Source organism: Perognathus longimembris, chromosome 20 (assembly GCF_023159225.1).
Source record: "Perognathus longimembris pacificus isolate PPM17 chromosome 20, ASM2315922v1, whole genome shotgun sequence".
In the NCBI taxonomy this organism is placed as follows: domain Eukaryota; kingdom Metazoa; phylum Chordata; class Mammalia; order Rodentia; family Heteromyidae; genus Perognathus; species Perognathus longimembris.
Window position 1 is genome coordinate 33,925,368 of NC_063180.1, and position 57,199 is coordinate 33,982,566.

The window sequence follows — 57,199 nt, forward strand, 5'->3', positions numbered from 1 at the left end:
CTAATCGGCCGATTCAAGGACCTTTGCCATGGAGGGGGACAGAGGAATGAGCCACAGCCAGTCTCTTGGTTTATTAAGCAGAAGAAACTGGCTTTCAGAGAGTTTAGGTCAGCTGACCAGAGTCTCATTTCAGCCCCTGAGAATGGCTATTCCCAAACCCAATGCCATCTTCCCTCCTGGAGAGCCACTGCCATTGTGCCAATCATTCTTCCCCTTAGGGATTGGCTGGCAATTCATGCCTCGTGTCAATGGTGGCTTTTCTTACTAGAAAAGAGATAGAAGCAAAGGTGGGACTGGCCCTTGTATCTTCAAAAGCCAAAGTCTTCACCAACGCCATCCCATGAGAACATTCTATGAAGAAGAGCTTCCGAAGAGATGTGAGGAAGAAGGAAGATTATCTCCCCTTAGCAAAGGATCCCTTGTGCAAAGGATGTGATGACTCTGGAAATGAGCTTAAAGTAGCCAGGTCAGCACTGCACTGGGAGGGTCACTGGCCACCTTCCCTGGGGAAACCTAGACCATCAGACAGGCCTTGGGTCTGGATGTGATCCCGTGTGAGCTGAGATGGGCTTGGTTTCATTGTCCCCAAAAGAGGCAGAAATGTGTCAATGGTTTCCACAAAGGAGTTAAAGGCATCCATGTACTCACTGGTTGGACAAATTTACCTCCTTTCTAGCCAGATGCTTAGAATTGTAACCACACATGCTACCTGACATACTTAAAAATGAAATCCAGGTGCAGCGGTCCCTACCAGGAATCCCAGCTACTCAGGAGGCAGAGATGAGAATGATTAGGATTCAAGGCCAACTCCAGGAAGAAGTTTACAAGGTCACATCTCAACAACACGAGCTGGGGGTGGTAGTGTGCGTGCTTGCCAGCTACGGAGGAGGCAGAAATAGAAAGATGGTGGCCCAGATTGGCCCCAGGCAAACATGTGAAACCTTCTTTCAAAAATAACTAAAACAAAACAAAAAAATGGGCTGGGGCGTATGGCTCAAGTAGTAGAGCACCAGTGTAGCCAATGCGAATTCCTGAGTTCAAACCCTAGTACCATCAAAAAAGGAAACAAAACCAAACAACAACAAAAGAGCCAAATCAGTATTCTCACAAATCAGTATTCTCACAAAGCAAATCATCCCAGGCTCCCGTCTGTCCTGAGCCACTGCTAGTGACAATAACGAAATACGGGAGGCTAGGTAACTTGCAAAGTAAAGAGGCTCCCTTAGCTCACCGTTCTGGAGGTCCAAGAGCCGCACCTGCGACTGGCATCGCCCCAGCTTCTACTGGGAACGTCAGGGTGGAAAAACGGAAGACAGGTGTTGGTGCGTCAGAAACCACCGGCAGAGCGCCGAGCCAGGATGTCACAATGGGGCAATGGGGTGGGGTTTGGAGCAGACTCCTGAAGGCCAGCTGTCCATGAGGATCTCATCGCTGAGGATGCAAGTTGGGACAGCACGCTGGTGCGAGGGAAAGAAAGCATCGGCCAGAAATGGTGACGGGTCAGAGGTGACTGTGTCCGCTCCACCCAACCTGCAACTAGGAGGAAGCGAGCATGGGAAACCCAGTCATCTCGAGTCAGAGCATCCTGTTCCCATTCCATCAAGGCAGAATGTGTCTTGGAGAGGAGATGGCTCTGTCATAAGTATATGAAATGAGCCAAATCCATCGTAAACTGTTAAGTCACCCTTCTGTTTATTCAATGACTGTCAAAAAGGAAAAAATCTCAATTTCCCCTTCAGAATAAATAGCAAAGCCTGCCAGCACCACATGTAAGTGATCTACAGTCCCCCAACACTTTAAGAATGCTACATTCATGCCACCAGACAGAACGACAGCTATTATTTTGTACAATACACTTGAGACGACATCTGACTTGAGGTGTTCTTTCTTCCTTGGGATTTCGCGACTTTCCACGGACTTTGCAGCTTATATATATCAAGGCACTGATTATGTCGGTATCTGTGGGTCAGGAATCTGGCCTCACCTACGCTGAGCTTTCTCCTTGAGGGTGAAATCCAGGAGGCTAGAACTGGAGTTATACTGGAATACACAACTGGTAGCAGTTAGCAAAACTAGCTTCCTGCTGTGCTATGAGACAGAGAGCCTCAGTTTCCCCTGAACTGTTGGCTGGAGGCCATTCTCCACTCCTTGTCAATGGAGCCTTTCCAATCACGAAGCCAACTTCATCAAAGTGAGCAGCCGAGAAGTCTGAGAGCAAGACATGTCCCCAAATGTGTAACATAGCCCCTGGCTGGAATAGACTACAAGTGGTTGTTGAGTTGTGTTGGTTAGAAAGAACTGCCTCTCATGGTTCAAAGTCACCCCAAGCAATGAAGTCCATGAGGCTCTTATCACCAATTAACCACCAAAAAGCTAGAAGTAGAGCTGTGGCTCAAGTGGTAGACCAGTAGCCTTGCACACAAAAGCTCAGGGATAGCACCCAGGCCCAGAGGGAGGGAGGGGGGAGGGAGGGAGGGAAAGAGACAGAGAGAACGAGAGAGAGAGAGGGAGGGAGGGAGGGAGGGAGGGAGGGAGGGAGGGAGGGAGAAGGGAAGGATGAACAAACTTCCTCAAGCAAAGAAAATTGTACAAGACCATGACTTTCAAGCAGGTTTTGTTTGGTTTATTTTTGTTCTTGTCAGTCATGGGGCTTGAACTCAGGGCCTTGGGCGCTGTCCCTGAGCTTTTTTTTTTTTTTTTTTTTTTTTCTCAAGGCTAGTACTCTACCACTTGAGCCACAGCTTCACTTCTGAATTTTTGGTGGTTTATTGGACCCAAGAGTCTCACAAATGTTTGTTCGAATCTCAGCCTCCTCTGTAGCTAGGATGACAAGCAGGAGGCACGCCTATAAACACACTGGGTGTGTTTCACACTTCCACACTTCCTGTGGAAGTCTGGAGCTCCACGACCCTGCAGAAATGGTGGTGGAATCCGTTCTGTTAATGAGGGGGGTGCCGACATCTTCACATCACATGCAACAAGTACCACCGCCATGGCTGACTTGGGAGAATTCTGTTGCAAAGATCCTGAGCGAGCGAACTGTAGTTTGATGTTCTTTATCACCAGAGCACTGAGCACATGGCTGAGCTGTGAAGGTATCTAGTCACTACCGTGCATTCAGCTCATGAGCACTGAGGAGATCCTCAGTGTCACATCATTCTCCTTCCCCTCCCTGAGGAATATGGATTTGATCACGTCTCCCTGGGGACAAGGAGGGGACACTGAGGAAAACACTCCATCTCACATTACAGAAACATATCTGCAAAATGGAGACCATTTCTAGTCTCTAATTTTAAGTTAGCACAGCTCAAAATACACATGCCCTCTAGTTATGCCCAAATCAGAGAGTGAGAATGCAAGGTGTCCATGGGCTATCGATCTTTATGATCGATTATTTAAACGACAGCCTCGATTTCATGTCTCCACTACAGCTAGAAGGAGTGTTAAACGTTCCTGCAGAGATTACTCAGGTTTTTCCAACCAATTTTCAGTGATCCACCTGCAACGCCCCTAGATATATTTGCCTTGAATACTAATTTCCACCGACCATCTGCCCACTTCCAGGGTGAGTGAAACTGGCTTCTGGGAATCTAACGGAGGCAAGTCCATGAGCAAAATGCAAGATTCTTGCCCTTGGAGCTGCCCTGCCCTTTGCCAATTCTGACCCACTCATTTCTATTTCTCCTTTGACACTTCCCAGGCCTGGAATTTACCTGCTAAGTCCAGCAAAGCCATCTCAAACCACCGCCCCTGCCACTGGGGCACTGCCCCCTGGTGGCTCCTCACTGACATTACAGCAGGATGACAAAAAGAAACCCTCATCAGATGAGCAGAAAAAAGAAAACAGCTAAGGTATAAAAGAGATCAATGATTGACACAGAAAGAAAAGAAAAACCTTCTTTTTATGTAAATTCCCACAAACTCATTAGATGTCTGAAAGTAGAGTAAGAATAAATTCTTCCAGGACTATGAGCAACAAAAATATATTCTTGTCCTTGTTTTTTCTCCAAATATATATAATATATTATATATTTATATATAATTTATATAATAGATATTCATATAGCCTATAGTTATATAATAGATATTTACATAGTATATATTTGCTATATATATTTACACCACACATTTATGTATCATTTTTACATAATACATATCAATATATCAATACATATCAGTATGGGAGGGAGAAGGAAAGGGGGGGATACGAGTGAGGAAGTAACAAGTTGAACAAGAAATGTACTTGCTGCCTTACGTATGAAACTGTAACCCCTCTGTACATCACTTTGATAATAAATAAATAATTATTTTTAAAATACATATCAGTATATATTTATATTATATATTTATGTAATGATATGTTCATATTATATATTTCTGTTGGATATAAATATATATGAAATATAAATACACACTCTATATATTGTGTTGTGCCTGGGGAACAAGAATGAATTTGAATTAACCACTCCCTAAGGAACCCCTTTCTTTCCTTGCTTCTATTAGTTAATGAATTACAATGACTCCTGAATATTATTGATCCCTTAGAGCAGTTTTTTAATGGCTACCACAACTTTGAAAGGATAACTCTGACTTCATTCCAAGTGTCCCATCTCACAGTGACTTTCTATGTCCTGTAATCCTGGGGTCCTGGGCAGGTATTTTGCCTGAAGTTAGTCTCTAACATGCTCCAAAATGGAGGTGTGGCTCAAGTGGTAGAGCATCAGCCAAGAAGGGAAAAAGCTAACCAAGAATATACGCCTAACCCAGGCACCTGTGGCTCATACCTGTAATCCTAGCTACTCAGGAGGCTGAGATCTAAGGATCACAGTTTTAAGACAGCTCAGGGAAGGAAAGTCTGTAAGACTTATCTCCAATAAACTAACTACTCAGGGGAAAAAAAAAAGCCAGAGTGGCGCTGTCGCTCAAGTAGTAGAGCACTAGCCTTGAGCACAAAGAGACTCAGGAACAGAGCCCAGGCCCTGAGTTCAAGCCCCAGGAACAGCAAATTAAAAAAAAAAGTACATGCCTCCAATCTGGCTTTTTGTTGGATTAATTGGAGATAGAGTCTCTCTGATTTTTCTACTCACATTGGTTTCTAACTGTGATCTTAGAACCATAACTTTTCTCAAGAGCACATGGAATGCCTTGGTAATGACTTTATGCGTGAAGGTTTGAAAAGGAAGTTCCTAGCTGGGTGGCTCATGTCCGTAATTGTTGGCTACTCAGGTGGCTGAGATCTGACAATCTTGGTTCCAAGCCAACCCATGCAGAAGAGTCTATGAGACTCCATCTCTAATTAACTAGTACAAATCTCAAATATCAGCATGCCAATTATGAGCAAGAAAGCCCAGAGGGAGCATAAGGTCCTGAGTTCAAACTCCCATACCAGCACACACACACACAGACACACACACACTTGCACGTGCACAGACATTCTTCTTGACTTTGACCCACGTGTTTCTCGCTCCTCACCTACATCTCAACACACCTCCTTTATGTCCCTGGCACAGCCCACCATCACTAGCAGTTCTGAGCTCTGTTTCAGTGATGGGAGGTTGCCAGGGGACACATCCCTCTGTAAGTATTCTCCAGCGGTGCTGGGGACCCTGCTCACCCCCTCATCCTTCTGAAGGCTGGGGCGGGGGTGGGGGGGGTGAGTGTGAGGCAAGAGGCCTGGGGCATCTCCAAGGCTTTCCCCCCACCCCACCCCACCCCACCGAGGGGTCAGTTCTGAGGGCTGTGTTTTCCTCAGCTGGATTGAGGGCTACAGAGATCAGGTAGATGCTTGCACAACATCAAGCACAGGTTGCAAATTGTTTGCAAAACCCATTCGACTAAATATGTGTGTTTATATTGGGTTATTGGGAACGAATATTAAACGCTGCCAAAAAAATTTCAGTGCAGAGAAGATAGCGTAACAAATGTTAATGGCTTTTTTGGTTGATTACCGGGTAATTTATGGACATTGGAGAAAATTCACAAAGACTGAGGAAAAGACAAGGAAAAAACAAGATCACCTCAAATTTTACTACCTAGGATAGCTGATAGATAAATAGAGAGACAGACAGATAGATTACACATAGACAGATAGATGATACATAATACTATAAAGATATAGTAAAGTTATATAGCTTTAAAAGGATTAAAGATATATTAAAACCATATATCTTTAATATCTTTTATAAATGTATATATTTAAAGATATATCTTTTACATATATATTTATATGTATATAGAGATTATAGGCTAAGTGAAATGACTCAAGACTGAGAGCCAGGGTCAGTCCACATGGGCTAGCATCGTCAGCTGGAAAAAGAGGGCACCATGTTGAACTCTGGACATAGCTAGGTAAACAGTGGTAGTAGAGAGGGAAATTCTGACCCAGAGCTATCAAGAGAAACATTGTTGAAGCATTGATAGGAACACAGAGGACATTTCTTTCTGTTCTTTCTTGTTGTCTGTTACTAGGACTTCGGGGTTTGGTTCAAACCATGCCGTTTAGCCCAGCCAAAGGGTCTGTCAAAATCCCATCAAAAGAAAAACCCAGGGGCTGGGAATGTGGCTGGCTCAGTGGCAAAGTGGTTGCCTAGCATACATGAAGCCCTGGGTTTGATTCCTCAGCATCACATTAAACAGAAAAGGCCAGAAATGGTGCAAGTGGTAGAGTGCTAGCCTTAAGCAAAAGAAGCTCAGGGACAGTGCCCAGGCCCTGAGTTCAAGCCCCAAGTCTAGCAAAACAAAAAAGAAAGAGGAGGAGGAGGAGGAGGTGGAGGAGGAGGAGGAGGAGGAGGAGGAGGAGGAGGAGGAGGAGGAGGAGGAGGAGGAGGAGGAGGAGGAGGAGGAGAAAAGAAAGAAAAATCCAGAACCCCCTCCCTCCCACCCCCTTCATCTCCTGCAGCTGACTGTAAAGTCATTCCCCACACATTCCCAATCTCTCTCACTGATCATTCCAGAAACTCTTCCAGCAATCGCCCGCGTATGTTTCTTTTCTCTCTTTGGCTAAACTATGATTTTTTTTTTGCTATTTATGAAAGTTACAAATGGAATGCAAATGTGCTCCGGCATGCTTCCATATTGTCCCCACCCTCGTGGCTTATTTGGGAGAGGAAAATGTGAGAACACGCAAATGTAGTGTAAAGTTGGAAAGAAAAGGCAGGCCCTCGGCGACGAGAGGCGTAGAGACACAATAGCTTATTAATCTGCTCCAAATACCATACCTTCCCACTTTGTATGATTCTCCCATCCCACCTTCTCCCCATCCTCCCACCCACCTACTCCTCCTCCATCACAAACTGTGGAGAGAGGAAACCCATGGCTGCTTTGTAGCTGGCCGACATTCTAAGTTGCTCTCGGACAGAGTTCAAAGGGGGCCAAGGCCCAGGTCAGAATTTGAGATGATTATTGCTTATTCTTTGAGGTTTTTAAAAGGGGGGAAAAAACACAAAACTGAATTGATCGAAAGGGCTAGCCTTTCCCACGTGGAAAGGTAAAAATGGACATGATTTCAGTCTCACAGATGAGGAAGGCTGTCAAGAAGTGGAGATCAACTTGCTCCCTGAATTCCGATGCATGGGCACGAAGGAGAAAGAAATGGAGAGGTCTATCTACAAATCTGTTTCGAACTGACGAGGAACTTGGTGACCCCAAGATCCCAGAAAACCAGCTACTGAGGTTCAGGGGGAGCAGCTGGATTAGAATTTTCCAGGAGAACTAAGTAAGGGAAGTCACCAGCCCCGTACCTTGCGATTATCCATTCATAAATACTGGCTCTCTCTTGCACACCCCTTCCTACATGGGATTCACCCCTTTCTCCTCAGCCAGGGCCTCAGACATATTATTATCCATAGAGATCCCACGTTCCCAAGAGAACTCAGTGAGAATTCTGTACAGCTATATAGAATCCCTGGGTGAGAATTCGTGGATTTACATGGGTTCCGGCACTGGGATGGATTCGGGCTTCGCTCCTGAGGCTGGCAGCCACACGAACAAGAAGCCATTCCTGGGCCCATGCCAGACACCATGAGGGCTTTCTGCCTGCTGTGTGTGACCCTACGAGGCCCTTCCAGCCTCTTCAGAACCTCTTGCCTTCCCATCCTCATTAACACAAACTCCCAAGACCCTTAGTAGTTGGCCGAATAGCTCATACGCTCTATGAATTTGAGTTAAAAGGCTAATAGGTGGAAATGACTTCTCATTTGCGGCCACTCCCATAGAATGCCTAGGTGTGAGCACAACATATTGCTTGATTTTGTCTAAAATGACTGTGGGGCCAGGTGTTGGCGGCTCACGCCTGTAATCCCAACTACTCAGAAGGCTGAACATGGAGGATCGCAGTTTGAAGCCAGCCCAGGTGGCAAAATCGTGAGACTCCTATCTCCAATTAACCACTAGAAAACCAAAGGTGGTGCTGTAGCTCAAGTGGTAGAGCACGCTAGCCTTGAGCACAAAGAGCTCAGGGACAGAGCCCAGGCCCTGAGTTCCAGCCCCACGACCAACAATACATACATACATACATACATACATACATACATACATACATACATACATACTTAAAATGACCATGGGAACTTCAGGTCTCCCAGGTCATCCAAGGCAGCTCTTCATAAACTGATTGGCTTAAACAGAGGGAACAGGAGGGAGAAAGGCCAAGGCAGCCAGTGCCCTCACGATGGTAGAAACCAGCCGCCTGACATTTCTTTGCCAATCTGACTGGGCACCCTCCTGGCATGCTGCAGGAACAAAGTCATTTTTCCCTGACAGTACAGAATGGTGGCTATGCATAGATCACTGATACAGGAGTTGGTCCTAGAAGATTCCAACGTGAGTCCTGTCCACAGAGAGGGTTCTGTGGACAGTGCGGTCATTGGCCTCCTCCATCTCAATGACCCTCACCCCAGGGAGATGAAGCTAGCCTCTCTGTGCTTGACAAGCACCGTTCTGGAGGACAGAGCACCAGTATTTCCATCGAAGGCCTGGAATCATTCAATACAAGTCTGTATGGTTTCCCAGCCACTGGTAATGAAGAGCCCAGTAGGAATGGAGTCTCTTTACCTGCCTGAAGAACTCAGGGTCACAGAGAGACATCCATGATGTCAGAGCATCTTTGGTGGCAAAATAGAAATCAGGAGGTGTGGAAGGAAGCCAGTTCATTTCTTCTTGCTCTTGGGGGGGGGGTTGATCTTATTAATCAATTGCAAGTTAATCTGGAGACCCCCCAACTCTTCTATAGCTCACGTCTCATGCCATTATTAGGTACCTGAAGGGTGGAATGTACTACATCTCCAGGTATCTCTGGTGCTGAGCACAGAGCCTGGAACAAAGTAGGTGTTCAATAAAAATTATGGGGTGATGGTACACACAGAAGTGACTGAAGCATTGACCAGCATTCAGGTACATTACATACACCCTGTTGAGATCTACCAATCATTCATCAAAGACAAAACAAGACAAAAGGATAACTCGTGCCTCTTAGGCCACTCATCAAGCAACAGAGAGGGAAAGATCTAGATATGTACTTAAGAACACCAGGCGCCTGGTGCCATGGCTATAACCCTAGCTACTCAGGAGGCTGAGATCTGAGGATCGTGGTTCAAAGCAGCAGAGTTTGTGAGGCTCTGATCTCCATTTAACCACCAAAAAAACCTGAAGTGGCACCGTGGCTCAAACTAGCCTTGAAGGAGAAAACAAAAAAGCTCAGGAACAGCACCCAGGCCCTGAATTCAAGCCCCAGGACTGACACACAAGAAGAAAGCCTGAAGATAGGATGGTTCGAGTACGCTGGTGATTACAGGGGTGGGACATGCATCTTCCCCAGAGCAAAAATACATCATTGCTACCCTGAGTCGGGGTATGTCTTCCTATCACTGTGAAAGGCGTGGAGGTGCATGGGTGTTGTGCAAGGCTGGGAAAGCAAGGAAGTGCTGTGGGTGGGATTCCCCAGCCTCTCTTCTGCTCCAAGCTCTCAGGAGCAAACCCCCCCCCCCCCAACAGCTTTCTGTCCACCTCTCCCCTGCTTCTCTGTCCTGCCTGCCCTCCAGGCTGGGTCATAGCAAAGCAGCTGGGCCTTCTGCAGGGACAAGCCAATGCCAGCTCCCCATGCCAATAAAGTCCAGCCGCTCACAAGGCCCCCTCCCCTCCTGCTCCTCCTCTCTGCACACAAAGAGACCAAGGGCTCTCACACAGGCAGCCCTTTGGTGGGAAAAGCAAACAGGCGCTCTCAGAACTGACCCTCCTCCCCCCCCCCCACACACACACTGGTGGCCCTGGAGAAGTGTGGCAATAGCCAGCCTCCCCTCTCCCCAAAGCCCTCTGAGTTGTTGGGGAACCAGGCCAGCCTGCCACTCCCTTGCATTTGCAAATAAACCCTGTTCACCAACAGGACTTTTGCCTGCAGGTCAAACCTTCCCCACGCTTAACACTTCCCTAAGCTAAGTGACCATAGGAATTGTTACAAGAAAGAAACAAGTAATTTGGGCTAGAGCTGTAGATCAGATGCTGAACATTTGTCAAGCATGCAAAAGGCCCTAGGATTGATTCCCCAGCACCTCAGCAAAACCATGGAACAAAAGCAACAAAAATACACAAAGGACAAGGCCAGGTTATCGGGTGCTGGTGGCCCCCGCCTGTAATCCCACCTAACTACCTGCTCAGGAAGCTGTGATCCAAGGGTCGTGGTTAAAAAGCCAGCCAAGGGAAGGAATGACACCCTTACCTCCAACTAACTACCAAAAAGCCCTAAAGGGAGGTATGGCCCACGTGGTAGAGCACCCGTCTTGAGCAAAAGAACTGGCATCCCAGAGCTCAAACCCCAGTACTGTTACCAAAATAAACAATACACATATACACACAATTTTTTTGAAAAGTTAATAATTTAATCCCAGTTAAACTTAATGGGGCCCTTCCATTAGCCCTAGGCTAATGGTTGGTATAAAATGTAATTTGGGCTCTACTGACTGATGGCTGAAGGGGGAAGTGTTTTGGTATTATCTCTTGTGAGTTTTATTTTTCTAGAAGGCTCTTTGATCACAGGACAGGACTGGAGGGGGTGGGTGGGAATTGGTTGTTCTAGAAGAGGATAATAGCTGAAGCAATGAGGCTCACCTAGAGTCCTGTCAGGATAGGACCGATGGACACTGAAGTCTTTTAGGCAGAGCAACTACTCCAGAGGGAACCATGGGTTCAAGTCCCCCAAGAGACCTGGAGGGCTCCACCCCCAGCCTTGGGTCTATCCATGGTCAGAGACGCCCACCGGGAAAAGAGGGCAACTCACCCATGCAATCATCATTCCCAAAGTTGGCCTGCCTTGGACATTGATCCGCATCTTTCTTCCACCTACACCCCTCCCCCCCCCCACCCCCATTCATCTGGTGTTAAGGCTTTGTGTTGGGGAAACTTTGAGAAGAAGCTAGGGCATGGACAAAGGGCAGACCAGGGAGGGGCGTCTGTCAGCCGGCCTGATGCCTCAATCTGGAGAGAGGGGTTGAGCGCTTGGCCCCGGGGTGCCTTCCCAGAGCCACACCTCCGCGCCCTGGGGAGTCGCAAGCGGCCAGACCGGAAGGAGAAGCCAAGGGGGAAGAGGGGTGCGGCTGGACATTGGAGTTGATGGGAGGAGGCCATCAGATGGGAAGCACCGAGCAGAGCTGTCAAAGTGCGGAGCCGGGCTCCGGGCTGGGGAGGGAGGGAGAAGAGGGGAGGGGATGAGGGAAGGGAGGGGACGAGAGAGGGGAGGGGAGGGAAGGGGCGGGGCAGGCAGGAGCGGAGAAGGGAGCGAGCGGGCTCACAGCGCCGGATCAGCCCCTGCCTGTGGCGGCGGCCACCACCTCCCGGGCCGGAGCGCAGGGAGTCCGCCCCGCGGCGCGTGGCGCGTGGAGCGCGGCTCGCGGAGGCTCCGGCGCGGTCCCCGCTGGTCGCTCGGGTCCCCGCGGGTCCCAGCGGGCGCGCACCCACCATGCAGCTGCAGTTTCGGAGCTGGATCCTGGCCGCGCTCGCGCTGCTCGTGGTCCTCCTCATCTTCGCAGACATCGCGGAGATAGAAGAAGAAATCGGGTAAATCGCTCGGCCCCGCGCCCGGCACCCCGCGCCCCGCGCCCCGCACCCCGGCGGGTCCCCCCGCCCCGTCCCCGTGGCTGCGCCCGAGGGCTGGGGGACAGTTTGGACGGGGGAGATGACGGGGCCCGGGGGCCCCGGGACGGTTTGGAGAGCGGGCGGAGGGGGCGCGGCTGCCGTGCGGGCGCCCATGGGTGGGGTGCCCCGGCGACCCCGGCCGCCCCGCGGAGGGATCGGACTCGCCCACCGCGCCCCCTTGCCCGGCGGGACCCCAAGCAGGGTCGCGGGGGTCGGGGGCGGGCGCCGGGGGCGAGGTCTCGGGCGGCGCAGGAGCCGGGCGCGGAGCGAGGCAGGAGTTTCTTTGTCTCGGGCTCGGCCGCTTTCTCGCCTCGGCAAAGTGGGCAGGGGGCGCGCGGGGACCTCCGAGCTGGGGGAGGGGCTCCCCGGCGAGAGCCGAACCCTGGGGCACCGCACAGGACCCCCCCCCCCCGCCTCTCCGGGAAGGGGAAGGGGTCCCGCACACCGAGGATCCGGGCGTGGGGACCGAGAGGCGTGGCTGTCGGGTTGGGAGCCAGACCCACCCGAGCCCGCGACGCCCCCCCCCCCCCACACCCGGAGCCGCTCCCGGCTCATTCCTGAGCTCGAAGCGCGGGAGGATGGAAGCGTTTGGGGAAAGTCGGTTGCCACCGCCCGGGTGGAGGGGGGGCTTCGGAGCCCCGAGGAGCACGATCACGGCTCCCGATCTCCACGCGTGGGGCGGGGCCGCGACACACACACACCCCCCTCACACCTCGTCCTGGCTCCGGACTTCCAGGAGCGCCACTTGCAGCGCGGGACGCACCAACGCGTGTCCCGCAGGCCGAGCCGCGCGCGCCCCGCCCGGCAGCGCCTCCCGCCCTCTCCCGCGCGCCCCGGCCCCTCTCCAGGGCACCCGAAAGGCGGGGTGGATGGACAGCTGGGGCGACAGTTGGGGTCCTAAGGCGTCCTGGGAGGGGCAGGAACACGTCTCGGGGGAGGATGAGCACGGAGTCCGGAGCCTCCGGCGCGTCCCGTGCGGGAGTGAGCGCGCGCCTTCTTTGTCCTGCGTGTTAGTTCCTTCGGCATCCCTCTGAATCGAGGCCCGCCACGCCGCCGGGTCCCACAACGAGGAGTTGCCACCCGAGCCCAAACCCGAACTTGTCACCTGGGCTCTCGCGTTTCCTCCCCGCACCTGTCTCTGCCACGCCTCGGAGGAAGTCCCCGCTCCGGGCCCCGTTCCCCTCCCCTCCCTCGCCCACCCCACCCCCGCGCTCCCCAAAACTCCCGCAAACTTTCACAAACGTTGTTCAGCGGGTACCCTTAGCGCCTCCCTCGGAGACTGGGGACTTGGCGGGTGGGACGGGCTGCGCGGCGCCCTGCCCGGGTCTCTGCCTTGCTGACCTTTGATGGTGAGAGAGGAAAGGCCGCGGTTCTGCTGGGAAAACACAAGTGTCCCCACTTACACGCGGGGTCCTGGCTCACCCACTACCTCTGCTTTTACAGAACGCCTCCGGGGTGTCAGAGACCTTTGGAATACTTCCTTCGGAGCTCCCTCTCTGATTCCTTGCTGGAACCGTTTGATGGAAGGGAGAGGGGCAGCCTCACAGTGGGTCTAGCAGAAAGGCTAACACTTAGTGGAACCCCCTTTCCCCGGTTTCATCTTAAAAGTCCCACCATCGCGGCTGGCCCAGGTCCGTGATCCTAGCTACTCGGGAGGCTGAGGTCTGAGGATCACGATTCAAACAATGCCACCAGCTCAGGAGGGAAAGCCCACGTAATTCTTATCTCCAATGAATCCCCAAAAGGCCCAAAGTAGAGATGGGGCTTAAACAGCAGAGCACCAGCCTTGGGGGGGGGGGAGGGAAAGAAAAGTTCTGGGACGATACTCAGGCCCTGAGTTCAAGCCCCAGGACTGGTACCAAGAGGTAGAGGAGAGGCTTTTGATCTTTTGATGGGGTCCTGACCTTTTCTGAGGAATCCCATATCCCATCTCCCATCTGATGGCTTTTCCTGACTTCTGGAAGTTTCTTTTCTGACTTCCTAGCACTCATTCAGCCAAGGCTATGAGTGAGAAAAAGCAAACTCAGGAAAACCAGTTCTCTGTAAAGCCCCCAAGAATCCTTCCTGGAAGCCAAAGAGGGAGTTCAAAGTTAGAGTCAGACATGAAGCAGGGCTGTGGTGAAAGGCCCTGGCCAATGCCTGCACTTCTTGCATTTCAGAAGCAGTTGGCCCTTGTTGTCAGCTGGGCTTTAGACTCGGGTGTCACCTTGGGGGGCGAGTAGGCAGGAGAGGCATGATTGTCTACTTTATCGTGTACTCTCAGAATGGGCACACGGAAAGTTTTCAGTAAGTGCCTCCTTGGGTGCGGGGCACAGGATAGGGAGTGGAGCTGTGGCTCAAAGTGGTAGGGTGCCAGCCTTGAGCAAAGACGCTCAGGGACAGTGCCCAGACCCTGAGTTCAAGTCCCAAGGGAGGGAGGGAGGGGGGAAAAAGAAACAAGAGAAAGCCAGGCACTGGTGGCTCATATCTGTTGTAATCCCTAGCCACTCAGGAAGCTAAGATCTGAGGATCACAGTTCAAAGCCAACCTGGGCCGGAAAGTCTGTGAGCCAGAAAACCAGAGGTGGCACTGTGGCTCAAAGTGGTAGAGTGCTAGTCTTGAGCAAAAGGGCTCAGGGACAGCGCCCAGGTCCTGAGTTCAAGCCCCACACCCAACCAAGAAGAAAAAGATAGATGGTTAGGACAGGATGGAGGCTCCAACCCCGTCCTGTCAGTTAGGGTGTCACCATGCCATGTCCCAGCATGATCTAGGCCCCTGGGCCAGTTATGGCAGGGCAGGCTTGTTATGGGTAGTCTCTGTCCCCTAGGGTCCTAGTTCCAAGTGAGCTTGTGATCTGAAGCGAGCTACAGAGCCGGAAAGAAGCAAAGTGGACCTGGTAACCCTGCCATCACCACTGTGACTCTAATGTGATAGCGAGCCTGTCCTTGTGTTCCTCAGAGACGCCCACACATGTCACCCTCATGGCCCACTACTGGTGACATCTAGAAATGTCTGTTGAGCCCCATGCTTCACACGCTGTGGTAACCCCTTTGAAATACCCGCTCACTGAGCCTTTTCAAAACCCCCTGCAAGCTGCTATTCTCCAGAGACCTGACAAGGAAACCAAGGCTCAGGGAGGTTGTTCAACTTTCTAGTGATAAAGTTTGACCCCAGCTTTACTGAGAACAAAGCCCATAACCTTGAACACCATGCTAGGCTGCCAGGACCTCTGAGTTATGACCCCCTGCCCGGTGCTTGCTCACCTCTTTCCTGGGACCCTTCCAAAGGTGTTTTTCCTAGAAGCAAGGCTTAGCTCTAGTGGTGTCCCACTTAGTCACTTCGAAAGAGAGGAGGTGAATGAGGAAGATGGAAAAGGACTCAAGGCCTATCTGTGTAAGAGGTCAGTGCATTGCTGATGGACACAGGGATAAACTCCAGCCTGCCACACAAAAACCCCTGCCATGGGCACAAGCAGTCTGGACATATACAGGGATGACAGATGACAGACTTGCAGAGAAATCACAAGGCTGATTTGGGCAGTCTTCGTCATTTCCACACACCAGATGATTGACATCGGGCATCTGGAGCAGGGATGGGCCTCAGTAAACATACTTTACAACTTGTCCCTCCTCAGTGGTGCTGGGAGAATAGATGTCTAATCAGCTAAAAGTCATGCCATCAACTGAGCGATGATGGCTCACACCTGTCATCCTAGCCACTCAGGAGGCTGAGATCTGAGGTTGGTGGTTCAAAGCCAACCTGGGCAGGAAAGTCTGTGAGACTCTTATCTCCAATTAATCACCAGAAAACCAGAAGTAGCACTGTGGCTCAAGTGGTAGAGTGCTCATCTTGAACAAAAGAAGCTCAGGGGGCTGGGAGTATGGCCTAGTGGCATGAGTGCTTGCCCCGTATGCATGAAGCCCTGGGTTCAATTCCCCAGCACCACATATATAGAAAATGGCAAGAAGTGGTGCTGTGGCTCAAGTGGCAGAGTGCTAGCCTTGAGCAAAAAGAAGCCAGGGACAGTGCTCAGGCCCTGAGTTCAAGCCCCAGGACTGGCAAAAAAAAAAAAAAAAAAAAAAAAGAAGAAGAAGAAGAAGCTCAGGAACAGCGCCCAGGCCCTGAGTTCAAGCCCCAGAATTGGCACCCCCCAAAAAGAAAAATAGGAACGTCATCTATTGCACAATGCCAAGGGAGTCCAAGTGCATCCTTGCACACATAGTGCCCCATCTGGAAGAGTACAGAGCAGGGGGCGGGGTGGTATCTGCGACCACTAGCTGGGACTAGACTTGTGAGCAGGCAGTCTCTGCTGTCATTGGCCAACAGCAAGGTGAGCTGTGCCCCTACATGGAGGCGGGGTCTAAGTAGAAGTGAGAGAAAATGATCTTCACCCATCAGGTTGCCCTAAAGAAAACCAGGATCGCTGCGAGGTGATCACAAGTCTTATTGTTTGGGAAAGCCCATTTTTCTTCCCCGTGCTGGTGTAGTTCACTCAAGTATACCCACAATTGGAGGATAAAATTGGAGAGAAAGAAGGGCCAGCATCAAATTTAAATTGTAAATAGATATCCAGCCTAGAAACAAATTCAACACAGAGGGCCTCTCTCCCCTTGTAAAACAGGGTTGCTAGGTTTCTTTGAATTGTTTAGGTGTTGTTTTTTTTAACAAATTGTGAATGTTGTAAATGGCAAATTATAAATACTTCTCCAAGAGCGTAGAATTCTACAAAGGCTCCTTTAAGCGGAATGTACGGTGACCATGCCTCCCTGTCTCTCTCCTCTCTTCAGCCTCCCTGGGCCACCGCCTTTCAGTATCACAGAGTCCTTCCAGATTGTGCCATGATTTCATACCCCCGGGCGTTTGCACGTGCTCTTTCCCCCTCCCTGGCACACCCTCCTGGCACATGTCCTTTCTGCCATGCCCACCTCCCATCCCAAGTCCCTTTGTCCCCTCCACATTCCCTGTGTGTGTGTGTGTGTGTGTGTGTGTGTGTGTGTGTGTGTGTGTGTCATTCCCAGACCCCAGCCTGTTCCATCACAGCCTGGCTTCATCTCCCCTCCCATGTGCAAACTTGGCATCCACTCATGCTGACTCCCAGGAAATATTTGTGAATGGACACACTCAGGCTTCAGGCATTGCACCCAGCCACTCCCGCCCCCCGAAGATCTACACCCACATAGCTAAGAGCTGAATACCTCCAGCTTGTTCAAGAGAGCTGGGTTTTAATGCACCGCCAATATGGAGGTCACAGCCTGGCCTTGATGCTTTCCTTTGTCTCAGTGATGAGAGGGAAAGGGAGATCCCTATTCTCACTGTACAATAGGGGACTCTGTGGATAAGCTTGCTGGAAGGCAAAGACACCAGAGCCCACCCTCGAAGCTTCTGCTTGCTCATCTCCCTGCCCTCTGAGAGCCCTCTCTCTCCTTGCCTCAATCCAGAGCCCACCGCACTGCCTCATCCTTCCAGTTACAGCCAACTGCCTTTATTGCCTTAAAGCTTTTCTGGTCTGTGCAGGTACCAGTGCTTGAACTCAGGGCCACCTCGGGCTCTCTGTCATCTTTGTATGGCCATTGCTCTACCCTTTCAGCCACACCTCCAGTCCAGCTTTTTGCTGGTTCCTTAGAGATAGAGTCTTATGGATGTTTCTGCCCCAGCTGGCTTTGAACCAGGATCCTCAGGATCTTAGCCTCCTCAGTGGCTAGGATTACAGGCATGAGCCACGGGCTTTCATCTTAAAACACTGGTCCATGAGGAATTGTGGAGTGAGACCAAGACAGGGACAGCTGTGTGGATCTAGATAAACTCAAGAGAATCGGATCGCTCAGCTGCCTCCAACGAAAAGAGAAGAGCGAGACAGATGGCAGGGTACAGAGACTCAGGAAGCCACCAGCTGGGGGGTGTCTCTCGCTGGGGTGGAGAGAGGTCCCTCTGGGGGGCTTTCCAGGGTGCAGCACTGTCTTCAGTGGCTGCCTGCCTGCCGATGTGAGGCTCGCTTGCCACCTCATCAGTGCTAAAGCTTGTTCCGTGTGTGTATGTGTGCACGCATGCGCACGCTCAAGTCCTCGGGCTTGAACTCGGAGTCTGGGTGCTGTCCCTGAGCTTTGTTGCTCAAGGTTAATACTCTACTACTTGACCCACCACTCCATGTCTGGCTTTTTGTTCGTTAATTGGCAATAAGAGTCTCACAGACATTTCTGCACGGGCTGGCTTTGAACCAAGATCCTCCAATCTCAACTGTCTGAGTAGCTAAGATGACAGGCATGAGCCATGGGGGCCCTTGAGGTCTGTCAGTCTCCTGGGTGGCACTGGGCTGGTTTTCAGTTCTCCCCAGCCACTTGCTCCCTGTTGGTGTTTTCTGTGCTTCAGCTGTCCCTGAGTTCTTGGTGGTTTGGAGGAAGTGGCTACCACCCAGGAGTGCAGTGGCACACGTGACCCATGTCTGCGCTCCATGCTGGCAGCTGGTTCCTTAGAGATAGAGGCTTATCCTCTCGACATGCCTCGCAAACACAGGAGGTCTTGGTTCTAATCTGCTGGGTGGGTGTACATCTGAGTTCAATATGTTTTATTGTTACTATTAAGGTGTCGTACAGAGGGGTTACCACTTCATAAGTGAGATGATGAGTACATTTCCTTTTTTGGACAATGTCACCCTTTCCTTTGCTTCCCCCAGCTCACATCTGAGTTCTGACACCACGCGTTCACAGCACTTTTTCCTAATGACAGAAGGAGACCAGGGGGCCTGGCCTCTGCTTCCTGGACCTCTATTTTTTACGGTTCAAAGATGCAGTTCCCCCGCCCCATCCTCTTTATCAGTGACTGGACACTGAACCTATCCCAGACCAGTGCTTCTCAAATGCTGACAGGATTTGTAATCCGCCATGAAAACAGGTGGGCATCTAAAAAAGAAATTGTGATGTCGCTAGAATGGTTCCGTTAGTTTCCAGTCCTGGCTGCCACTGCCTGAAAGGTTTGTCTATCTGCTGAACCCATCTTTCTTTTCTTTCTGATACAAACTTGATCTTTCTTTTAAGGAGGTGGCAGGCATCTATGGCTCATACCTGTCATCCTAGCTACTCAGGAGGCTGAGATCTGAGGATTGAGATTCGAAGCCAACCCAGGCAGGAAGGTCCATGAGACTCTATTTCCAATTAACCACAGAGAGAGAGAGAGCAAGAGAGAGAGAGAGAGAGACAGAGACAGAGACAGACACATAGAAGTAGCTCAAGTGGTAGATGCACCCAGGACCTAAGTTGAAGCCCAAGGACTGGCACACACAGGAAAGGAATAGAAAGGAAAGGGAGACAAAGAAAGAAGGAAGGAAGAAGAGGGAGGGAGAGAGAGAGGGAAGGAAGGAAGGAAGGAAGGAAGGAAGGAAGGAAGGAAGGAAGGAAGGAAGGAAGGAAGGAAAGAAGGCAAGAAAGAAGGGAAAGAAGAGAGGATGGGAGGGAGAGAGAGAGAGAGAGAGAGAGAGAGAGAGAGAGAGAGAGAGAATAAGCTACCAGTTCTTAAGGTCCAGTCCTCTGAGGTGTGAGGGAATCCAGGAAGTCTCATTGCTCACATAGTATTTATCCCCACTGGGGCAGAGGCCAACAGAGAACAACCGTAAAGTTACTTTTCATGTGCCTGTCATGTGTCAGATGATCATGAAAATGTTCTCTGCTATTCGTGACTTGTAATCTCCTTCCCGCTCTCTGATGAAGTCTGTATGATTCTCAGATGAGGAAACCAAACCTCGGCGCTATTAAATAGCTCCCCAGAAAGTTAGTAAGGTGCAGAGCTAGGATTTGAACCCAGGCTCCAAAGAACTACCCAGAACTGTTGTTTGAGGTGATAGGCCTTAGGAACGTGTGGGGTGCTGGGGTTCTCAGGGAGGCAGCCTGGGGACTCTCAGGTCTGAGGGGGGCGCCCCTGTGGATCTACCGGGCGGGGGGAGGGGAGAGGGCGGGGACATTCCACAGTGGAACCTGGCAGTTGAGACAATCAATCTGACTTGAGGCACCAGCTCTGTAACGTCACCGTGCAGTGGAGGGGAGCGCTCCCAGCCTCTGCCTCCCCTCCATTCCCCCCAGCAAGTCTCACCCTGTGGCATTTGTTTACCCATCGCATTAACAGAGAAACAGGTAGACACACCGAGGGAAGAGGAAAACAGACACTCTTCAGGCCTGGAGGAAGAGAGAGGGGCTGGTGGCTGGCCATACACAAGGAGTCTGGGCTGGCAACCAGGTTGGCCTGCTTGTGCCTGACCCTGGCTGACCCTGGCCTCCTTTGTACTCAGCTCTCACCTACACTCTCCTCTACTTCCTACTCGTCCAGTGAGTTTGGAAAGGGATGCTAGAAACTTCCAAGACTGTACAAAGGACTCACTGACGCCTCTCAGGCATGAGCCGATACTGGGAAAGGGGCCCACACACCTGAGTTCTGCCCCATTCGGGGTGAGTGTCAGCTATTAGGTTTCCTCGTCTCTAATTTCTAGAATGAGAACATCGGCCGCGCAGAGACGAGCGGCGAGCAGGGTCATTCACGCCTCCACCTGGAAATCATGAAGGCGGAAGGCAGATGTCCATAGACAGGAGGTGGGAAGCTGATCACATCAGGTGACTTGGGGGTACTGCTTTCCCATGAACCCCAGAGGTCCCCCGATTGTACCTCTAGAGCAGGCCTGGAGATGATTTCTGGATTGTGTCCTAAAATGCTCACCTCCTAGGAGAAAGCAAGAGAGAAACTCCCAGTGGTGTGCTGTGCAAGCCCACGCGTGCGCTCACAACCAGCCCCCCCGCCGTGGTCCAGCCTTGGTGCAGAGCCAGCCAGGGCTCCGTGGCCCCTTCCGACACCCACCCTATTGTCTTTGCATCCGTCATTCCCAGGCTTTACTTCTGTCTGTACGGAATAAGTTCTCACTAGCGTTGTGCTCATTCCTTCATGGCTCACAATGCCAGACACTGGGTCACACGTTTGGACCTATTACTGGGAGGTAGAAACCCTTATTGGTGGGCTGGCCTCAGACTAAGTGTCCTGGCCTTTCTGAGCCTCAGTTTCCTAGTCTGTATAATGGGTTAATAGTGTCTAACATGCACCGCCCTGAAGATGAGGTAAAATGCGACTGACAGGAATAGAAAGAAAGCAAGGCAGCCCCTGTGGAAAACAGTAGGACAGTCCCTCAAAAAAAAAAGAAGAAAGAAAGAAAGAAAGAAAAGCAAAACCTTAGAATTCATCGTCCTTGGCTCTAGGACAATGGATCTTGGATCTTGGGCTGTGTGTCCAAACAAATGGGAAGGAAACACTCAAACAGACCATTGTACAACCATACCACCACTGACAGAAACCAAAAGGTGAGAGGAATCACATGTGCTCTGACAGATGAAGTGATAAAATGGGGTTCATGATTCAGTGGAAGATTCACTGGGCACTGATGGCTCACGCCTGGAATCCTAGTTACTCAGGAGGCTGAGGTCGGAGGATCATGGTTTGAAGCCAGCCCAGGCACACAAATCCATGAAACTCTTATCTCCAATTAGACAGCGAAAAGCAGGAAGGGGAGGTTTGACTCAAGTAGTAGAGTGCCAGCCTTGAGCAAAAAGCTAACAAGAAGGAGAGGCCCTGAGTTCAATCCCTACTACTAGCACAGGCATACACGAGCACACACACACACACACACACACACACACACAACATGTACACAAATATAATGGGACATCACTTAGCCTGAGACCCTTCCCACAATGCCTTGCGACCTCCTGTAATCAGACAAATGTCCTCTCCTAAAACAGCCCTTTCCTGTTCACTTCTGAACACACCTTCAATCCAGATGCTCCCCGTGACCCCCCCCCCCCAGGACTCCAGGCCTAGTGCCTGTCACAAAGCAAGTGCTCAGTGAGCACATGCGGACGAGAACAGAAAGTGAGGAGGACAGAATTCAGCTCTAGCTTACTCGCTTCTCAGGAGAGTTTTAATAAGAACAATACTAAAAACTAAGCTAAAACAAGAGGAGCAGCTGCCAGGCCACATAGCTGCGCTCATTATCTCTCTCGTGCTTCACAGTTTACTCATTTTGAGGAGTGAGAAGAGCCAGCTTTGCATACTCTGCTCGTTAAGGTAACACTTGGGGATCATACCGAAGCTTGTGTGTGGTTTTCTCTCTCTTGGATTTTTTTTTTAAATTTTATCCTTGGTGTTTTTCACAATATTGTATCGAAGAAGCATTTCTGTCAAGAAAACAGAGAATCTAGGTCCTGTGTCTCCCATCCCCTCAGCCAGGTGGTCAGAAAGCTTCTGTTTACACACACACACACACACACACACACACACACACACACACACACACACACACCTTGTGAAGCCTTCGTGGGGTCAGGTGTTTCTCAAAGACATAAGACTTCAGCCAGGCATGGGTGGCTCCCTCCTGCAACCCTAGCGACTCAGGAGGCTGAGATCCAGAGGCTCACAGTTCAAACTCAAGCTGGGTAGAAAAGTCTGTGAGATCTTATTTCCAAAATAACCAGCAAAACACTGGGCTGGAAGCACGGTTCAAGTGGTAGAGCACTGGGAAAGCAAGCAGGAAACCCTGAACTCAAACACTGATATAACGTACGTACGTACGTATGTACATACATACGTACTCACACTATGGAAAGCAATGACCCTGGGGTCAGCCAGGCTGGCAAGCATCAGCTGGTTTGTTCTCATCAGAAGGATGTAGCCATCGCCTTCAGCAACACTTCAATTAACATCCACCTCAGTGCAGGGCTTCACAGGCCAATCCTACCAAAGTCCTGATTCACAGGAAGTGATATCAAAACCAAGCAAGTCTAGGGCTGCAAAACAGAACCTGTTGGGGACCAGAACCCCACCCCACCCCCCAATCCATGGTCCCAGAGTCCTCCCTCCCTCTGACACCAAGGCTTCCTGAATGCCGACAGTCAGTTGCCATTGGAGCAAAGGGAGAGACCATTCTCCAGGAGCAGACAGGGCTCCAAAGACACCTCAAATACACAGAAGCAAAGCAACTTCAAAGTGTTCCTCATCCGGGTACTGTTCAGGAGTTTTTTCCTGAAAGGCGTTAATAGGGATGGCACGGGTGTGAACGCAGCCCATCACAAAAGGAACAAAAGAAGAGGAAAGAGGGGCCAGGTTGAATGTGTTGAGAAGTGCCTTTCAAGTGCCAGTTCAAGAGCAAAGCCTGGCCCGTCAGAAAGGCGCTCTGGCTGTCTTTAAAGAGCATGGATTATCTGTGCTATGCAACATGAATGACATGAGACATATGAGATGTCTCCAAGGCTAGCAACTGTGCCGTTAAAGTTTCATAGTAGTCTGTCTCTCCACAGCAAACAAAAGGCAGCAGAAATTACTACTGTCCATGCTATGTGAGGCCTAATGACTATCCGTGATGGATGCTAAGGAACTGAGCAGGGGACAGCTGAATTGTCCCCTATATAATTGTTCATTTTTGTGTTGGTGGTATTGACGTTTGAACTCTGGGCCTTGTGCCTGCTAGTCGGGTACTCTCCTGCTGAGCCACACCTCCAGCTGGGTTTCTTGCTGCCATGGGCTTTGCTTCCCACCCCAGCATAACCCCAGCCGTGATCCTCCTACTTTGAGGCATTAAAGGGATGACAGGCAACAATGTCCAAATTCACTCCATGGAGACCACGTCTCAAGAGTTTTCTGAGCATGCTGGCAGTAAGCTCAGCTCTTTTTGTTTTGCACCAGTTATTTTGAGATAGCATCTTCCTTCTGGCACAGGTGTGTGCCTGGACCACAGTCAGCCTATGTGACAAGTTCCCATTGTATCTGGGATGGCAGACAGACATGTTTCACCACACCCAGATTCTCCCATTGAAATGGAGTCTCTCGGACTTTTCTGCCAGGGTTATCCTAGAACCATGATCCTTCCTGTCTTAACCCCCATCCCCCTATAGGTTAGAATGGCTGGAATATGTCACTGGGCCCAGCTATAGATTGAAAAGGGGGGGGGGAGGTTCTCTCAAACTTTTCCTCCAGGGCTAGTCTTGAACCTTGATTCTCACCCTCCCTATAGATAGGATAACAGACTAGAGCTACCTAACACTTGGCTCCTAAGAACAGCTTTAAAAGGCCTGGGTCACAGTTTTGTCCTTTCTGGGGGGCAGGGTATAGAGTAAGCGGAATCTCTGGCAGCTCCCCAGGTACACCAGGTGACGCGCAGGTGCAGAAAGCATCTGTCCTTCCTCAGGCACGTGGGGTTTTATGACAATAATGCAACCTCAGGCTGAATCTCTCATTGGATAGCTCTCAGGAAAAGTCCTGAAACCTTTTATTTTTGAACCTTGGGTGGCCTATCATTACAGCTGAGTAAGAAAAATTTAATGCAAATATACCAGGGCCCTGGTATATTTGCCCACAAATGGTAGGCTCAAACAATGGAAATATTGATGTATGTGACTAGTCTCTTGGAGTCTACCTCTCCTCCTTGGGCAGCACCTTGTCCATGTGGTTATCTGGGGAGAAAAATTGTCACCTGTAGCAGGTATGACCAGGACGAGAGATCCTGGGTCACTGTAGAGCAAAGGGCTGCGGAATGGAAGCGAAGGGGATGCAGAAAGGCTTGATAGTCAAGAAGTCAGAGAAGTCTGACCTGACACTCTTCCCTGCTCCAGGGCAACCACCAGCCTAAATTTGTATCGCCTTTGAGTCTTAAAAGACTTTGGTTGCTGGGTAATTGAAGGGTAGGGATTTTAGATGCAGCATCATCTTAGACATTCCTATATATTAAGTCTGTCTGCTTTATACAATGGGTGTGGATCAGAGGGTGCATCCTAGATGGATTGATAGCCCTACTTCATATCTCTTCTCTGATCCATGCCACCATTGGCCCTCATTTAGATGAGGAATTCTGTTGTCTCCCCCTGATGATAGGTGATACACCATTTCATGGTAAGGGAGAGAAAGGATCCAGGAGTAAGTATGGTGAGAGATGTTTGGCATCCAGGTGACATGTTTACTTGCATTTTGATGTGCAAATGCCTATGGGTACTTTTCTAGAAAGCCTGGGGGAAAATTGGCTGGAACATAATCAAAGCCTTAGGTTCTCTGAGATGTTTTCTGAACTTGAGCAAAAAGGAGAGCCAGGAATGAAGCCATTACCTTCTTGTACGCTAGTGAAAACTGATTAACAAGCAAAAGTTTGCTGAAATCAAAGCAAACTGATAGATCAAATCAAGCTAGTATTTAAAGTGAAAGATGTAGGGATGGCAAGAAAAGTGCTGAGCAGTTCATGAGAAATGCACAGGGATGTGAAAGAGAGGCAGCCTGGGGCTTGCTGTGTTGACACTTCTCCTTTGGTCTCCATGACATTTGTGCCCAGAGATGGAAACACACATGTCACAGCCCTCCTGTACTGCTGTGCCTCTGTATCTACATGGCTCAAGAGCTTTGGTACAAGAATAAGGTTTTCTATCTAGAAAAGGTTGTCTCCAGTGCTGTGATGCATACTAGACAACTGGTAGACCTAACTCATGAGCAAGCACTGGAACTGAAGGAGAAACTGCTAGTTGACCTAGGAGGCATTGAGAATAAATCTGGATTTGATGCTAACCATCCTAGAAATGTCACATGTTGCCGGGTACTGGTGGCTCATGCCTATCATACTAGCTACTCAGAAGGCTGAGATCTGAAGATCATGGTTTAAAGCTAGCCCAGGCAGAAAAGTCCATGAGACTCTTATCGCCAATAAACCACTCTGAAAAGACTGAAGCGGCGCTGTGGCTCAAAGGGTAGAGCACTAGCTTTGAGCTTTGGCCTTCTAGCCACGTGATAACAAATAGCATCCATGTGGGGTGAACAACAAAAAAGTGTTCTACGCTATTCTAAATCTTTGCACTTATTAACTCATGCAATCTCTCCAGCAGCCAGTATGAAGGCAATACTATTACTCGTTCTACAGAGGGGGAGACAAATGGAAGCTTCTAGATAGGCTAAGTAATCCTCTAAGATAACAGCCAGTTTTCAGTTCAGCTAGAATTCAATCACAGGGATTCATGCCAAGGAGCTTAAGCTCCTAACCTGCTTCCCCATAGAAAGTTTCCCAGTACTCTAAGGGTCAGAACATAAGTTCTAAAAGAAAAGATTCAGGCAACACATGAATTCACAGGAGGGAAGATCACAGTGTCTCAGAAAATCAAGGAGAGGCCGAAAGGGAGGATGAGATCATCTTTCTATCACCATGACAGGAATACTAACTTTGAACCCCAGTTAAACAAAAGCGTATTTTCACTGCCCCCCCGAATTCCAAAGAATTAAACCCTTATTATTAGCAGACCTAATGAAATCTGAGTGCAAAAGAAAATGTGCTGAATTATTATCATTTTAATGTCATCAATAAAACATTCGTGGAAATTTTCCTCCCTTGCTCCTTAAGGACACCCGTGAATATCATCAGGTTTTTCCTCTTGGCTTATAAAGGCTAAAATAGTTACTTGCTGGCTTCTTAAAAGAAAAGGTAGCTGCTTATAAACTAGAGGGTACAGAACCTTGAGTGTATCGTAGAATAGAATTGGGGAAACAATCTAGCTATGAGGTGAATGGCATGAACACGTAAGATGCTTATCCCCAATTAACCACCAGAAAAAGCCAGAAGTAGCGCTGTAGTTCAAGTGGTAAGGTACTATGCTTGAGCAAGAAAGCTCAAGAGAAGCACCTAGGCCCTGAGTTCAAGCTCCCAGGACTGGCACACAAAGAGAGAGAGAAGTGGAGGGTGTGGGGGGAGAGAACTCAGGCTTACAAGGAAGCAGGTATGGAAGTTGACAATGAGTATAGTTTCTGACTGGATGATGAAAATATTCTGGAGATGGGTGATGGCGGGAGATTGCATAATATCAATGTATTTATACCTCCATATTTTACTCTTACAATGATTACAGTCAGTTGTGTATATATTGTACAACAATTTTTTTTTTTTAGGTAGCTGCTCTACCACTGAAGCCCCACCTCCAGCCCCGTTTGCTTTATTATTTTTTAAAGTAGAATCTTGGTTGGTTGGTTCTAGTGCCGTAATCCTCTAGAGATCTTAGTTTCTAAGTAGCTACCATTATAGACATGAGCCACCACACCAGGTTTTACCTCTTTTTTGGGGGGGGCGCAGTCCTGGGGCTTGGACTCAGGGCCTGAGCACTATCCCTGGCTTCTTTTTGCTCAAGGCTAGCCTCTGCCGCTTGAGCCACAGCACCACTTCTGGCCGTTTTCTATATATGTGGTGCTTGGGAATCGAACCCAGGGCTTCATGTATACGAGACAAGCACTCTTGCCACTAGGCCATATTCCCAGCCCTGTACAACAATTTTTTAAAGGGAACTCTTGAAACTAATGCTTTCAACTTTTATCGGATGCTATAGTTCTGCCTGTGTGACTCACTCCAAATCATCCTTTTCCTCAATTATTTTTTCCTTCCCATAAGGTCATCTATTTCAGTGCTTCCATGGCGGGTAGAGGTAGGGGCTCCAGCTGGTAGGAACTCAGAGATCTTTATACACAAATTGAAAAAAGATATACAATCAATACCCCCAAAAATGTGAAGGGAAATAAAATACCATCTACTACACATTGCTGAGCTGTGTTTCAGTTTAATCTTTTACTCTCAAGACTAATCAACGGTTTGAGTTGGGTCCAGACTCTTAATTAAAGCTGTCAGCTACTGAACATTCGTTTTCTGAGCCCACCCTTCCAGTGAGAAACTGCAACTGTGGGAAATTCTAACAGCTAGATATTGTACGTGACCCTGCCCAGAAACAATTGGCCTTAATGTGCACGTATCCAAAACAACACGTTGTGTATGAAAGCATTACATATTTGTGATGTGTTGATGGAAAAAAAATAATAAAATTTCAACATTTAAAATATTCACTATATAATTAGATGGAGCGCCTGAGCCAATTCCGTTTTTGAGGTTTCCTAATTGCTTTTCACTGAAACATCCAAGGTATGTGGCTGTGTCAGGCTTCTTTATTTCTTGTCTCAGTTTGCTCTGCATACCGGCCACTAGAGGGGGAGATCATATTTGTGACAGGAAAGAAATTGCCATTTGCAAATGTACTGTGTGTGTGTGTGTGTGTGTGTGTGTGTGTGTGTGTGTGTGTGGTGTTTATGACAGTCTTGGGGTTTGAACTCGTGGTCTGGGCATTGTCCCTGACCATTTCAGCTCAAGGCTAGTACTCTATGACTTGAGCCACAGCTCTACTTCAAGCTTTTTGTTGATTAATTGAAGAAACAAGTCTCACAGACTTTCCTGACCTGGCTGGCTTCGAACCACGACCCTGATATCTCTGTCTCCTGAGTGGCTAGGATTAAAGGCATAAGCCACCAGTACTCAGTGAAAAGTAGACTTTTGAAGTCGTTCCACCTCTGTTATCACTCTGGCTGAGAAAGGTCAAATGGACCACTGTCAGCACTAACATGAGAAAGACCTTGCTTCATAGAGTTCTTTGAGTGTGCAGACAGCCTTTCCTTAAAAGTTCTCATTGAGATGATCTAAGCATCCAGCTTGCCATAATTTCCATACTTCCTAAATTATCTTTAGCAAATTTTTCTCACCTGATCATTCTTCCTCTTGCCCTTTGCCAAACAGGCATCCACTTATTTGAATAGCATTTGTGGAAAAAAAAACTAATTAGCAAAAACAACAGCAATAAATCCCTCATTGATTCATGTAACTCTTTCTAGAGCCAAACACCTACACTCTTTTTTTTAAGTGAACATCTCGTGGATGATTAACAGGCAAAGCAGCATCGTATACAGACACCATTAACATACAGGAAGAGAGGCACTTCTGGGAAGCCTGAAGTAGAGCTGTGGCTTAATTGGTAGAGCACTAGCCTTGAGCACAAAGAAGCTTGGGGACACTGCTCAGACCCTGAGTATGAGCCCCAGGACGGGCACCAAAATAGTAATAATAATAATACATTAAATATTAAAAATTAAATTAACATTTTAATTAAGAATTAAATTAAATATAAGAAGAAAGTAACAAATGCTGTTACCCCACCAACAAAGAAATATCCCACCCCAAATATCAATAGTACAGAGGTTGATGAACCCTGAATTGGAGGAAGAATTGGTAGGGAAAAGATCAAGGATTTGGCCTGGTACTAGTGGCTCATACCTGTAATCCTAGCTACTCAGCAGGCTGAGGTCTGAGGATCATGCTTCAAAGCCAACCCAGGCAGGAAAATTTGCAAGACTCTCTCATCTCCAATTAACCTCCAAAAAACCAGAAGTGAAGCTATGGCTCAAAGTGATTGAGCACTAGCCTTGAGTAAAAGAGCTCAGGGACAGCACCCAGACCCTGAGTTCAAGCCCCACAACTAACAAAAGTAAATAAATAAATAAAAGTTTAGGGATTTGTGGTGGCCCATGTCAACAGGACTCAGTGTTCCCCAAGATCTAGCCTAAAGGTGGGAGAGAGAAAGGCCTGGAACCAGCTATTTTCAAGGTACATAGCCCACTCTCTCTGTGGCTGGCAAGGGCCTAAAATGGGGGAGAGGAACTATAGCTATCAGGGTACATGGTGATAGTCAGACTTCAGGTCTAGTGTGCGGAGTAGGGTCTCTACCAGATTTATCAGGGGACACCTGTCAGGTGGCTCTTCTGTGCTGTCACCACATAAAAATGACAAGTACGAGAGGCGATGGATATGTTAATTGGTTTAATCATTTCACAATGTATGCATCTATCACAACATCACATTGAATATCATTATAATCCTCAGTCTCTGTGGGTGATTGATTACAGGAGCCCCTACAGATATCAAAATTCACATAAAATAGTGCAGCATTTTATATGTGTGCACATGTTAGATCATGTCTACTTAGAATACATGACGTTGTTCATGCTAAGTAAATCATGGTTACCTCTTCCTGCTTAGGAAATAATGACCCCACACACACACACATATAAATCAATTCTGTATATATTCAGTACTGACATAAATTTTTTTTAATATCTTTTTACTGGGAGAGGGTGAGGGAAGAGGTGACATTGTCCAAAAAACATACTCTTTACCTAACTTACATACGGTAGCCACTTTATACATCACCTTTATATAAGAAAAAAGTTTTTAAAATATTTTTATCTGTAGTTGAATCCACAGAAGTAGAAACCACAATTATTGACTGTATATTTGATTTCTGTTTGTCAATTATACTTTATAAAGCTGACAGGGAAATAAGGACTCAAAATAACAATGAAAGAAGCCAAGTGGGAGTGGCTCAGTCCTGTAATCTGAGCTACTCAGGAGACTGTGATCTGAGGATCGTGGTTCAAAGCCAGCCCTGGCAGGAAAGTCCATAAGACTCTTATGGACAATTAACTACCAGAAAACGAAAAGTGTCACTGTGGTTCAAGTGGTAGACCGCTAGCCTTGAGCTGAAGAGCTCAGGGACAGCACCCAGGCCCAGAGTTCAAGCCCATGACTAATCCAAAAAAAAGGAGAAAAAGAATGAATTCTTGTCTTTTAAGCTGTATTCCATGAAGGCAGAAACTAGGGTGTGTGTGTGTGTGTGTGTGTGTGTGTGTGTGTGTGTGTGTGTGTGTGTGTGTGTGTGTGTGTATCCCAATAAATTTTTGTTTAATGAATGATTTTTTAAAAGTGAATTTTAGTCAGTGGTTCACATCTGTAATCCTAGCTACTCAAGAAGCTGAGATTTGAGGATTACAGGTCAAAGCCAACCTAGGCAGCTGAAATCTGAGGATTATAGGTTAATGCCAACCTAGGCAGGAAAGTCTGATCCCGTTGAGGGGCTGGGCAGAGCCTTAGAACATGTGGAACCCCCATTGCCTGCCTGTCTCCCGCTCTACACCCTCCACAAAAGTGATGCCATTAATGTCATTTATCCTGCCAAATAAAAAAATAATAATAATAAGTTACCACGTTTGGTTAAAGGCACTGTGGACTTCATCTCATTCCTGCTGTTGAACTTCTGGCACCTCAAGTGGATAGAGTCAACAATATCTACCATGTATAAGAAGGAGACAGAGTTAATGAGAAGTCATACTGTGTCATACTAGAATAGACAGGAGTCAGTCGTGCTACCACACGCCTAATCCCAAGGGAGGTGACTTCTAGACTCTCATATTGGATGGTAGCTAAAATTGTTCAAAATGGGAGTGGAAGCAGGACCCAGGGGGTCCATTTCCCTATAAAATGCTTGGTCCATGCTGAGACCCGAATGTTGTCCATTCTGGAGAACGTAGCGTGAGTTCTCACCCTCCATCTGTGAGCTGTGAGCAGGGTGGAGAGGAGAGGGGAGGGGAGGTGGTCTCCTGGTGATTGAAGATGGCTTTGAAAAGAAGAGCTGAGTTTATAAATAATGCATTTCCTTTGTCTTGCAGGAATTCTGGAGGCAGAGGTACAATCAGATCAGCTGTGAACAGCTTACATAGCAAATCTAATAGGTTTGTAAATTAGATTTTGTGTTCATTTGTTTTTGCTGTAAGGCAGCTATTAATCTGCTTCTCCTCTTTGCTGGATGGTGCCCTTCTTACTTAGCAAATAGATCTGTTTCATTTCACTTTGGTTTTGCATTTCCCTAATCGCTTTTGGGAAGTGCTGTCGATGATGGAAGGATCACATGAAATGACGGTCCAAGGTCTAGAAGCTTCCGAGATAGAAAAAATGCAGATGGCTAAGAATTACTTTCTGGAAAGAGCCCACCCCCTTTTGTAGAACTTACTTGTTACTTGCATTTTTGCTGAGCAGCGGAGAGCCTGAAGGGACTTTTAAGACAATATCACTATGGTTGATGGCTCGTCCAGGAGGTTAAGATAGAAATAAAGCATCCAGGAGCTTTGCTGAGACCTCTTAAAACATGCAAGAAGCCAACTCAGTAATGTTAACCCTGACCATCAAATATGAGTTCTGAATCCGCACGATTACCTTTTGTGACTGGAAGCCATTGGTACAGCCCCGGGGAGAGACTGAAGAGAGCTTGACAAATAACAGCCCATCTTCTTAGTTGTGCAAAGGCCAGAACCCCAAAATGACTTTCTTCTGTTTCCAGTGAGATAGTAACACAGCCAGGCGATTGAAAGTCTAGTAAGACCCTTGCTAGCTGTTTCAGATCCCATTCAAGGCTGGGCACTGGTGATCTGATCACAGTTTGAAGCCAGCCCAGTCCGCGAGACTCTTATCTCCAATTAACAACAAAAAGCCACAAGTGGGGCTGTGGCTCAACTCGTAGAGTGCTAGCCTTGAACATAAAAGCTCAGGGACAGTGCCCAATCCCAGAGTTCAAGCCCTAGGACCAGCCCATCCCCCCCAAAAGTCCTATCCAAGACTACAGCAAGAAGTTGGGGAACAAATAGCATGTCACCAACATCTGTGCAGCATTTATCTCCTTCCCTTCCCTGTTTCCACAACCTTGGGTCCAAGAGAATTCTAGAAACCTCTTCAGGAGGTTTCCAAGCGGGTCTTCCATGGTTGTATAGGTCTACAAGCCCTTTCTTCCTGAGAACCATACACCCCAGGCTCCCATACAGCCAGGCGCTGTCAGGCCCCATCAGTAAACACAGATGACAGCTTCAGCTAGGAAGACGACACCTCCCACATTAAAGCATTTCTATCTTGTGCAGTGAAAGCTGCTGTGAGGTTCAGAGTCTGCTAAACTCGTGGTCCTAAGCTGTCTGCACCTGCTTGTAGCCGTACAGAAGCACGCATGTGTGTACAATGAGTTGCAGTGTCTAGGATCTAAGAGCTGTGTGGCTTCTTTTTTAATTTTATTTTTTGCCAGTCCTGGGGCTTGAACTCAGGACCTGAGCACTGTCCCTGGCTTCTTTTTTGCTCAGGGCTCGCACTCTACCACTTGAGCCATAGCACCACTTTCAGCTTTTTCTGTTTATGTGGTACTGAATAATCGAACCCAGGGCTTCATGCATGCTAGGCAAGCACTCTACCACTAAGCCACATTCCCAGCGCCTGGCTTCCTCTTCTCTACCCTCTTTCTAGACATAGAGATGCTGTGGTTCAGGGAGCTACAGTGATCTTTCTCCCACAGATAACACAGCTTATTTTCCCCATGCTATTCTCTGCCTCCTCCGTGAAAACGATAAAAATTCCAAAGAGGGTAGCTCTTCTGTTCCTTCTAGGATCGCCCTTACGCATGCGTGCTATGCTGTCCATCTGTCTTGCTTCAAACCCTTTTGTGTCTGTCCGCTGCAAACCTACATTGGCTTGCATTCAGAACAAGTGTGATCAGCCAGAGGGTTGGGACAAATTCTGGAATGGAGGTAGACAGGCCTGGGTGTGACAGTGTGTTCCCATTTTTTAAAAAATATCCACCTGCAGACCAGAGCATTGGACTCAGACCTCGCCAGCAGAATTCCATCTATTTTGAACTTGACTATGGTAAGATAAATGCACAGGACAGCAATGTTTGGTTTGAACTCTCGAAAGCTACCAAATCTGGCAGCACAGACCTACTTTATCATTCTAATAGGAAGAAGCTGCTGTCAGGGCAGAAATTTTAAAGAAAAGAACCTCAGAGGTGACCCACATACATCTGCAGAAGGCACCCAGGCTTCTCTGCTGCCTGTAAAGGCATCCTCTTGTAACCTAGTTTCTCAGAAACCTACTAGCATAGATTCCAAGCCTCTGCGTTCCAGCAAGTCTTCTAATACCTAGTGTCAGCTAGAAAGATGGTTTAGACTCAGGATTGTGATCTGCCGCAGGCACACACAAGCCAGCCAGTGCCTTCATCCACTTCTGGCCCCTCCAGGATCAATATCAAAGTCAAATTCCACAAACACTTATTTATTGAGCATCTGCTATGTTAGACCACTCTGGAATACAGAATCAACTGGAGGTCCTTTATTTACCATCTAGAAGGAGAAGGAGGCAGAGAAGGAAGGAAGGGAGAAAGGAGAGAGGAAGGGAGGGAAGACTAGAGATAGACAAAGAGATGGACGAGAGGGAGGGAGGGAGGGAGGGAGGGAGGGAGGGAGGGAGGGAGGGAGGGAGGGAGGGAGGGAAGGAGGACAACTCTGAAATAAGTAGATGTTCCTATGTCAACAAGAGAGAAATGGCAATGCAAAGAGAAGGAAAGAAGGCACAGGCTCCAAAGGCACAGTTCTGCTTTTGCATTTTTGTTTTGTCTCTATTAAGTTTGCCAGCTTGCATGCCACGCTGGGCTGCTAAAGGAACCGCTACTTGTAGCTTCTTACCCCCAGCTTGGAAAGGAAATGTTCCTTGCTCTTCAGGCAGCTAGCTCCATGGTAGGTTTCCCTGGGAGCAAACAGTGAGGACGGCAGAGGAGAACAAGAGTTTCCTCGCCCCACTTCCTGTTTCCAAGAATGTCTATGGCAGTGGTACCTCAGGGAGAGTTTGTGCATTCTAGAAGATAAATAGACTCTCTTCCCTCCTCAGGTAATAACTGCAATTTTGCTCTTCTGAAGTTTACATTCAAACCCTAGCAAAAACAGAACTATTAGGCTTGACGTTGGCTTGCTAACAGAACACATCTAACCTTCACTTCATCTTGTTTTTCTGTTTTGTTTTTTCCTCCTGCCCAGAGCTGAAGTTGTAATAAATGGCTCCTTGCCACCAGCTGTTGTTGACAGAGGTAATGAAAGCATGAAGCATAACATCCAGCCAGCCTCATCCACGTGGAGACACAACCAGACCCTGTCTCTGAGGATCAGGTACTGGTTATTCCCAGTTGCTTTTAGGCACTTGTTGGCAAACAGCCACCACCCACCATCTTCAAGAAGTCAGTAGAGAAACAGAAAGCTAACTTCCCAGGGAGGCAGGTGCCATCTACTCAACTACCAAGGGGACACAAAAACCTACAATGAGCCTGGTGCTGGTGGCTCACGCCTGTCATCCTAGCTACTAAGGAGGCTGAAAACTAAGGATCATGGTTCAAAGCCAGCCTGGGGAAGGAAAATCTGTGAGACTCTTATCTCCAATGAGCCATCAAAGAAAGTCAGGAAGTGGAGCTGTGGTTCAAATGGTAGAGCACTATCCTTGAGCTCTTCAGCTCAAGGCCCTGAGTTCAAGCCCCAGGACTGGTACAAAACATGCCAACTAACCAACTGATGGATCCTGCAGCCTGGCATGGTTTTGCAGACAGGAGAGTTGGTCCTGGCTTAGGTGAGGGGCAGGAGGCACCTGGGCAGGAGAGGTCACAGGTGGCCTCTTCTTCCCAGAGCCTAAGGCATCACTTCCTTGGTAGCCTACTTGGTATCCATTGACCCCTGTCACAGTCCCCAATTTATCCACAGAAAGCTTTCCCCCTCCTGCAGTCCTTGGGGCTCAAAAGCCCCCCTCCCCAGGCGATAATGCAAAACTATCATCTGAGAGCTCCAGACGTGACCTGACACCTGTCTTGTAAAGAGACAGGTCCGTGCAACCTGGGGAAGCTCTCTCTCCGGCCTTCGTGAAGTGGGGTTCTTCAGACCACAGTCGTCCTCTCCTCTCATCCGGCTTTGGCGGCCCCACCTACTGCCGTGGCTGAGGACCCACGTCTTTCTCTTTGCGGGGCCGCAGGACCATCCCCTCCTCTGAGTCAGTGGAGTCTCCTCTTCTGTCTCTCACAGGACAGTTTGATTGGATTTAGGGCCCTCTGGGGAAATCAGGATGATCTCATGGAAAGATTCTTAATTTCAATTACATCTGGAGAGATGTCGTTTCCGAATAAGGGCGTATTCTCAGATTCCAGGGGCTAGGGGGGTGGACATAAATTTTGAGGGTAGCCATTAGTACCCCCACTCTTCTACCCATGGTGAAATCTTCCCTCCTGCAATTCCTTCTTTTTTTTTTTTTGGCCAGTCCTGGGCCTTGAACTCAGGGCCTGAGCACTGTCCCTGGCTTCTTTTTGCTCAAGGCTAGCACTCTGCCACTTGAGCCACAGCACCACTTCTGGCCGTTTTCTGTATATGTGGTGCTGGGGAATTGAACCCAGGGCCTCATGTATAGGAAGCAAGCACTCTTGCCACTAGGCCATATCCCCAGCCCCCTGCAATTCCTTCTTGATCTTTCCTTTATCCTAAGATAGAGAAATGTGTGTGTGCACATGCACGCGCGTGTGCACATGCACGCGTGTGCGCACACACACACTACCACTTTTGAAGAAGACTTGATTTTGGCCTCCATAATGACCCTTGCTGGCTCCCCTGCCCATGCTCCTGTGGCAGGACCATAATGCACCATCACCCAGAGGGGGGGGGGGAAGGGGAAAGAAAAGAATTTCCCTCCACCTCAGCAACTTGATCACCGAAATGATTCATAAGAAAAGATTCTGTGAGTGATTTAGAAATGAGACTCAATAATTGATAGTAATTTCTCATAATTAGTTAGGAATTAATTCCCTCACAGTGGTATTTATTTACGAGCTTTCTGGGGACTCACTTTGCTTTTAAATACTTTAGCATAAGTAACTGTAAGGGGAAGGGTAGCAATTTCCAACGAATATAAGCAGTGCTTGAGTCGCTCAGTGCTTAGGAAAGCCAAGTAAATAAAACAATGCCTTTGTTTTCCATCACAAGATATGAGGGAGGATCACAGACCAAAATAAAATAATTTTTGAGACACCCCCCCACACACACACGTCAACAAATAAAAGCTGGGTGCAGGAAATGTCAAAAGGAGGATTACAGTCCAAGCTAGGCAAAGCAAAAAGCAAGACCTCATCTCAAAAATAACCAGAGCAAGAAAGGCTAAAGATATGGCTCAAGGGTAGAACACACTCTTTTTTTTTTTATTAATTAAACACAAATTTTTTGACAAGGTGTTGTGCAAAAAGGGTACAGTTACATAGTAGGGCAGTGTGTACATTTCTTGTGATATCTTACACCCTGTTTTTCTTTCCCTTCCCTAGGTCATGTAGACATATATACAATACACAATGTACCAAGAACATATACAGTAGCCACATGGCCTACGCCCAAGAAAATTTGCCTAGGGCTTTAAATGTAATGTCGATATTAGACAATATGTCGACAGTAGTCTTATATAAACGTACATACATAGCTTTTGAGCTATTGTGATCCACTGAGAGGTCAATTTTTGACCTTTATATGTTGAGTAATTGTTTGGTTTTAGTTACATAATGTTATGTCGCTGACCCAATCCTGTGGGAAATACCATTTGACAAGCAGTTTTTGGTTTCACAGACCTGGTCTCTACTGTCTCTCCGTCACCCCTTCTTAACAGTCATATATCAGGGAGATCATGCCTCTTTGTTTTCTGTGTTCTAGGCTTGTCTCACTCAACATTATTTGTTAAAGTTCTGACCATTTCCCTGCGAATAACAATATTTCACCATTTCTAATCACTATGTAGTATTCCATTGTGTATAGGTACCATATCTTTTGGATCCATTCATCTGTGAAGGGGCATCTGGGTTGTTTCCATATTTTGGCTATTGTGAATTGTGCCGCGATAAACATGGAAGTACAAATGTCTTTTTGATATCTTGGGACCTGCTGTTCAGGATAGATGCCTAGGAGTGGTATGGCTGGGTCATAGGGTAGGTCTATATTGAGCTTTTTGAGAAACCTCCATACTGTTCTCCAAAGTGGTTGTACTAATTTGCACTCCCACCAACAATGGAAAAGGGTTCCTCTTTCTCCGCACCCCCTCCAGCTTTTGTTGTTGCCTGAGTTCAGAGTATAGGCCATTCTAACTGGAGTGAGGTAGTATCTCAGGGTTGTTTTTATTTGCATTTCCTTTACTACCAGGGATGTTGAACATTTCCTCATATGTTTCTTTGCCATTTTTTATTTCTTCTCTTGTGAAGTCTCTCTTTAGCTCCTCTGCCCATTTCCTAATTGGTTTATTGAGCTTGGAGGGGCTGAGTTTTTTGAGTTCTCTGTGGATGACAGATATTAGGCCTTTGTCTGTTGCTGTGCTGGTAAAGATCCTTTCCCATATGGTTGGCTGTCTTTCTAGTTTGGTGGCTATGTCCTTAGCTGTGCAGAAACTTTTTAATTTGTAGTAGTCCCATTTGTCGAGACTCTCTCCTATCTGTTGTGCCCCTGGGACTGTATTCAGGAAGTTCCTTCCTGTGCCTATAAGTTCTAGCGTCTTTCCTACTCTGTCCTTCAGTAGTTTCAAGGATTCAGGTCTGATATTGAGGTCCTTGATCCATTTTGAGTTGATCTTGGTGCATGGTGATAGGCTTGGGTCTACTTTGAGTTTTCTGCATATGGCTGCCCAGTAGAACACACTCTTAATAAGCACAAAGTCCAGTTAAAACCCTGGGACCATCAAAGAAAACTTTTTTTTAAGAGATATGAATTGTTCAGCAAGTTTGAGTGGAAAGATGTGTGACTGAAAATTGCCAAGGATTCTCCCTGTCCTGTGGCTAAACCAGAGCCTTCCAACCCTAAGTAGACATTAGCACCTGTCCTCAGCTTCCCCCCCCCCCCTGCCCAGGATCAGGACCTCTAAGTCACCAATAGATCATCCGCATTCTTGCTAGTTCCCACACAAGTAGATATGGAGCCCCTTCTCCAAGCTAGCAGACTCTCGGGCCTCGGCCTTGCCCTCTGCACAGTACAGCAGCCATCCTGAAGACTGTCTTACCCACGCAGTGTGGGAAGGTTCTGAACCTCTGGGGCTTTGGGGACAGAGCCAGATCTAGATGGGGACTCACTGCTGAAAACAAAATAAATGTTACTTGATCTGAGCATCCAGTTCCTTTCTCTTCATGACTTGAATCACTTCTAAAAGTCTTTGGAGCCAGGCACTGGTGACGCATGCCTATCATCCTAGCTACTCAGGAGGCTGAGGCCTGAGGATCAAAGCCTGTTGAGCAGGAAAGGCCATGAGACCCTTATCTCCAATTAACCACTAGAAAACCGGAAGTGGCACTGTGGCCCAAAGTGCTGGAATGCTAGCCTTGAGCTAAAAAAAGCTCAGGGACAGCACCCAAACCCTGAGTTCAAGCCCCAAGACCAGCAAAAAAAAAAAAATGGGCTGGGGATATGGCCTAGTGGCAAGAGAGCCTGCCTCGTATACATGAGGCCCTGGGTTCGATTCCCCAGCACCACATATACAGAAAACGACCAGAAGTGGCGCTGTGGCTCAAGTGGCAGAGTGCTAGCCTTGAGCAAAAGGAAGCCAGGGACAGTGCTCAGGCCCTGAGTCCAAGGCCCAGGACTGGCCAAAAAAAAAAATGTTTAGGGTAACTTAGGGACCCCAGCTGAGATGCTCAGACTCCTTAGACAGCTGTGTATTGGGGGTCAAACTATGCTACTAATTCCATGAAGATTGCTGCTCGTCTCTTTCAGACTGTGCTTTTCTAGATTATGCCAGAATCTTTCCTCTAAATCAAAGTTACTCTACAACCTAGAGAGCTGTCCTATAGTCACTTTGTTCTGAAGCATCAGAGAGAAGGCCCTTTACCATAAGACCAGAAAAGTATCAAGATTCACCAACCCCACACTAGACCACAAATCAAGGAGCAGAGATCACACCCCACAAACTGGACCAACCCATGGGATGGTAGGCCATGATGCAGTCAGGGCCTCAGTGATGGATAGAGGACACCTCTCAGTCCCACATACCCATCTGCCCCCTCCCAGGGAAGACAATTGGCCAATGAGATGCTTTCCATAGAAGACAATTGGCCAATGAAGAAAGACCACATGTGTCGTGTTAACTTGCTGGTTCTAGCACTGGAGATTCCTTGTTCTATGGTAGCCCTGAGTTCCCTAAAAGAGGAGCTGAGATGCAAGAAGACCAGATGTCTGTATTTTCCCAAGCCCAGGATAAGAAACCAAATGTCAGGGTTTGTCCTTGTGACAAGGGACGAGAGACATTCACTCCTCTGTGAAGTCTAGTCCTCAGCATGCTCCACCTGTTGGCTACCCCACACAGTCTTTATTTGTTTTGTTTTTGTTGCCAGTCCTGGGGTGTGGACTCGGGGCCTGAGCACTGTCCCTGGCTTCTTGTTGCTCAAGGATAGCACTCTACTTGAGCCACAGTGCCACTTCTGACTTTTATCTATATGTGTGGTGCTGAGGAGTTGAACCCAGGGCTTCATGTATACAAGGCGAGCACTTTACCACTAGGCCATATTCCCAGCCCCTCCCCGCCACACACACACAGTCTTATACAGTGACATGGGGCAAGAAAATTTGAGTAAGGCTGGGCATGGTGGCCCATACCTGTAAGCCCAGCTACTCAGGAGGTACAATCTGGTAGGATCAAGGTTTGAGGCTAGTCTGGGCAAAAAGTTAGCAAGATAGTATCTCAACAGATAAGTTGGATATAGTGTTATACCTCGTGGTCAGAGCTATGAGAGAATTGGAGATAAGAGGATCGTGGTCCAAGTTCAGATTGCAGGCCAAAACACAAGACCCTATCTGAAAAATAACTAAATCCAAAAAGGGGGGGTCTAGGGTCAATGTCTACTACTGTCCCTCACCCAAAAAAAATCAGAAAGAAAAGAAAACAAGGTTGGGTTGTAGCTGGCAACCTAAAAACTGACCTCATGTGCATTTGGTTTATCATAGGAAACAAATCTTAAAGTTCTTGGATGCCGAGAAGGATATTTCGGTCCTCAAGGGGACGCTGAAGCCGGGAGATATCATCCATTACATCTTTGATCGAGACAGCACGATGAATGTGTCTCAGAACCTCTACGAACTCCTCCCCAGAACATCCCCCCTGAAGAACAAGCACTTCCGGACCTGCGCCATTGTGGGCAACTCGGGGGTCTTGCTGAACAGCGGCTGCGGCCAGGAGATTGACACGCACAGCTTTGTCATCAGGTAACTGCTCCAGACAGGTGCCCTGGCCCAAAGTGGCTGACATCATATTGAAAGGTAGCATTGCCCACCTGTCCCTGTTTATAACATTTACTGCACATCAGAATTGTGTAAGAGTCTCCCTCTCCTCTCCTCTCCTCTCCTCTCCTCTCCTCTCCTCTCCTCTCCTCTCCTTTCCTCTCCTCTCTCCCTCTGTCCCCCCAGCCTTCAAATTGTACCTTTAACCAGTCAAATTGATCTGCTGTCTGGTGGTGGGGAGTAGGAAAACAACCTCAGAAGCTCAGGTGATTCTAGAACATACCCAGAGCTGACACTTACTCATCCAAACCAGAGGCGAGCAGACTGCAGCCCTTGATCCTGTTTTGTTTTGTTTTTCTCTAAATGAAGTTTTATTGGAACACAACCACTGTGACTCATTTTCACGTGGGAAATGTCTGCTTGCTCAGTACAGTGCAGAACTGAGTGGGTAGGGAGAGTTGCTGAAGTAACAGAGAGAAGACAGCCTGCAAAGCCGAAAAATTAGCTGGCCCTTTCTAGAGAAAAGTTTAGTGACCCTGAAGCCAGGTACTGAAGGTCAGCAAGCATATTTCCTGGGCTGGCCCAGTTGTCTGTCCAAGTTTGCAAATCTCTTTCCAGTGTCCCAGCAAATAGCACCCTAAGAGTACCTACATTCTTCTGCTGCTTATGTCTAAGAAGTGAAGCTGTGACAGAGAAACTTGGGTCTTGTATTTGACCCTCGTTTTCTCTAAAACATCAGGTCTCTCGCTCTCTCGCTCTTTTTTTTTCTTTTTTGCCACTAGGATATTTAGACACTTACCCGTGGCCCTGACACTTGGCCACCTGGCCCCGAGCCCCTACAATCTGGGAAATAAGGCTTTTCTGTCTTCTGGCCAAAAGTAGGCCACACAGAGCCTCGAGTTTCATCCTACATAGCTGTCAGCCCTGGCGCGAGTGAAGGCCTTGTCTCACATTTCCACTGGGCCTGGTCTGGTGCAAAGAGAGCCTTGTCCCCAGGCTTGGGAACAGCATGATTGTCCAACTCCCAGAACCCAAGGATGTGGGAAGAAATGGTGCTGAGACTCTCCTTGTATCCCCTGGGTTTAGAAAGCAATCATAGCCTGGGAACCAAAGCTGCCTTAGCCTCCACCAGGTCTTTGTGCCTGGCAGAACCAGTGATTCCATCCCTATTCTTTGAAGTCCTCCAGTCTAAAGATTGACGGAGGGAGTGTTGGGGAGGGAAGGGAAAGGAAGGAACTGTGGCAGCCTTGTCTGACAGAAGCGGGAGGAATGAAGGATGGGTTGTGGGCAGTAAAATGAGAAAGGAAACCTTTTCGTCTTAAGCAAACCCAGACATTTGGTTTCTTGTCCCATTCTTGAGAAGATGTAGCCATTTGTCCCCCTTGGGGGTCACATCTCTTCTTTTAAAGGTCTCAGGGCCACCCCTGAGGAGGGGACCAGGAGTCTCCAGCTAGAAACAGCAAACCAGGGTGATAGATGCATTCATTCCTCATTGGCCAATTGTCCTCCATGGCAAGCATCTCATTGGTTAACTGTCTTCCGTGGCAAGAATCTCTGAGCAGAGGCTCCCTCCCCTGGGAGAGGGTAGATAGGCATATGCAGAGTTGTCCCTCTATCCACCTTTCAGTCCCTGACAGCATGGGTGACAGACGAGCTGCTGAGCAAGCAGAGGCTACACAGGAACTATGCAGCTGGGAACTGAGGCAAGAAAGGAAGGCCAGTCCCAAAAGGATAAAAAGGAGCTTGAAATGACATGAAGAGATGGTGCTAGATTCAGGATTGTGTGTATGAAGTAAGTTCCCAGACATTTAGGGGCCAAAGCACCTTCCCTGGCAGAAACTAATGAAATAGAGACTAAACAGAACAATAAAAAAAAAAAAAAACAGAGCCTGGCACTGGTGCCTCACACCTGTAATCCTAGCTACTCAAGAGGCTGAGATCTGAGGGTCATGGTTCAAAGCCAGCCCAGACAAGAAAGTCTGTGAGACTCTTATCTCTAGATAACCACCAGAAAACCAGAAGTAGCACTGTGGCTCATAGTGGTAGAGTGCTAACCTTGAGCAAAAAAGAGCCTAGGGACAGGGCCTAAGCCCTGAGTTCAAGCCCATGACCAACCAAAAATAAAAAAGAATTAATGGAACAAAAGAAAGTTGGTCCTTTGAAAAGATAAATAAAACTGATAAACCCTTAGCCAATATGACCAAAAGAAAAAGAAAAAAATGACCCAAATTAATAAAATTAGAGATAAAAGCCAAGAGCTGGTGGCTCACACCTATAATCCTAGCCACTCAGGAGGCTGAGATCTGAGGATCACTGTTCTAATCCAGCTCAGGCATGAAAGGTCATGAGATTCTTATTTCCAATTAAACACTAAAAATCCAGAAGTGAAGCTGTAGCTCAAGTGGTAGAACAATGGCCTTGAACACAGAAGTTCAGGGAGAATGCCCAGGCCCCTGAGTTCAAGCACACACACACACACACACACACACACACACACACACACACACACAAATTAGAGATGGAAATATCACAACAAATACCAAGGAAATCCAAGAGGGTCATTGAGGAATACTTTAAAATCTTATAATCTAACAAAGGGGAAAAAATCTAAAAGAAAGGAATACATTTCCAGATGCATTAGATAGACCTATCAAAATTGAGCCAAGAGGATATAAATCACTTGGATAGATCAATAACGAGCAATGAGATTGAAACAAGAATAGTCTCCCAACAAAGAAAAGCCCAAGTCTAGATGAATTCACTGCAAGTTCTGCCAGACCATCAAAGAAGAATTTACACCAAAGCGCCTCAAAGTATTCCATGAAATAAAAGGGTAAGGAATGAAAAAAAAAATTCTATGAAGCCACTATTACATTCCAAAAAACAAAACAAAACAGACACTGACACAGCAAATATATCTGTATCTATATCTATGCATATGTGTATATATATACATATATATATATTTCCCTGATGAGCATAAGTGCAGAAATCCTTTTAAAACATCCTTGTGAGCCAAATTCAACAACACATTAAAAACATCACACACTGTGATCCAGTTGGTTTCACTCCAAGGATGCAAGAGTGGTTCAACATACACAAATCAGTAAGTGTAACAGGGAATATGATCTGTTCAATAGATGCGGGGGGGGGGGGGGTAGAATCACATGATCAGAACCAAGGACAAAAATGACCAATTCAATGGATGCAGCAAAAACCTTGGGTACATTTTCTTGTGCCTAGAATGTCATGGTTTTTCCTTCCTTCCTTCCTTCCGTCCTTCCTTCCTTCCTTCCTTCCTTCCTTTCCTTCCTTCCTTCCTTTCTCTTTTTTCTGCACTAGGCATTGAACCTGAGGCCTTGTACATGCTAGACAAACATTCCACCTCATGAGCCATGACCACAACCCCAAGAAACTGTGCCGGAACAGGGACATGAACCCCTGGACTTACCTTTCCTTAAATTGTTTGGTACCAGAAAAGGACTAGCTTCTCTCCCTCTCACTCTCTTTCACTCTCCCTCTCCCTCTCCCTCTCCCTCTCCCTCTCCCTCTCCCTCTCCCTCTCCTTCCCTCCCTCCTTCCCTCCCTCCCTCCCTCCCTCTCTCTTTGTCTCTGTCTCTCTGTCTCTCTCTCTGCATTCCATGTCTCTCCGCACCCTCCTCTTTCATGTGAACCTAGATCTCCAGGTCAGGGACCCCAGGATCTCTGCAGTTTAAACAAGTCCTGGGTGGGGTGGGGGTGGGGGATTCTTCTGGGGTAACAGATTAGAGAGACAGACTCTTTGCGCACCTGTCCACCAATGGGCTTTTGTGCATCTCTTCCTCCTGACCCCCTCTGGGGTCACCACCTGGGGCCCCATAATTGCAGCGATGCCTAGGGTTGAACCTTGGGGATGAGCAGAAAGCAAGGAGAGGGAAAGGATGAGATACACTATTTCCCCCCCAAAGGACGGCATTGCCGTTTTCTCCGGCAGGTGTAACCTGGCTCCCGTGCAGGAATATGCCCAGGACGTGGGGCTCAAGACAGACCTGGTGACCATGAACCCCTCGGTCATCCAGCGGGCCTTCGAAGACCTGGTCAACGCCACGTGGAGGGAGAAGCTCCTGCAGAGGTTGCACGGCCTCAACGGCAGCATCCTGTGGATCCCAGCCTTCATGGCCCGGGGAGGCAAGGAGCGCGTGGAGTGGGTGAACACGCTCATCCTGAAGCACCACGTCAACGTACGCACCGCCTACCCGTCCCTGCGCCTGCTGCACGCCGTTCGAGGGTGAGCACCTCCCCCGGGGGGGGGGGGGAGAGGTGGGCAGGGGCCGGGGCGGGCTACGCCCCTCCCTGAGTACCTTTGTGTCCCAACTCCAGCACCTGGATGACCTTCGCAAGCCAGCTAGTCTTTCTGAGCCTCAGTTCCTCAGAACGGAGGTGGGGAGGTGGTATGCAGGTGTCATCCGGCACGCTGGTTTTAACCACTGGCAATGCCTACCTGTAGTCTGTACTGGGAGTCTGTGAAAGCAGATGTCATGAACACAGGAGGGGGGGTGGTGGCTGTCAGGCTGTCACAGATCTGCTCTCCCAGGTAGGTGGTGGCTTCTTTGGCAAGAATGGCCCTGGAATAGATGACAGGGAGTGGTGGCCAAGAGCTCAGACAGAGGAAGGTGGTGCTGGCACCGAAGAGGCTGGTGCTCTGGGGGTGGGGTAGCCACTGGGTCCGCTTTGCAGTGTGATGCGAAGGCATGGGCAGCAGGATTTGATGAGGCTTCATCTAGGGCTGGCATTGGGTGAAAGAAAGAAAAATCCAGAATGACTCTCAGGCTTAGAGTGGTGTGGTGGGTGATGACGCTCTCTCCTATGAGGAGAAAAAAAAAAGAAAAAAGCTGCGAGCATTTGGGAGCATTGAGGAAGAGAGCTAATTCTTCAGTTATACCTTTAAGATACTTCTTAAAAATACATAACACGGGGGCTGGGAATATGGCCTAGTGGCAAGAGTGCTTGCCTCGTATACATGGAGCCCTGGGTTCAATTCCTCAGTACCACATATATAGAAAAGGCCAGAAGTGGCGCTGTGGCTCAAGTGGTAGAGTGCTAGCCTTGAGCAAAAAGAAGCCAGGGACAGTGCTCAGGCCCTGAGTCCAAGCCCCAGGACTGGCAAAAAAATAATAATAATAATAACACAATATAATCCATATCCCCATAGGTATATACTATATGTTGTATAATTATATGTCTTATATGTTAATTATATAGTATATGTGTCATATGTGTTCTATAATTACATATTGTATAATATATGTTATGTGTTCTATATATTCTACAGCATAAATATTATATGTGGTTTATATGGTATATAATTACATTTTATGTCTTAGATGTTGTTTACATGTAATGTGTATATGTATATGTATATATATATATATATACTCACACGCACGCGCTTTGCTAACCACATGGCAGATCTCAGCTCTGCCCTAGGGATATGAGAAGCTCAGGGCACAATCTCCCCACCAATCAAGAGACATTAGAAGGCCCCTGCATAGGGCCTCAGGGTAGTGGGAGGGCCTCTGAAGCCACTTGCTCTGAGATACCCAAGCCTATGACCTGCTGGTCACAGACAACTCATTGTTCACAGAAAGACCTAAAGAGAACCTGAAAAAATAATAATAATAAAAGGAGGGGCATCTGGGCACCCATGACCCATGCCTGTAATCCCAGCTACTTAGGAGGATGAGATTGGAGGATTGCGATTCAAAGCCAGCCCAGGAAGAAAAGTCAGTGAGACTTGTATCTCCAACGAACTATCAATGAAGAAGCCTGAAGTGAAGCTGTAGCTCAAGTGGCCAAGTGCTAGCCTTGAGAACAAAAGGCTCTGCGTTCAAGCCCCAGGACTGGCACAGAAGGTGGGGTAGGGGACATCCACAGTCATGGCTGATGGAGTCAGAGTGGGACCTGTTCAGATCTGAGCCTCACTGGTCCACACAGCCCTTATCTCTCCAGGGGCTCCTTGCAGCACCTTTTTACTTTACTCCCTCATCGCATAGGCCTGCCACAACAACTCTCTCATCTATACGCATTAAATATCATTCCTCCCTGGAAGAAGGAGACTCATAAGATGGTTTAAGAGTTCAAAGGGATAAGAGAAGAATAAGAACTGCCCCTTGGTAATGAGAGAAAAAGCCATGGATGGGGACTAGGCAGCCAGCCACCTGGAAGAAATCTCTGCAAGCCAGAGCTATTTCCAGCTATAATTGACTCACTTTCATGTGTCAAAATAGCATTAAGCACCAGTAATGAGGCCTTTAAACAAACAGACTGTTAATCCTGAGAACGCAGCATCTCCCTTTGCAGGAGCTCTGGGATGGAGGCTGCAGAAGCAACAGGTGGGCTGGTCCCTGCTTTCAGTGGGGGAAGGAGGCAGTCAGGGCTTTCCAATGGACTTGCACTAGTATCCCTCTCCCTCTGCCTTCATGAGGCTGTAAGTGCAAAGGAACAGCACAGGAAGGGCGGACTCTGTGAGTCCAGAGGGGAAGGGCTCACCTCTGTCTGAGTAAACAGATGCATGAGGCTAGTGAAGGATACAGAACAGAGCCACATGATGAAAAGACTAAGGGACTGGCAGGGCACGGTGGATGGCGTCTGTGATCCTGCCAATTCAGGAGGGGGACATTGGGCAGATCACAGTTCTGGATGAGCAATCAGGGGCATAAAAAAAAGAGTTCTCAAGACTCCATCTCAACAGGAAAAACAAAACAAAACAAAACTGGACACTGTAATGCACCCCTGTCATCCCAGATACGTGTGGAGCGTAAGTGGGGGATTGCAGGCCAGGCCCGCCAAGGTTTAAAAAAAAATAAAGCAAAACCTTGTCTCAGAAATAACCAGAACAACAACAAAGACATCTGAAGGAATGGCCAATCCTTCAGATGTCTTTGTTTTGATCCCACTTGGAGATGCCCACTTGCTTTGGGGTACCAGACTAGAGGGGAAGCGAAATTGGGAAGCTGGACGCGTTGAGAGGAGAAGAAGGCTTCATCATCCTTCATTTAGAAATACTCGCTGGGGGGGCTGGGGATATAGCCTAGTGGCAAGAGTGCCTGCCTTGGATACACGAGGCCCTAGGTTCGATTCCCCAGCACCACATATACAGAAAACGGCCAGAAGCGGCGCTGTGGATCAAGTGGCAGAGTGCTAGCCTTGAGCAAAAAGAAGCCAGGGACAGTGCTCAGGCCCTGAGTCCAAGGCCCAGGACTGGCCAAAAAAATAAATAAATAAAAAATAAAAAAAAAATAAAAAAAAGAAATACTCGCTGGGGTGGGGGTGGGGGGCCTGGGGATATGGCCTAGTGGCAAGAGTGTTTGCCTCGTATCGTATACATGAAGCCCTGGGTTCAATTCCCCAGCACCACATATACAGAAAATGGCCAGAAGTGGCACTGTGGCTCAAGTGGCAGAGTGCTAGCCTTGAGCAAAAAAGAAACAGGGGACAGTGCTCAGGCCCTGAGTCCAAGCCCCAGGACTGGCAAAAAGAAAAAAAGAAATACTCACTAGGCACCCACCTTGGGGCTGCAGGGGGCACCATCCCATAGAAACAACAAACAAAAGTTAATGAAATGAGGATCCTAACCTTGAGGAACTTATCATTTTATACCCCTGTGAGGCTTGGGAGGTAAAAATAAGGTTGGGAGAGAGGATGTGTGGAATGCTGGATCCCTGGAGCAAGGGCAGGTCCTCAAGAAGGTGGAGAACTGAGCATCTTTGGGGATGTTCTAGTCCTAGCCTTCCCCACTGGACAGGGGACGCCCGACCGGCATGGTGCATTGGTTAGCAAGATGCTGCCATAATGAAGTAACCTACACAAGCCTGCTGACTCACACTTTTGGAAGGCTTGAAGTGTGATGACTCATACTTAGGAGGGCTGGGAGCCCAGACCTACATGAGACCCCCGGTCTGGTCCTTTGTAAGAGCTCTGAAGAGAGGGCCCATCCCCCACCTCTCTCTTGACCTTCGAATGGCTCCCATGGTGTGGACACCGAATTCTCCCAGCATGCCCTTCTGGCTCAAGACGTTCTCATTTATAAAGACATTCATCATGGTGGATTAAAGCCTGTCCTTGTCATTTAACTGTCCCTTGATGACCTCTCAGAAGATCCTGACACCACATAAGGTCCCCTACCATGATACTGGGAGTTCAGGTTTAAACCAAAATATCTGGGAAGGACCTCTTTTCAGCCTGTCAGAGTTGAGTTCGAGGCCCTCCCTTCCTACTCCAGCAGCACTTCTTTTATGCCAGTTGATTCTGTGATCTGCATTGCCACCACCAGATTCCAGCGCATCTGAATCATCACAAAGAGCAAGGGACACAACGCAGAAGCCATCGGCTGGCAGCAGCCAGCTCTGGTGCCAACACAGCCCTGACCTCAGCACCTCTCCTAGGGGGCCTCTGGCTCTGCCACCCCGCATTGCCGCCCAGAGCCCTGGCTGGTTCTGGGCCAGAGAGGAGGGAAACCAGGAAGAAGGACAACAAGGCAGTTAAGGACAGCACAGGAAATGGGATGGGACTATGGTCAGCAGCTGGCCGTGAATGGCGCTAATTCAATTACAACAACTGGAGAAGCTGCACCCCACAGAGAGGGCCACCCTGTAGGCAGGACAGCTGCCTGCTGGCCTGGCAGGCAAGGCTTGCGGACTGGTGACTAATTAGGAAGGAGGAAAGCTGTGTGTTATGGCCTGAGGAAGGCACTGATTCTGCTTGCCTCCTGCCAGGGCCAGGCGGAGGGCCTGTCAGCAGAGCATGCCTGGCTGCCCATCAGTGCAGACTGGGGACAGAAGCCAAGGACCAGAGAGGCTTTCTGTAGGAAGTGACACTGAAGCTGAGATCAGACGCAGCAACTCTGGCCAGAGGCACATGGACCGGAAGTGTCGCTGCTCATGAGGGTGGGGTCGTGACCTTGAGGCGGCGGCCAGGGAGATTTTTCAGGCTGAGATCTCAAGTACATCCCCCATCCAACTGAGCTATTGGATTTTGTCCTGTGGATTCCTGGCGTCTCTGGGAAGCTCTGGGGAGAGCAGGGGACATGATCATATTGGAGGTACGCGGGTGTAGTTGAACTCGCACATGGGCAGAGTTGATCCGGAGACCTGAGGGGCAGAAAAATCAGCTTCCAGCCTCCCCATGGCTTAACCAAGACAGCCCAAATCCAGAGACAAAAGCCACATCTCTCCAACAATGGGAAAGTTCAACCAGAGATATCCCACAGGCCACAGGAGCCTTCGGCCATGCTCCCCCAGAGAGAGTATAGCTATGGGTGTCCAGGAAGGGGAAGCTGAGCCTTCCATTTACAGCTTTGCTCTTAGCCTTATACAAAGCATCATCCAGTCACCACCACCCCCAATGGCCCCCGTGAGCCATTCCTGCTCTGTCCAATACGGTTGTTAACTTCTCTGGAGAAAGCCTCCCCCTTGGTCCCTTTTCCAACCACCACAATTCTTGTTATGCATTGCACCCACGAATCCAGAGGACACGGGTTTTAGAACAGCTCTGGCAATCGCCCGTTGATTGATGTCCACACTGTAAAATATAACGCCCAATCGGCACAACCATTGGGGTGGCCAATTTGAAAAAATAATTACTGCCTGCTTTGAGATGACTTTGCCTTCTAATTAAAATCTCAAGACTGGTATAGGAGAGGGGCATTGTCAATGTACCCAGCTAACCTCCGTGGGGAAGGCAAAATTAATTAGTTTGTGTTTCAACACCCAGCTGTTATCCTATGGAAAGAAATAGCTCACAAGTCAGCAACACACACACACACACACACACACACACACACACACACACACACACACACACCACAGTCTGTAAATTGGCCAGAGTGACTGAGGAGATAGAAAGGAAATCGAGAGTGATTTGTTCCTGCATAACTCAGTCCAGTTCTATTACAAGCTGCTTATTAAATTGTACCCTTATGGCCCTGCCAGAACTGGGAAGGCAGAATAGGAAATGGGCTGGCCCCTCCCCTCGTTCATTCATTATGGAGTCTCGCTGGCTGTTAACACCTTTCCCCAGCTGGCCGGATTCTGCCCCTTTTCCCCACCTCCTTCCCAGCCCCAGAGCCGTGGGCTCAGCTAGCTTCCCACTTCTTTTCCACAGCTTTCCATTTTTCCATCTCCCAGTTGAATATTTGCCAAGCATAACGAGACTCGGGATATCAATACTAAGGGGGAAGGGGGGCTTCCTCTAACAGACCCCACAACCAGGGAGATCGGTTCTTCACTCTTGTCCTGGAATGTGATGTGAGCTGGCACCGACTCTCTTCCAGCCAGTGATTCTGGGATCTAGGATCCATTTTTTTCTTAATCCAACCCCATCTTAACAGAAGGCTTTGAATTTGAAGCTCTGCAAGTCAGGAAATAAGAAAATGGGGGGTGGGGGGACTGGTAGAGACTGGAGGCTGGTGGTTCACGTCTGTAACACTAACTACTCAGGAGGCTGAGATCTGAAGAAGCCATTCTAAGCCAGCCCAGGCAGGGAAGTGTGTCAGATTCTAAAAGCCAGGTGCCAGTGGCTCACACCTGTGATTCTAACTACTCAGAAGGTTGAGATTTGAGGATCAAAGTTTGAAGCCAGCTTGGGCAGGAAACATTGTGAGACTCTTATCTCCAATAAACTACTAAAAAGCTAGATGTGGAGCTGTGGCACACACACACACACAAAAAAAAAGTTCAGAGACAGCACTAAATTCAAGCCCTAGGATCAACACACACACACACACACACACACACACACACACACACACACACACACACACACACACACACACCAGGAGCAAGGATGTGGCTCAAGTAGTAGGGTACTGGCCTTGAATGAAAAAGCCAAGCAAGAATGAGGGGCTCCAGTATTGGCAACAAAAAGAAAAAAGTAACTGTTGGGTGCCAGTGGCTCAAGCCTATAATCCTAGCCACTCAGGAGGCTACGATCTGAGAATCACAGTTCAAAGCCAGCACGGTCAGAAAAGTCCCTGTGAGACTCTTATCTCCAACGAAGCACTCAAAAACCAGAAGTGGAGCCATGGCTCAAAGTGGTAGAGCGCTAGCCTTGACCAAAAAGAGGCTCAGGGACAGCCCTGAGTGTAAGCCCCACAATTAACCAAAAACAAAACCAAAGTGAGAAAAGCCATTTTTATTGTCCCCTAGGGGCCAGAAAAGGCCACTTGACCCCAACTCAATTACAAATATCTTAGGAGATGTAAGGGAAGCCCACAGAGTCAAATGTCAAACGCTTCTACATTTGCCATAGCCCATGATGTCTCTGAATTGGATCAAGTAGTGTGGGCCTATGGAAGAGATCAGCCCATGCCGTGACAAATTCCCATCCCCATCCTGGGTCGCTTTGGTACAGGGAGGAAAGGAAGAACAAAGCACATGGTAATCAGGTAGAAGTGACTGACAGTTTGAGCAGGGAAGGGGGCTGCAACAAAGGGAGTGGGGGGAGCGGGGGAGGAAGAGGGAGTTCACCCAAGGGGCAGGTGTGTGCTTCGCCTCAGAATGGCTCATCCATCGCTGCTTCTTGTCTCCCTGCTTCCAGGCATAGCTTTGGCATGCCTGAACAGAAATTCATTTCTGAAAGCTGACCCCTGCGAAGGCCTCGCCACCAGCAAATAAAGAAAGCGCACATCCCTGCCATGGCATTTGGCTGGTGTTAGGGCTCTAGTCTTCTCAGGAAGCCAGCACCCATGAGTCCTCAGGCAGGGACAAGGACCTGGCTGTCATGTCACTGTACAGCATCAGCTATACCCCCCTTCGTTCCAGCCTTGGCCCTCCCAGAATGCCGTGGGGTGGGACACGCATGGGAGGGCGGGGTCGGGAGGCTGGCATGTCATCTCCGAGCTCGATCTAACCAGGTGCACAGGCAGCATGCTTGTTCTCGGGATGGGGGGGGGGGGGAGGAGGAAGAGGAGGAGGAGGAGGAGGAGGAGGAGGAGGAGGAGGAGGAGGAGGAGGAGGAGGAGGAGGAGGAGGAGGAGGAGGAGGAGGAGGAGGAGGAGGAGGATCCACTAGGACCATCAAGACTTTTGAATCATGCAGGGTATCAATGATAAGGACGCCTGGCCTTGTGTTTGTGGTGACCAGACCCGATGGCCCGTCCTCTGCCTCTGTCCTTCTGATTCCCTGATGGAAACCACAGGCCCTGGGGAAGTTTCTAGAATGAACTAGGAGGGGGTTGGGGAGAGGGGGCAGGTTTCAGTGACAGGCTTACATGACAACTGTGGCTGTCTGCAACACCACTCGTGAGGCTGCCACCGTGCCCCACTGTGGCCCTGTGGGACACAGTCACTCACATACACACCCCACTCCCACCCCTGCTGTGGTGAGAGAGACAGGAGACTCAGATCACACCAGGTGGTGGTTGGTGAGAGGGCTGGCAATCCTTCCAGTGCATTCTATTTGTTTGCATATTGCATGATTCTCTGGAATTAAATGGATTATTAGGAACCTCTCATCGATTCTGACTCCAAGGCTAGAGCACAGTCCAAACAAGTTGATGCTAAGCATTTCCTGGATTCCTTTTTTTTTTTTTTTTTTTTTTTTGTGCTAGTCTTATGGCTTGGACTCAGGGCCTGGGTGCTGTCCCTGAGCTTTTGTGCTCAATGATACTATTCTACCACTTGAACCACAGCTTTCCTTCCAGCTTTTGGGGGGCTAATTGGAGGTAAGAGTCTCGGGCCAAGCACCAGTGGCTCACACCTGTAATCCTAGCTACTCAGGATGCTGAGATCTGAGGATCACAGTTCAAAGCCAGACCTGGCAGGAAAGTCCCTGAGACTCTCATCTCCAACTAAATCACAGAAAAAGCCAGAAGTGGCTCTGTGGCTCAAGTGGTAGAGTGCTAGCCTTGGGCACAAGGAGCTCACAGACAGGACCCAGGTCCACAGTTCGAGCCTCTCGGGACCAACAAAAAGATAAATGGTTTAAAAAAATGTTTTAAAAAGAGTTTCATGGACTTTCCTGCTGGGACTGGCTCCAAACTGCAATCCTCCTCTCAGCCTTCTGAGTAGCTAGGATTACAGGTGTGAGCAATCAGTGCCTGGCTGAGTTTCCTACCTTTTCTGAGATACCCATTTTGGGTTGCTGGGAGCCTGCCCCCCCACACACACACATCTTTTAGCCTTTTAGCTAAAAGCATGGTGATTAGTACAGAACTGTGTGTAACTGTTCATACCTGGCACTTGACGTGAATTTAGTTGGCGTGTTTGATTATAAAATGGGCCCATCTCTCTGGGTAGGGGTCATCAGAAGCTATGCTGGTCTGTGCTTCCCTTGGGGAGCAGACGTTTGTCCCACTAGCAAGCAGCAGCCTGCAGGATGGGGACCCACCGAGGTGAAGGATATAAAAATGTGAACAATATTTAGTGTAGAGACACAGTGGTCAGGATTTTGTAGTGGAGAATTACATCTTTCCAGTTGTAATCCCTTTGTATGACTACTTAATAACATCATAAAGTAAAAGTCAAAAAGGATTACATCTCCTCTGTACATCACCTTTATAATAACAATTTTTAAAAAGGATTATATCCATCATGCCAGGCTTATTGGCTCATTCCTATCATATCATACCAACTATTCATGAAACAGAGACTAAGATTCACTGTTTAAGGATAGCCCAGCAGCGGGGGTGGGGGGTGGGGGGGTAAGACCCTATCTTAAACAAAAAGCTGGGCACAAAAGATATAAATAGGTTCAGGGCTGGGAATATGGCCTAGTGGCAAGAGTGCTTGCCTCGTATATATGAAGCCCTGAGTTCAATTCTTCAGCACTGCATATATAGAAAAATCCAGAAGTGGTGCTGTGCAAGTGGTAGAGTGCTAGCCTTTAGCAAAAAGAAGCCAGGGACAGTGCTCATGCCCTATATTCAAGCCCCAGGACTGGCAAAATAAATAGATAGATACATAGATCGATACATAGATAGATACATAGGAGGTTTGTGGTCCAGGCTGGCCCTGGCCAAAAAAAAAGATTTCCTATTTTAAAAATAACCAAAGCAAAATGGGCTGGGAGTGTGACTCAAGTTCTGAAAGAGAAAGAGAGAGGAACTACATCTTTCAACCTGGGTATATACATTGCTTTTAAAGGGAGTCAGCCTAGGGTAAGTGGAAGCTTTTATTAGAAAGAAAGAGATAAGCCACAAATTATGGTAAGCCTGAATTAGCAGACAGAATGAATCCTGGAATTCACCCTCTTGCAATATGAGGCCCTGCGGGTTTCTTGGACATCATCTGGGCTGTTTTCCATCCATGTGGAAGAGAGAAAACTCAGGTCCCACGGAAAGAAAAGGTTTCACAGAGCAGGGGTGGCCAAACCATCTGTTCCAGAGGGTTTCCTGTCTGCGAGAGGGGCCGCCTCTTCCTCGCTGTGTTCCTGCCTATGGCACACAAGGGCCCTTGATTCCATACTACCCTGATAACCCAGGGACCAACACTACTCTCTCACTTCTCTGTGTGTGTGTGCCAGTTCTGGGGCTTGAACTCGGGCCCTGCGTGCTTTTAGGCTTAAGGCTAGCTAGTGGTAGAGCACCATGACCCTCAGATCTCAGCCTCTTGAGTAGCTAGGACAGTTACTCCCAGCGAGGGTAGCTCCTTTGGGCTAAGGACAGACTTGTTTTAAAGTCCCATAGATTCCTTCATGGGAAAGCACACAGGCAAGGTTGGTCCAGTTGTCTAATGAATCACTAGTCCTCTGGGAAGCGAACCTGGCATTTGTCACTGGAATGTAGGGGGGGGGGCTGCTGGATGGGATAAAATCTCCCTCTTCCTAAGGAAGGGTGAACAAATGCAGTCTTAGAGTTCAATAGGCACTACATGGGAAATGCACTATCCAACTTGTGGGCAGGGATGGGAGGGGAAACCAGGGGAAAGGAAGGAAGGGGTTCGAAGGAAGCAAAGGAAGGGGTTACATTGTCCCTCCTCCCCCTCCCCCCCAAAAAAAGATGCCTGCTTGGACAAAACAAAGTCTTCAAGACTCCATCTCTAAAATTTTAACCAGCCAAAAGCTGGACTATTGGTATGGTTCAAGTGGTAGAGTCTCTGCCCAGAAAGTTCAAGACTCTTGAGTTCAAACCAAAGGGGTACCATTGTCCAAAAACAGAAATGCACTTATTACCTGACAAAATGATAGCCCCTCCCCTTGACAACACCTTAAAAATAGCAACAAATGTTTTTTCCTTAATTTCCCCCTTCCTGAGAATGATGATACATAAACACATTTCTTACGGGGTTTGTTTGTTTTTATTTTTTTTCAGATACTGGCTAACTAACAAAGTCCACATCAAAAGGCCCACCACCGGCCTCTTAATGTACACACTGGCCACACGGTTCTGCAATCAAATCTACCTCTATGGCTTCTGGCCTTTTCCACTGGACCAGAACCAGAACCCCGTCAAGTATCACTACTACGACAGCCTCAAGTACGGCTACACCTCGCAGGCCAGCCCCCACACCATGCCCTTGGAGTTCAAGGCCCTCAAGAACCTGCACGAGCAAGGGGCATTGAAACTGACCGTGGGCCAGTGTGACGGGGCAACGTAAGCCAGAGCCGCGTGGAACTCGGTGGCTCACATTTCAGCCCAGATGGGAGTCGGGAGTTTGGCACAAACAAAAATAGCAACAAGCAGGCTAGTGGTTTTCTTTGTTAAAAAGTGTAAAACAGTGACCAGAATATATATATCTCTAAACCTGCATATATATATTGACCTGAGTATTTATAATTGTGTGGTGTTCATCTAGCAGTAGGCAGATAAGCCACAGGAAGAAGGTGTGAAGAACTCACCGGAACTGGATGGAGACTCAATCCAGCTTTGGGGGAAGGGCAAAGGACTTGATATAAAGAGAAGCCAGTCCCATGACTTGGGGGTGACAACCTAGTCTCCAGGATCGGAGGGGACCTTTGAGTTCTTGGATGAATGGACAGACACCTGTTGCCTACTGCCCCAGCCCTCTGGGAGATGTTAGAAGGTTCTGGGTAGCAGATGCTCAGAAAGGACAGTTTGAACCAGTGGAGAGTGGTGCTATGCATAGAAGAGAAAGGTTGAGTTCGGTTGGACTCAGAAGCACAAGGAAAGCGGGAAGCAGAGGCCACAGCCGAACGAAGGCCTCGGGCCATGAACTTGGAGTTTTGTGGCCCAAGGGACACGCCACGGGTGACACACACATCCCAAACAGACCTCTATCTATAGCGGTGGAGAGATGAGAGGAGATGCAATGGACAGTCCACTGAGACTAACGGACTAATCAGCACCAGGGGTTTCAGCTGGAGCAGCAGACGGTCGTAAAGAGGTAGCAGGTCCTCAAAGGATGCTTTTG

The 57,199-nt window shown here is 48.4% G+C and overlaps 1 protein-coding gene across 2 annotated transcripts; it reads left to right on the top strand.

Moving 5' to 3' along the window:
• The first annotated feature begins 11,947 nt into the window (after positions 1-11,947).
• Positions 11,948-56,918, top strand: St8sia2 (ST8 alpha-N-acetyl-neuraminide alpha-2,8-sialyltransferase 2). 2 transcript variants are annotated; one of them, XM_048329510.1, is made up of 6 exons: positions 11,948-12,045; positions 31,459-31,521; positions 34,633-34,761; positions 40,582-40,839; positions 44,828-45,121; positions 56,140-56,918. In XM_048329510.1, exons 1-6 carry the CDS (start codon positions 11,948-11,950, stop codon positions 56,423-56,425), a joined length of 1,128 nt encoding a protein of 375 aa, XP_048185467.1. In that variant the 3' UTR covers positions 56,426-56,918. The 2 variants fall into 2 exon arrangements, with proteins under 2 accessions (XP_048185467.1, XP_048185468.1); XM_048329511.1 differs by lacking the exon at positions 31,459-31,521.
• Positions 56,919-57,199: the final 281 nt, after the last annotated feature.

What these genes read in the sequence shown, in the direction of transcription:
- St8sia2 (XM_048329510.1), top strand. Translation starts at nt 11,948, where the DNA reads ATGCAGCTGCAGTTTCGGAGCTGGATCCTGGCCGCGCTCGCGCTGCTC. An exon ending in GAGATAGAAGAAGAAATCGG is followed by an intron (nt 12,046 to 31,458) that starts GTAAATCGCTCG and finishes TTTGTCTTGCAG; the next exon opens with GAATTCTGGAGGCAGAGGTA. An exon ending in TTACATAGCAAATCTAATAG is followed by an intron (nt 31,522 to 34,632) that starts GTTTGTAAATTA and finishes CCTCCTGCCCAG; the next exon opens with AGCTGAAGTTGTAATAAATG.